Genomic DNA, 72089 nt, shown 5'->3' on the forward strand with positions numbered 1-72089 from the left:
ATTGCCTCTCTGTATCTGTGTTCAATATCCCTCTGCCTCAATTCCATAAGGGCACTTGTGATGTCATTTTGGCCACAACTCAGGTAATTCAGCATAAGTTCTTTACTATGTAAAGTATCAATCACATGCTTCAGAGACTGACATGGATATCAACTTGGGGGATGAAGAGTGATTTTTCAGCTACTGCAAAAGTTGTAAATTGTGTTCATATTTTCAAAGAACCAGCTTTAGGTTTTCTAATCTTGATCAATTTCTGATCTAGTCTTTATTATTTCTTTACATGTGTTTTCTTTAGGTTAGTTTTCTCTTTTTTCTCCCAATGTCTTAAGGTGGAAGATTATATTACTGACTTGAGATCATTCTTCATTTTTAATGTAGGTATTTATAGCTATAAATTTCTCCATCAACCCTAAGTTAGGTGCATGCCACAACTTTGTTATGTTGTATCTTTGTTTTCATTTATCTCAAAATATTTTCTGATTTCCATTTTTATTTCTTCTTTCACCCACTCGGGAATTTAGGAGTTGGTTTAATTATTTATATATTTGTAGTTTCCAAGCTTCTTTCTGCTGTTCATTTCTAATTTTGTTCCATTGTTGTTGGAAAACACACTTGTATATTGTCCTTTTAAGTGTATGGAGGTTTGCCTTATGGCTTAGCATGTAGAGAATGTTCTGTACCACAGAGAATGTTCCATGTGCACTTGAGAAGGATATCTATTCTACTGTTCTTGACTGCAGAGTACTATAGATGTCTGTTAGGTCTAATTGCTTTATTGTATTACTCAAGACTTCTGTTTCTTTATTGATTTTTGCCTAATCAATCCACCTATTATTGAGAGTGGGGTATTGAATCTCCAACTATTATTGTTGAATTATCCATTTTCCCCTTTATTTCTGTTGATTTTGTTTCAAAATTGGTGTTTTTCTATTACATACACAAATGTTTATAACTGTTACATTTTTCTGATTTTTTAATCTTTTTTATCATTATAAAATATCTTTCTTTATCTGTCAGCACTTTGTGGGGTTAAAGTCCACGCTCCCTGATATTATTATAGCCACTCTATCTTTCCGGTAATTGCTGTTCCTATGATATAGTTTTCTTTCTTTTTCTACTTTTAATTTGTATCTTTGAATTCAAAGTGTATCTTTTATAGACAACATTGAGTTGGGGCTTGTTTTTATTATCCAATCTGACAGTCTATTCACATTTAATGTTATTATTTACATCTGCCATTTTTACTTTGTATTCTGTATATCTCATATCTTTTTTTTTTGTACCTCCACCCTTCCTTTACTGTTTTCTTTTGGGTTATGTGAATATTTCCTACTGTAGCATTTTAATTAATTTAAGTGGTTTTTTCAGTATATTTTTAAGTTATTTTCTAAGTGGTTGTTCTAGTGCTTACCATGCACATCTTAACTTTTCAGAATCAGCTTTAGATTTATACAAATTTAATTGTGGTGAGCTATAGAAATATTACTTCTATGTAGATTCATTCTCTTTTTTTGTGAGATTATTTGTATACATGTTTTATCTCTATGTGTTACAAACTCAACATGCCATTGCTATAATTACTATTTTATATAATTGAGAGAAGAGTAGAGAGCAAATACATATGTGTAGCTTTTGTTTTATTAGACTTCTTATTTGGCATATTGTCAAATATACTACATTTCTATATGTTATGAGTTAAGTGATATATAATATCCATATTGTTTTATACAGTTGTTTTTTAAATCAATTAAGAGTAAATGAGAAAAATATGCATTTATACTCTTTTGTAATTACATAATCACTTTTACTAGTGATTATAGTTCTCTTTTCTTTTTCATTTGAGTTCAAATATTGTCTGGGATCACTTGCTTTCACCTGAACAATTCCTTTAATATTTCTTGTCAGCATGGATAAACCTAAAGGGTATTAGGTTAAGTGAAATAAGTTAGTCTGGGAAAGATAAATATCAAATGATTTTACTTATATGTGGAATCTAAAGAACAACATAAACAAACAAACAAACAAAACAGAAACAGACTCAGATACAGACAGCAGACTGATGGTTGCTGGAGGAGTGGAAGGTTGGGGGGCTGGGTGAAAAAGGTGAAGGGATTGAGAAATACAGATTGGTAGTTACTACAAAATAGTCATGGAGATATAAAGTACAGCATAGAAAATATAATCAGCAATATTGCACTAACTATGTATGGTGTCATTTGGGGACTGGAAATATCAGGGAGGAAAACTTTACAAAGTATCATATATGATTTTCTAACCAATATGCTGTATACTTAAAACTAATACAAAGTAATATTGAAAAACATTCTTTATATGTTGTCTGCTAGCAACAAATTTTCTAAGTTTTTATAAATTTTTGTGAGAATGTGTTTATTTCACCTTTGCATTTCAAGGTAGCTTTTTTATATAGGATTTTTGGGTGACTTTTCTTTGAGCATTTATAATATGTTATGCCACTGCCTTCTGCACTCCGTTATTCTGTTAAAGATCAGCTGTTAATCTTATATGAGTTCCTATGCAAGTCATGAGTCTTCTTTCTCTTGGTGTTTTTCAAAAATTTTCCCTTTGTTTTTTCTTTCAACATTTTTACTATGAAGGGTCTTTTGGGGAACTCTTTGTAGTTGGCCTTCTTAAAATTCTTAAGCTTCCTGGATGTGTAGCTGGATGGTTTTCAACAAATTTTGGAAATTTTCAGCAATTATTTATTTGAATATTTTGTCTTCCCTTTTCTCTCCTCTCCTTCTGGCATTATTGTTACATTATGTTTATGTTCTTAATTGAGCCCCACATTTTCTGTGGCACTGTTCATTTTTCTCAATTCTTTTTTTGGATTACATAATCTCTATTGATCCATCTTCAAATGTACTAGCTATTTCTTCTGCCACTTCAAATCTAATCTGAAACTCTTCTAGAGAATATTTCATTTTATTTATTGTGATTTATGACTCCACAATGTCTATATGGTTCTTCTTTTAAAAAATAACTTCTCACTTTTCATTATTATTCTCTGGTGTGATGGTCTTTACATACCTTCCTTTATTTTTAATCACAATTTCCTTTAGTTCTTTGGACATGTTTATTATGGCTACTTTTAAGGCTTATCTGTTAACTCTGACAACTGGTTATTCTCACAGTTTTTGTGCCTTCTTTTTCTTTCTTTCTTTTTTCTTTTATGGCCTATGCATCATATCTCCCTGCTTCTTTGCATGTCTCCTAATATTTTGTTGGAAACTGAACACTTCAGATAATATACTGCAACCAGTCTGGGTGCTGGCCTCCCACTCTGGGACTTGCCATTGTTACTCACTTGTTTATCTATTTAGTGACTGTCTGGATTATCTGAGTGAAGTTTCTGTCTCTCACACAATGTTAAATCTCTAATGTTGCTCCTCTGGGTGTGGAGCCTTTAGTATGACCACAGTCACCCTGCAATGACAGTGGTTTGGGCAGGGCTTTCCATCAATGTGTGAATCCTTGAATACACCCAGTTGTGAGGCTCTATCAATTGCTGGCTATTTCTTCTAATATTTTCATTAATGTCTAAAGCACCAATTGCTTTACAAATCAAATTTCAGCTCCCTTAAGGGGGTAATTCCTGAGGTCAGTTTATGAGATTTGTTCTGACCCAGAAGGGTTCTTCTCAGCTGTCTCTTTCTGCCACTCTCTCTGGCAAGCAATACAGCCTGTTTAATCTCCAATTAATCTACTAATTTCCTTTCAATTACCTTTCATCACAACACTACTTTTTTTCCAGAGCCCCTTTAGGCATGGACTTCTCCAAATTCTATTGCAAATGAAGTCAGTTGCTTTAAGAAGAGATTAGTGTGTTTCTTTTTTAGGGTTGCTTCTCCTCCTGGACAAAATCTGTGAGCCTTAGCTCTGGAGGTGTAAGTAGGAGAACAGTGACATGCTTTTCTCTGAGTGAAAACTCTGCTCTTAGAACTGAGTGCATGGTGGGGTGAAATAGGCAGTATCCCTAATTCTTTATGGCTTACTTCTTGCAGCATGGAGCCACTGCCTTACAAGCTGTGGTGAGGGCCACAGGACTCCAGTATTCTCAACAGCACCATGCTCAAGACAGAGCCACCATCCCACAAGTTGAGCCTGAGCAGAAGAAGGAAATTCCCTTTCTCATCTTCATTCTTTCAGAACTTAGCTTCAGCAACAGGTAGTTTGTAGCCTCAGCAATAGGTAGTTGGTCCAGGATTAGAAATACTAATGTTCTGCCCCTTGTCCTACCTGCCCCATGAAAGATAATCCCTCTATCTGGGAGCTGAGATGAGAGGGAGCCTTGTGTTCTTGTCTACACCAAGTTTGCATTGGGGTTTTTGTCCTGATGAGTTGGAAGAGGAAAGGGAGAGAGCAAACTGTGGTTCCAACACCACAGACCTCAGCTGTCCCTACCACATTTTAGATTTTCTTGAATACATGATTTCTCAAGCTCCATATACAATTAGGACCATTTCCAGAGAATGTAAATGATATTTTTAAATAATTTTCACCAGTTTCTTTGTGAAGCAGGTATGCAAAGCTCCTCTGTGCATCATTCCAGAGGCAGAACCAGCTTCAATAATTTTAACATGGCTTTCTTCATTCCTGACTTCACTTTGCTTTATGCCTTGGTTGGCTACATGTGCTCACTTAGTTTGTTTGTTTTTTTTTTCAAAAAGAGTTAATGCGTGTTTTCTGACCATTTTCATGATCAGAAATACCTGCCTTTTATATTTGTAGTTGAATAAGATTAGCCACTTAAAATATTCTTGGTGCTTACTTTTGTTTTGCTTAGAACTTTATAGACCTTCTTCTATTGTCTTTCAATGTGAAAGATGTTATGGAAAGTCTGGAACTTGTTTTCTCTTTGTACTTTGAAGTAACCATTTTTCTCCTGCAAACATTTTTTTTCCTGAATATTAAGTAACTTATTGAGAATATATATTAAACTTTATTTTAAGTCCTGGTGTATATTGTATCCTTTTAGGGTACAGATTCTTCCCCTCCCCCCTTATTTAAGAAAACATTTCTGATATGTCTTGAAATTCTTCTGTTTTTGTCCCATTTATTGGATTGTTTAATTAGGAGATACCAGTTATCCATATTAAATTATCTATATTCTTTACATCTATCATTTTTTAAATATTAATTTGAATCTTTTAAAATTTTAATTAAGGTATAATTAACATTTGACTTTTATTTTTTGTGGTTCACCTTGGTTATTTCAAAACTCTAATCTGTTCTTTATTTTTTTCTCAATTTTTAGATATCTGATAGCATTTTGATTCTCTGTCTTTTCACCTAACTTGGCATTCTCCAAATCCATTTAAAAAAATCTGTTGCCTTATCTTCTGGAGCTGATGTTTTACTCTTTTGAAATCCTTATTGGTTCCTAGGCACAAAGCAGCTTTCTAGATTTTGCTACTCTTTCGTTGATTGTATTTGTTTTCTAAATGGATTCTTTGACTGGCTTTGAGTTTATTTCCTTATCTTCCTTTGTTTGCTTCTTTTTTAAAAGCATCGAATAATTGTGATGCTTTCCTGCTTTCATTTTTTCTCAACTTTATACCATCAATTTTATTTAGAGTTGCTATGCTCAGTGTGGTCTTCAAACCAGAGACATTGGTCTTACCAATGTAGGCTTCTTTGACATAAAGAATCAAAAACCCCACCCAGGACCGGCTCACTCAGAATCTGCATATTCCCAGATGATTCTTATGCACATTAATGTTTGAGAGACACTGCTGAAACTTTACTGTACATTGAAGTAACTTAGGGAAGTTTTTAAAGAATACTAATGTGTTGGGAACCGCCCTGACTGGTATCAGAAGCTGAAACCCCCGCCTAGCTAAGGCTAAGGGAACGCCCTTGGAACTGTAAGCCAGCAAGGAGACAAAAGCTTATCTCCCTGGCAGGAATGCTGCTTCTGCTGCTGAACCCCCAAAAAGCTTGGTCGGTTAGCCAAAGACGGGTAAGATTCCCCACGGGGGAACGACCTAAGCCAGGCACGATCACTTTGGGAGGCCCCCCAAAAGAAGGACTTGGGGGGGCTGCAGCAAAAGGGGGTGATGGACCCTCACTCCTCGGCTTTGACAAAGTCTGAGTTCTCAGCGTCTGGAAGAAAATCTCCTTATCTCTCGGTGGCCTTAGTTCCCTTGCTCCACCTAAGCCTGAAACAATGACAGGGTGGTGCAGCTCGGTACTGAGAAGTGCGGATTCCCCAGGGTGATCAGGCCTAAGAAAGAATATGTAAATTACTGTGAAACCTTCTTTGTTTAGAATGCTCTCAGTTGAATGAGAAGGGTCTTAGGAGGAAGTTAGTTTGTTCCTCAGTCTTACAGCTCTTTGACCCCCAACTCAATAGACCGGCAGAGTTCTTTGTTTTCTATAGTTCCTTACTTCCCCGAATGAGTACTGTACTTTACCTGAATTATTATGCAAAATGAGCCTAATAAAAGCAGGTATGGACGGTAAATCAGCCCGCTCCCCATTAGGGGGGGTGGCCATTTCGTCCCTACTTCCCCACAGAAACTAGTCTGTCTCTGTGCATGTCGTTTTTTCTCGCGTGTTTATCGTCGAGCCATCCACAGCGTTCCGTGGTCACTGCTGGCCGGTGACCCACGTGCAACACTAATGTCTGAGATTCTGATTTAATCTATATAGGTATGGCCTAGACATGAGAGTTATTTTAAAATGCAGTGAACTGTGAGAACCACTGACCTAGATCTTCCATTTACTTCTGATACTGTGTAGGTTATTTCTTTTTGTGATTTTTCTCAATTTATTTAGTCATCTATCACTCTCATTCTTCCTTCCTCTGTACACACCTAACAAACTGTTATTGCCTTTTATTTAGTCTGTAATCTGAGAGTATTAAGAGGATAGAGCTGGAAAAAAAGGAGGATAGTTCAGCTATGAATGGTGGAACTAGGTTCAGCTCTTTCTTCTGAGATCCAATTAAATATGTAACTTCATCACTCAAGGATGGATACCAATTCTTACGTATTTCATCTTTGAAAATGGCAATGACTTAAGACCATTCCATTGGAATGCTGGGGCTTTCACTCTGATGTATGACCCAGCCCAGGGATCCTGGCAGCTGCTCCCTCAGCTCTCTTCCTTAAGCCACCATTCCCAGATTCTCCTTAAATGTTTCTAGTCCACTATGCCCCCACTTTGCTAGAGCCCAGGGTAAGTGGCTGCAAATGAAATTGTGTGAATTGGCCCTTTAATAGGCTCTCTGTAGCCCTGGCTGGTGTAGCTCAGTGGATTGTGTGCAGGCTGGGAACCAAAGTGCCGCAGGTTCGATTCCCAGTCAGGCCACATATCTGGGTTGCAGGCCACAGCCTGAAGCAACTGCACATTGATGTTTCTCTCTCGCTCTCTCTTTTTCTCCATCCATTCCCTCTCTAAAAATAAATAAATAAAATCTTAAAAAAAAAAAAGAGGCTCTCTGTGTCTCCAGCCATCTCTCCCTAGCAGACAGAAACCTGACTGCTTTCCACAGCTAGATGTTATCTGGGGTCCTTTCCAGCTCTAGTGCTATAGTCTGGGGACCCCAGCTTGAGATTTAGACCCCACACTTATTGGGGGAAGCCCCCAGCCACTGAAATTTCCCTCTGGCAGTTCAGCTGCTGCCCATGGGAGCCCAGCCAGCCCTCTTGAATCTCCTCCACACTCCTTAGCAGTCACTTTGTGGTGAAGTGGTTTCTTCTGTTTGTTGCTATTGTTCAGTTGGTTACTCCAGATGATTTCTCTACAATTTAGTTGTTATTCTAGATTAGTCCTGGGAGGAGGTTAGTGTAACTTCCACCTACTTCTCTGTTATCTTGGATCCTCCAGTCAGAATATCTTTAAATTTCAGCCATTTTATATTTGACTTTTGGAAATTTTCTATATTATGCTATTATCATCAATGCTTTAATTTTACAAAACCTCATTGTTAGTTTATTCAAGCAATGTAGATCATTTTTCAATATTATAAATATTGTTGAAACTGTGTCTATGCACTATAACACATATATAAAAATATTTTCTTTCAAATAAGTGTACCTACATATTCAGGGGTGTTCATATTAATACTTTTGTGAATGGAACAGATGAGATCTTATCAAACAAATATATCTGATTTAGAATTTAAATAACAATGTAGTTAATTATTTAAAAAAACATTGACAGTTAAAAACAGAGCTCAAATTAAGGTAAAGTGCTGAATACCCTACTCTTAAAAAATGAAATGAGTATTATTACAGATTAAATTCATATATTAATGTACAATAAGTTGAATTGTTTCAACTTACTGTTCATTAATTCAAGAGCTTTTTAACTTTATCTTAATCCCATTTACCGTATTCTTTAATTATACAAAGGTAATATTTTATTGAGTTGTAAGCTTTCAGTAAAGTTTTTCTTGGTTAACAAGGGTCTACAAACTGAATACCTAATGAGTAAAGGTTCAGCGATGTGTCAGGTTACTGACAAGAATTGTAGACACAGAGGACACTAAAATCTGAATCACTTCATTAATTTCATGGTCAATCATACACCTTGTTTTAATGCTTTTTTGCAAGAGTAACAAATTAAAGGAATCTTTGTTAAACATAAAATCAAGCCCTATTTTCTTTAAAAGTCTCCAAAGGTTATCAAAATGTATAGAATTCATTTACACATTTTATTTATTTTATTTTTACTATCATAAGTCTGAGGTCACTTGAAATTTATTTGAATCTATGAATTAATCTCCAGAGAATTAACATCATAAAAATATTGAGTCTTCTAATATAAGAACATCATATAGCTTTATTTACTTAGATTTTTATTTCTGTCAAAAATGGTTCATAGTTTACAAAAGAGAGATTCTGAGTATCTTTCATTAGATTTATTCCTAAGTGTTTGATTTTGTTGATACAGTTTTAATACTATTTTTACATTTTTTCAACTAGTTATTGTGCTATTCTGTAGATTGTAATTAATGCTTGCTGGTCTTCTATCCTATGAGTTGGCTAAGTTCACTAGGACTGATAATTATTGTAGATTTTTTTTATAATTTTCTATGTAAACAATAATAACATTTAAGTTGAAAGTGTTTTATTTTTTTCATTCTAACCTTTACACCTTTTATTTATTTTCTTATTGCACTGGGTCCTGTGGTACAAATTTTAATAGAAATGGTGAAAAAAAGTTATCTTTGCCTTTTTCCCAATCATAGAGAAAAATAATTCAGTATTTCATCATTAAGTTTGATGTGAACAATATGTAACTCACTGCCTAGACTCATTAATCAGCCTTTCACTATATTTGCTTAATCACAAACTAGTGAGCAACCCATTTATTTATGCATGCATCAAGCTATCTCTTTTTTAAATATATATTTGAAAATGAGTTGCAAACATCCATTCGCCTCACCTATAAACTACTAAATGTGCATAACACTAACTATGGTTCATTGCCTCTTTATATTTCTTTTTGTCTTTTGATATAAAATTTATATTTAATGAAATATACAAATCTGAATTGTACCATTTCATTTTTTTTGACAAATCTATGCACCTGTATAACCCAACTTCTATTGTGGAAGACAAAATGCACTGAATGATTGAGATTATTTTATTCAGGCTATTGCAATAGGGAAAGCATTCATTAATGAGGACTGTCTCAAAGAAGATGATGTGGCTTAGTGTTTTACAGAGGTAGACCAACAAGGGAATCATACACAAGTCTTATGGAAGTCATGAAGAAGGATGGAGGTGGGTCTTATCTGAGAATATGAAAGGGCAGAGTAGTCATTGGCAGTACTGTAGTCATTAGCTATTGCCAGGTAAACAACTGGGTGGGGGAATTCTTAATCGTCCTTTTTGGGAGGAATAAGGGGCTCAAATAAATTCAACATTGTCAGTCTTCATTTTTGTTTAAGAAGACCGTTATATTTTGCTGTATGCTCAGGAAATATAAATTAGCATTCTGAGTGGGGCAAAGAAGCATTTAAAAAATAGTCCCTCAAGGATTTTTATTGCTATCGTGTCTGTATAATCAGTTATGTCATATTTTGAGAGTTGGTGGCAGAGATGTTTTAAAGTCCTAGAGATCACCCTGATTGGTGCAATTGGTTAGAACGTCATCCCATACACCAAAAGGACAGGGATTTCATTTCTAGTCAGTGCACACACTTCAGTTGTGGGTTCAATTCCCACAATTGGTTACAGGAGGAAACCAATTGATGTTTCTCTCCCATATTGATATTTCTGTCTCTTCTCTATCTGTCTGTCTCTTTCTGTCTCCCTTCCTCTCTCTTTTAAATCAATAAACATATTTAAAAATTAAAAAAAAATAAAGTCCTAGAGGTCAGGTATTATAAAAGAGAAACACCTGAAATGAAAAGGAGAAAATGTAAATATAAAAAGTTGTATTAAAGTAAAGAGCCAGGCATGGATCCTTGAGGGTAATCAGTCCAGTGGATTCAAAGAGGTGAGTGGGGAGGAAAACCTTAGGTTGTACAGCACACTCATTGAGCTTCTTGAACCTCTCCAACTGTGTGGTGATACTTTTGGTGATGTTAGCCATATTCTTATATAGAAGCATATATGTATGACTCACATATTTTGCCATACTTTCTTTCTAAGGAGAATTTTGTCCTGTGTACAATTTTCAGTGATTGTGTGGCTTTTAAGACTTATGCCAGGTCACCTGGCTTCAGCTTGCCAGACTTCATCAAATCTTGACTACCAGGGCCAGCTGCCAGGCACTCCAGACCCAGTAAGGGATCTGGACAGTTAGATTGTAGGTCTTGGGAATGCCAAGTCAGGTAGGAGGGAAAACAGTGAAACGTTAGTTTGAAGAATTATAGCCAGATATTGAATAAACTGGAAGCATTGAACATTTGGTAAGAATTGTTAATTTGTACAAGTAGGAGAATCCAGCTCAATTTACATCTAAGTACCAAAACTATTTTTTTCCCAGCAGATGGAGAGGAAGTCAGTTAAATCTTTACCAGACAAGACAGAGCTTGTATATTCCATCAGTTACCTGAAATTTACAAAGAGTTGCAAAATAGCTCAAAGACATTGAATAGGATTAGACTCTGATAACCACAAGAGTGTGCTATAGATGATGAATAGTTTTCTACTGAAGCACAACAACTCTCTACAGTCACTCTTTTCTTGATCAAAAATAATCTTAAAAATAATATTCTTCATCTTGAAATAAAGTGGTCACATTAGATTTTGTATGATTACTGACACAAATGCAGCAAAAATGGTATTTACTGTATAGACCTAAATTAGCCTTGCTAGAAATTTTCATAAGAAATCTCATACTGGACTTTTTTTTAATTTTAAATAATTTTTTTAATTGTTATATTACAATTGTCCCAATTTCCCCTGCTTTGTCATCCTCCACCCATACCACCTCCAGCTCCCACAGTCAATTCCCACACTGTTGTGCATGACCATGGGTCATTCATACATGTTCTTTGTTTAGTCCCTTCTCCTTCTTTCCACCATTATCCCCCTCCCCCCTTTCCTCTGGTCACTCTCAGTCTGTTCCATGTTTCCATGCCTGTGGTTCTATTTTGTTTGTTAGTTAATTTTGTTCATTAGATTCCTCTTATAGCCTCTGAAAAATAGCAGGCCAAGCAAAGAACTCACTACCTGAATTCACCCATAATACCTATTAATTTAGGTGAATTCTTCTCTCAAGGTCCCTACTAAGATTTCTGAGCCTGCTGAACCATGGCCTTCCTTATGCCCCTTGTGTCTGGGAACCTTGTTGTCACAGGTGGGCACAGGTAACCAGGTTCTTGGTGATCAGGACAAAGAATTAACCAAACACCCAGAGTTTACAGCAGAGAACATGGGAGAAGGCCAACTCCAAGCAGATATTGACCTCATGGGCTGGAGGGACTCTATTATTATAGGGCGGGTCCTTCCTGGCTAGTTTTGGTGGACTTTACTGCGCATGTACAAGTAGTTGTATTACTTTAAAGCTACTGCACATGTGGTTTCCCATAATTTTCCCTGATTGATCACCAGGAAAAAGGGGCCACGATGCTACTGAATTGACCCTGTACTAGGGTCACCTTTCCCTTCACCAGAGAATTATAGCTCTCCATGTTAGAGATTGGTGAAAAGGAAAGGAGTTATTTATTCAAGTTATACAGACTAAGAGTAATGACTTAATGTCTTCATCAAAATTCCAAAGTCCCTTAAAATACCCACAAACACACATAGTCCTTCCTTCCCCCTTTGCCCAGTCTGGGCTACTGTAACTCAGGGAAAGAAATACAAGTCCCTGGCTCAGGCAGCCCCCAGTTCTTCCCAGTAATCCATGCTCGGCTGGTAGGCCTCCCTCAGTTCCTAGCACCATCAGCTGTGTCACCAGTATCTCTGTTAAAGCCACATGGTGTTTCTCTGCTGAAGCCATGTGGTAATTCTCTGCTGAAGCTGCATGGTGATTCTTTGCTAAAGCTGCATGGTGATTCTTCTCATGGCTGCAGTGGGGTCCCCACTCTGCCAAAAGCATGTGGCTCTCCTCACTGCCACAGCCATATGGTCCTCTTTTCAATGGCTGCCCAGTCTGGGTTTAAATCCCCATGCCAATCTTCCTTTGCAGACCCATTTCTGACTCCTCTCACAATCGGCTACACTTTCCAGCACTCTCATATCCTTCCAGCTTTACTGGGCTGCCATCATGAGTCTGGGCAGAGGTGGCCCCATGTCGTGGAGCCAATCATCTCCAAGCTCTCACGCAGGTGCTATAACTAGGGGGAGTTGCCTCCTAGTTACATCTTGAGGGGAAAGTTCCTTCCATCCCCCTGGCTCAGATCATGGCCACAGCTATTTAACATATCTATGCAACCAGTTAAAGGTTATAGATGTGTTAAATGACCACACCAGAGGTCAGCTGCAAAGTTGTTGCTATGCAAAACAGCTCTCAGTGGCCCTGCTCCATATGTCCCTTCCCCCAACTCACACCTGTGGTGGAGGCTAAGGACATCCTATATATATCTTTCTAATATTTCCTGGACACCTTGAGTTCTGGACCCCATTACAAATCCTTCTTTTGGGGGCCCCCTGGCTGCACTCTCCCATATTGTGAGTTTATTTTTATATGTACCATTGTTTGTTCACTAGTTTTTGAAGCACCATTTACTGTGAATCTCATAGTGAATTCTAAAGGAATATGTGCCCTTAGTTTCACACTCCGTTTCCTATTTTAATGTCTCAGGAGTGAGCTAACCCTTCCCAAGTAGGACTCCTCTTTTGTCCTGCCTTAAAAAATAGTACCACAAGTCTCTCTCTAGCACTTACAGTGCCCAAGACTGTTATCCAGACAATGACATCTGTACTTTTCCCCCATAACATTAATTTTCATAGAGATTTCCTGGGTTTGGGTACTTATAACATAGTAAGAGAACCTGAGAAAGAATAGATACCAATAGTCCATATTGCCCATCTTAAATAAAAGTCTTTCAGAGTGCTAATAGTTATATAGAGGGCAAACATCTTTATTTAAATAATAGCATTGAGAATAACACTGACTCAAGATAGATAATTTGTATTTGTTCATTTATAGGCTTTAGCCAGAATTCTGTCCTTAGCCAGAAAATATATTACTCTCCACATCAAAAAAATAATCCTGCTATACTTTCAAAGTACTTAGCAACCTTTTATTTGTCCTTCAGGTGTAAATTAGTGAATGCTATTTTTTTTTCTAATCACAGTTGCTATCATGATGTATGAACAGGAAAAGCTAATTGAGTAGCAAAAGTTATTTGCATGAAATAACTGTTTCAGTCAGTTCTGGTTTACCATATCATGGCAGCATTTCATCAAATTCTCAAGGAGCGCAACTGATTATTTGGAATGTAATAATTGACTGTTAGTGGGAAACAAGTAATATCCATAGTGGAGGAAAGGGGAACTTCTATCAGTGGCTATTCTACCTGCTGTTTTTCTCACAGTCAGAGCATCTCTTTGGTATGGGAAGGAGGGAAGCTGAAGTGGACTGACCCCTTTGTAGAGCTGGGGATGTGGACCCACAGGCTTCAGAGAAACATAGCCCATGCTGAGCAGCCCACAAAGCCCCCATTATTGCTGTGTGGGCAACCCCGTTTGCATCTCATTGAAAATGTTGTCTAGCACATCAACATAAGCAATTAAAAAATAAAAGAGGGAAAACATCCGCCTGCTTGTTTAAGATGCTCAACAAAAGAAGGGAAGCTTAAGATTTGAGAGAAAGGGGAAAGTTTGTAGTATCAAACTTCCATGCTCACCCTCCTACTGAAACTTGCCTGTAAAGCTACTTTTTAAAAGGACTTCCAAATAAGAGAGAGAAAAAAGCCCTGAAAGAAGCTTTCATGTGTGCCAAAATGTGGGTTCATTAACCTGTATATAAAGAAATGAAATTTGGGCCACTTCTCGTCATATTTATTTTAATATAAATTGGATACAGTGTATTTAATTTTTGAGGATGTTCCTCTAGGGCATGAGTCTTATTTATGAGCTCAATAAATACATACTACTGAATCTGGATTGATAGAGAAATAGAAACATAAAGCTCAGAAAAACTGAAAAGGAATCAGAGAATTCAAAAGGGAGAAAAGGATGTGTGCAAAAAATGGAATGAGAAAATAGGGAATGGGACCGTGAAGAAGAGTTCTGGAGTTATACGGAAAGCATGTGGAGAAAGTTCAGAAAAGTGACCTTCACTCTCCACTTCACCTCTTCCACCTCTGCCTCCGAGCTCTGCACAGCACCTCAAAGGCTTTCTCAACTTTGTCCCCTCCCTGGAACATTCATGTCCGTCAGGAAGTCCAAAGACCTTCTGGTTTCCCTACAAGTGGAAGATGGGCAGTGACTCATTATCTGAACTGCACATACCTTCCAACAGAAGCACAGGTTCTCCAAACAGGCCCATCAGTGCATTCTGTCCACTGAAGCTGCAGTTTAGATGTAGGGGGCTGTAGTTCACACAGTGTAAATGAGAATGGAGCAGGCTACCTTTGCTAAATGCAATTGACTAGCCACATGCCAAATAGGGTGAATAAACATTAACCAAATGCATTGACATCCATCCTAAGAAACTATGGTGGTGATTGTCCAAAAAGAAGAAATGACATTAATAAATTGTGTGTTGCGATACAGGATGTCACTTGTGGCTTAAAGTTACCTGCATTTTCTGCTACCAAGAGATGCAATAGCCTTGAAAAGCACGCTATAATCATGTCACAAAGGTAGACTATATACACATACATATGCTGGTTGAGAAAATGAGAAGAATGAAGTTAACATTATTAGCAGTCGCTCTTAGTATGTATCACATATCATCTCTTTAAATTTTTACAGCACCCCTATGATGTAGATGTACAAACAAGAAAATTTAAGCACATAGAGGTTTGCCCCATTGCCGAACTCATGAGTGGCTGAATCATGCTTTAAGTCAGCTTTGTTTAACACTAGAACCTATTCTTTCTCTACTGTAGTGCTACGTGGCCTGCCAGGCAAGAGTTACAACTATCCTCATTACTACAAATTTCATGATAGCAATGTGCTTAGAGTCCTGCTCTTTAAACACAAAGAATGCATGTGTGTATATGCATGTATACAGTCTCCCTAAAACAGGACATTGACTAATTTTGACATAACTGTTATTATTAAGAATATCTTCAACTCCCCAGAAATCTTCCTTGTCACTTTCTACCCCCCACCAAGAGCAATAACTATACTGACTTCTAGTAGTATCAGTGCTTTTTACTATGCAGTGTGGTATATATTCTTGGGTCTGGCTTGTTTTGCTTAACATTATGCTTGTAAGATTTATCATTATTTTTACAATAGACTACTGTATAGTCATGAGAATAAATAACCATGGTATCCTAGTATGCTTTACTATAGTTTATTTATTCATTCTACTGTTGAGCATTTCAGTAGTTTTCAGGTTCTAGTTATTATGAGTATAGCTGCTACAAACACTTTAACATGTATTTTGGTAAATATATGGACACATTTCTGTTGGATATATACCTAGGAGTGGAAAGGACATATACAGATAATCAGTTTTTCAGTATTTTAAATACCCTGTGAACTGTGGAGAGGAGAGGATTGTATTTCAATGTCACTCAAGGAAGTTTTATGGAAAAGACTGGTACTAACATGTTCTAAGAGCCTATTATGTGCCAGACACTTTGCTAGATGTTTTCCTGGCAACTTTAAAGTAGAGAATGCGATGGGCCTTGCCCACATCATTCCTGTGCCACTGTTCCAAAAAGCAGCTCCAAGGTTCAAACCATGTGTTTTATTTTGTTTCCAGGTGGATTGTTATTAACATTTTGGGGCAGGAAACTATGGCTTTTATATGATTGCTATCCTAACTCCTTTCTTCAAGCTATTTCTCTGACCACTCTGCTCCCTCTTTCCAGCTGTCTTCAGCTTCTTTCAAATCCTTACTGTTTACCCTCTGTTCAGTCATTACGATTACCTGTATTCAGTCTAACAGTATCTGAAATTTTTAGACTTCAGAGTGACTTTTGGTCCTGATTTCTCAGAGGCTAAATTGCTGGAAAATCCCCCACAGTAGTTCTCCTTTAGCCGTTTAAAGGACAGCAGCACTCCATATTCTTCTATCTCATCCCCATCTTCCTTGTTTCATAAATTCCCAAACTCTCTAACCCCATGTGACAGGATCTGCATTGTGGTTTTTCAGCAGACACGCTGGACAAAAGCAGTAGGAAAAACTGTGTGTGTACAGGCCTGTGTGTGTGTTTGTCACAGGGCAAGCACATGCCCTGTCCTGAATTACTAAATTTAAACACTCAAGGAGGCTAGGACACCCCAAGAGTCAGCTATTTGGCATTGTGGACTACAAGTAGAGACTAGTTAATCATCCTTTGACTTTCAGTGGGAGGTTTTAGTGTTTACTTATAGCTAACATCTGTCTCCTCTTAATCAATCTTCTTCCCATACTCTCATCTTCTTCGCCTACAGATCCTGACTTTGATGACTTTCTTAACTTTCTCATTCTACTGGAAATGGCCAGAGGCACATTTGGCTCTAGTTGACCCCCAAGAGGTGATCCAAGCCTCATCAGTAGTGGGTGGGCTAAGCCTCTGGTTGTGGCTTAGGCTCTCCCACTATTCTAGGAGAAGGGTCCAGCTGGAGGAAATTTGGGACTAGACCTGAAATACAGCAAGCAAACACTTCCCGTATGTGTGAGTTTGTCTCAGCCCTGCATTTAATCATAGCCAGCCCACCCACCACCCTGCCACAGCTGGCACATGCAAACCATTCACAGACAGCATCTGCCTTTGCCCCAGACAGGGTCCTGATTACTGCTGCTGCTGCTGCTTTTGCACTGGCCTCCCTGGGACAGGAAGCCCTGGGTCCATAGCCACAGTTTCTATTTGACCTCTTATTTTTAACTGCCTGTCTCCCCTGAGTGGGCTTCACTTCTTTTTCTTTTGCTGTCTCTAGCCACTGCTCTAATTTTGGTTCTCCTAAAGCGCCTTGACCCTAGGAATCCCACAAGATTGCCACTGAAACCAACACCCATCTGCACAACATCTAGTTCACAGGTTTTAGACAGTAGTCCTCCTTCTTCAATGCAAGAAAAAGAGGCATCTGTTAAGCGGAGCATATAGCATCATAGGTATGAAGGGGTTTGAGCATGTGCCAGAGGGTGTACTTAAACTATTGTTTCTGTATTGAAATTTAAATTAAATTTATTAACATTGTATTATTTTAAAAGTTATTTTAAACATTATAGAATGTAGGGTAAAAATACTATATTATTTTGAGTCTACAGTTCTGGTCTTCTGTCTGCCACTGGATCGCAGTTTCTTAACCACTCATATAAATTTGTTATAATGGGTGATTCCTTAGGTCCCTTCTAGGTGTTCAACTCGGAAATGCTTTGAGTATATCAGTGGACAAGAGTGATTGTGCTTCAAGATCTAGGTTCTTGCCATGGCCAGTGTGGCTCAGTTAGTTGGATGGCCCTGTCAGGAGGCAACCAATCAATATTTTCTCTCATATCAATATTTCTCTCCCCCCGCCTCCCTCTCCTCTCTAGAATCAATGGATATATCCTTAGGTAAAGATTAAAATAAAAAGATGTAGGTTATCCTGTAAACTCTAGATTCTACTATAAATTTTGTTCATTCTTTTGTCAGTTTCCCCAGGTTTCAAAAAGAATAAGGCCAGTTTTCCAAAGTAATTACAAAGACTATGTGATGTGCCCCTGAGTTCCGGAAAGTTTTGACTCTGAGGCACTAGCTGCCCTAACATTCTATTGTCAGTTTTCTCATTATTTTCCATAACTTCTTTTTAACCCAAATTTTTCTTCTATTTTCCAGTAAAAACAGGACACAGTTCCTTAAAGTGTAGCAATGATTTTCTTTATCATTCTGTGCTTTAGAACTTTGCTTCAGGTACTTTTAAATGAGCAGTCCTGAAATCTTGAAATTAAACTGCCAGTTATTAGAGATGATATTTCATGCCTCACATGGGGCGCACCTCCTTTTCATATTGCATTTGTGATAGACAGTTCTTTGCATGAATAATAGAATGGCCCTGAATGAATTCACATCAGCTCTGCCTCAGGGAGAAACGCAAGGTGAGCTCGGTGACTCCTACTAGTGTGATCCTTTGCCTGTTGACATTACTTCTAAACTTTTCTTCCTTAGGCTGCAGCCATGTGTATTAAATAAATGATAAACACCATTCCTCTCACAAGGCCCTTACTGTTTGAGCTACAAAGAATGCTTTGCAGGTAATTTAGAGGTTAATATCACTGAATTATTTATTTATTCTGTATAGTTTAAACATCCTTACTTTTTGCCTTTATTCTAACCTTTCTAGTGACTGATTCTGAGTGGGTGAAATATATAATCTCCAACAAGGACGGATTACAAAGATGGCCTCTGTCTTTGGTGGAAGAAAAAGAACATGAGGAGCAAATTTTATTTCTTAATTTATTAGAGAGGAGTTCACATTTTTTTTCCACAAGAAAACAATTGGGAGAATATAGATGCTTGAAAAGAAGAAGAAGAAGGAGGAGGAGGGAGAAGGTACCAAGATATTCTTCCACAAGGGCAGACTCCCAAACAGTGCAGCTCTCCTAAAATCTGTGTTGTATATTATGTCTATCCCTTCTCCCATGGAGTTGTTTATATTACTATTGTTCATATAAAGGGTGAATAAACTGAACAAGGGCATCCTTAAAGAGTAAATAAAAAGGAGAAGAATTGCAAAAAGCATCACTCATCCTGAGGAATGAAATTGCCAGGCAGCTGCCCCTATAGTGCCTTGTCACTCTTTTAAAGTCCTTGAAGAATCTTCAAATTTACAAATGGGAAAATCATTGCACAGGTTCCTGCCTTCCTTTCAAGTCTCATTTCTATCATATCTTTATACTTCAAGTTGTCCTTTTCCTGTTAACTACCTCTTTAACTTTTTCCATCATTTTCTAGCTTACTAGATGACCATTTGCAAAAAGAAGCAAAGTTTTTATGGTCGTTTTCATGAGTGATCACAAACAGAAGACAATGAAGCTTGTTCACAGCTAGATCATTTCATCCCATCTATCATGTCAGCCCTGCGCCTCCCTCAGAATGGACGTCCCTGAAAGGACTTGTCTGAACTGTAGAACTCCGGATTGGACCAGTCTTTCATTTATGGTTCCTTATCTCTTTCCTCCTGGAGTCCACTTATCTGACCCGCAGAAAATATGAGAAGCTAGGTTCTGAGTGGTCTGTTCCAGTCTACAGCATCTGGATCCCCATCCCCTCCGTGAACTTTTTAAGCACACAGATGTTCTGAGGAGGCTATATGTGAAAACATGAATTGGTCTAGAAAGTGATTGTCAAACTTTTTGCTATAAAGGAAATCTTGCAAATAAGATTGATGAATAAAAGGCTGATGCTACATCTTTATCAGGTTGATATCAGAGTTCTGTCTTATACAAGCAGCCTAGGTTCTTTTAACTGCTGTTGACTACACTTTTTCCTTTACCTTCCCGTACTTTGTTCTAGCTAGCTTGAATATGACAACAGAGTGGAAACAAGGCAAGTAAACGTCAAGATGATGGCCTTCATTTTTGTACCCCAGGGTCAGAGCTGTCTTGAGTATTTAAACCTAAATTATTTGATGAACTAACTTCCTTTCCTTGGTTCCCTCCCTCAATGACACCATCCTTTTCTGAGATTATCCAGTGTCAAAACATCAAAGGTACATTTATTAATTTGTACTGATCTATCATTCACCATATTTAATTCATTAAATAAGCCTCATATCTGTCCATTCATCTCAACTACTAAAATTCAATTCTTGTTTTGATTTTATGCTTGATAAAGTCAAGTCTCCACAGCCATAGGCCTAGGCTGGCTAGCACACCTCCAGTTTCTCTCCCATTTTGCAGTGCTCTGTGCTAGAGGGGAAAGTGAATTAATGGGCCGCCTAATCTGGGCAATCACTGTGGTGGTTGTTTTGCATAGTCTATTTTACTTAATCTTCACATTATCTCTTTGAAGTAGGCATTGATAACTTGATTGTAGCAATATTGAAATAAAGGCCTAGAAAGCTTAAGAAAATGACTTCAGTATCACAGAGCCAGAAAGTGGTGGAGGTAGAGTGGAAACCAATGTCTGGTTTACCATAGATTTTATAGAATCTATATAAATAGCTGGCCTCTTTCAATAAATATGTAACTGATTGGATAAGTAGTAGAGTGAGTGAGTGAATGTATGATTTTACCCATGAATGCATGAATGGGAGGAGTAGTGGGCAAAAGACTTGTAATATAATTTTGTGTCATTTTTCGAGCAGAGGATAGTGGTCTGTTAAGTGCTATTATGTAGTAGTTGCTGTCACCACTACTGTGAATATTCAGTCCTCAGGTTTGTAACAGGTTTTCCACCTGTGCGCTCCACAGTCCATATTCTTACCTAGGACAGCAAAGCACAACTTAATAAGGTAGTATTGAAAGACTTCTGATTGGGAATGTATTAATGCTTCCTTCAATTAGTTTCCTCCACAGTTAATCCCATTTACTTTTCCTGTTTGGGCAACCAGCTGTTAGAGGTTGCCAGGCAACCAAGAGATGAAGGGAGGGAGGCTGGGGAAAGAATGGAGACCCAGAGGCTTCAACCAAGGTGAATATTAAATGAGAATCAAATGTCAGGGAGGATTTATTTTAGGGAACAAACAGATCATTCCAAAGTGAACATTAAAAAGGTGAACTAAATTCAGTACAGAATATTTGTTTTTTCAGTGTTTATATTCTTAGCATAATCTAATTTTTCTTCTGAAGCAGTGTGGCAACAAAGAGCCCAGGGGATTAGATTTTGAGTGAAAGGAAAAAAAGTGTGGCTTCAGGGAAAGCAAGAGTGGTCGTGAAATGGCAGCACTCCTCTGGGGATGACTGTGTTGTTTCTGTAGAAGTGGATTAAAGAGTGGAGTGTGTTTAATCCTGCAGAAACTTCAGAAGCACAAATCAGGAGGGCAGATCTTATAGGAAATACTAACATTGTAGAGATGTAAGTAAGAAAGTAACTACTTACATACATACATACATACGTACATACATACATACATACATACATACATAAATTCTCAGGTTGGGGGTTGGGGGATAACAGGGCATTATATGCAGATACCAAAAGTAAGAGAGGGAATAGAATTTGGGCATTCATGCTCCAGTTGCATGTATCTAGATACTCATCCCTCCCCATGTCAGTCCTGCGAGTGTTGGTGGTGGCAGGCTGATCCTAAGAAGGTGAACCAGGCCACTCTAGCTTTATCCTGGAATAAAATAATTGCCTGGGAACAGCAGTCACACATTCTCCTCTCAGACATCCTGGTTAAGTATAGAAGGGAAGGACAGTGCAATGAACTAAGAGTAAAGAAAAAATCTGGTAATCTTGAGTAAGGAATGTTTTTCTTTTTGGAACCCCTACAATATGTTGGCAACATGCTGCCTATTTGACAGAGGTATTTTTCATTGAAGAAATACAAGGGTGCATTCACATTGCTGGATAAGGACTATACATAACAGAAATTGCAGGAATTGCTGCAAAGATTTCAACTAAAACTAAAATTCCAAAGCCCACCAGGGTTGTTATGTCACCTTTGGCATGTCAAGAACTAATCCAGATTTGAAAACAATGCTACATTCTTCTTCATGAAAAGAAAACGAGAATGTTTCACTTAACTTCCAGTCCTGTATTCTCAAAAGGCAATTATTTCTACCAGTTCCTTGGGAATTTGACCGAAATAAAAGAGGGAGAGAGAGACTAAGAAACTGAGAGATTGAGAGTTGTCCAGTTCTACATAAATAGAAGAATTTATTGGTTGGCATGTAAACAACTATATGTCTTTTAATTAAGTAATAATAATGCATTTTAAAATCTAAGGTTAAATTAAATAAACATAAATTAAACATATATATCTCACTGGAAGTTATTTATATTTAGTAAATATAAATGTATAAAATAATATGGATTTAATTATCTACTCAATATAGAGTAAATACATTTCATGCTAGTGTCAGTTCACATATTTGAACAATTAACTTAGACATCAGGATAAGAGAGTAGAAATGACCACAGCTTCATCAATTACTACTTTCTATTAGTTCTCTTCTTTCTAATATGTGAGTGTATAGCCAATATGTGGAACCAGAAAAACAAACAACACTCACATTTGCACACCGAGTAAGAAAAACATTTGTTGCATGAGGTAACTTGGTGTAAGGAATTTTCAGCCAAATGAAAAGATTTTGTGATTCAGGGCCCTAGTACCAATATGAAAACAGCCCTTGTTTATAGAACCACTTATGTGATAGCATTTCTTGTAATGAATTTGTCTGAGGGTGTACACCAGCTAGCCTAGCTGTCCCACTGGGTTTCACCCCAGCTAGACTAGGTGTTCTACTGGGTTTTACATCTTGACTCAGAGTCTTGGGGAAAGGATTGCAGAATAATATTAGTCTTCACTTTTAAAAAATAGGTCTAAAGACACAATCATTCAGCACCAAAAATACTTGTTGGATGCTACATTAAAAAAAGTGCTGTCCCAAAACACTAAACTGAAATGACATGTACATCCCTATGTTCATTGTGCATTATTGACAATAGCCAAGATATGGAAGCAACTTAAGTGTCCATCAGTAGATGAGTGGATAGAGAAGAAGTGGTGCCTTTATACAATGGAATATGACTCAGCCATAGAGAAGAATTAAATATTGCCACCTGTAACAATATGGATGGATCTATGGAGTGTTGTGCGCTGAATGAAATAAGTCAGACAAAGAAAGACAAATGCCATATAATTTCTAAAAAACAAAATAAATGGACAAGCAGAACAGAAACAGACTCAGAGAACATTTTGATGGCTGCTAGATTGGAGGAGGTTGGAGGGATGGGTAAAAAGATGAAGGGATTAAGAAGTGCAAACAAGTAGTTACAGAGTAGTCATGGGGTTATAAACTACAATAATGGGGTAATGACTATGTGTTGTGTCAGATGGGTACTAGACTTATCAAGCTGTTCACTTTGTCAGCTATATAAATGTCTAATCACTGGGTTGTACACCTAAAACTAATGTAATACTGTACATGAACTGTAATTGAACAATAAAACAATTATTTTATAAAACACAAATACTGACATCATCTCAATTCAGGCTGAAAAAATATATTTTTAAAAAAGCAAAATAAAATTTTAAGCAATGATAAAATTCAAAATGGGCAAAGGACTTTAATAGGCATTGCCCTAAATTAAATAAATAAATGGCCAACAGTACATGAAGAGATGCTAAACATCATTAATCATTAGGAAGATGCAAACCAAAAACACAATGAGACCCCATTTCACCCCAATTAGGATGGCTACAATAAAAATAGAGGGGGTCCAGGGGTGGTGGGGTTGAGCAGAAAAAAAAAAGAAAAGAACTCATGGGCATGGACAGTGGTGTTGTGATTGTTGGGGAGGGTTAGATCGAGGTGGAAGAGGATGGAAGGGGGATAAATGGTAATAGAAAAAAAAGACAATAAATAAACTATTAAAAAAGAAATAAAATACAAGTCAAAAAACTAACTGACAGCAAGGACTCACCAAGGTAGTTTCACAGCAGCATTTACAGTGGCATTGTTTATAATCACCCAAGGGTGGAAACAACCTAAGTGTCCATCAATAGATGGTATGTGGTTTAGAGAAACAATGGAATGTCATTCAGCTTTAGGAAGGAATGACATTTGCATGCCACAACATGGATGAACCTTAAATACATTGCTAAGTGAAATCACTCAGATACAAAAGGGCAAATATTGTATGGCTCCACCTATATGAGGTACATGGAATAGGCAAATTCATACAGACAGAAAGCAGGATAGAGGTTACCAGGGCCTGGGAGTTATTGCCTAATGAGTACAAATTTCTGTTGGGGAAGATGAAAATGTTTTGGAAACGGATGATGTGATGGTTGCAAAATATTGGAAATGCACTTAATGCCAGTGAATTATACACTTAACAATGGTTAAAATGACAAAATTTATGCTATATATAATTTACTACATTAAAAAAAATCACTACTCCCTAACACTATAGACCAAAACATGTCACAAGTTACAGAATCACTGAAGGTTGGAACATTGATTAATTATCTCCCTGTGTCCTTGTAAACATTCTATGCTGAGATGCCATGACATTATGAGTGATATTTTTATATACATAGGACATCTAAGCACAAAATTGGTTAATTGCCTTGGATTAATTATAAACCTCAGCAGTTTCCCCACCTAGATAGTATTTACATTCAATGTTGGGAGAGGAATTTGGAAGGAACTGACTGCTGGAAATGAGACCCTTGCTGCACCCGATGTCTTCCCCACTTTCACAGTGCAGAAAAAATCCCCATAGGAATCAATCAATACTTGAGAAGCTAAAAAGAAATTTTACCAGATTGTGCACTGTGCACTGAGTGGTGGCCTGCAGCATTTTCTGAAGCCAGGGATCCTTGAATTTACATAATGATCATTCTTTGTTGACTCACAAGAAAGAGAAGGGCAGAATGGTCCCCAGTGACTAGTATTAATCTTCCACCAGTCTTCTGGCCATTCAGATCTAAGTTTTATGGACACAGATAACAGTAGATTTGCCACTCTTGGCCATGGCCCCATTTGGGAACCAGAAAATTAGAGGAACCTCATAGTATTTTTATATCTTAAGGAAGTTTCTTATAGTAGATATGTTACAGTTTGCAATGACTTACTCTCTAGTTTTCTGTAAGAGGATTATACATTGCTACCTTTATTGACTTTAGGGTTGGAGAACTTACTTGCTCTAGTCAATGGAAGGTGAATATATGTAACTCACAACACTTCTTTGCAAAAGCTTTTATGGACAGGTTTCTGCTGCCACTTCTGCTCTTTTCCCCAGATGTTTAAGATATGGGCTGCTCCTTCAGCTGATATATCAGCTTGTATTTTGGTAGGCCACTGCAATGTGAAGATTGACAGGAAAGCAAAGCTGACAAATGCACATTTCTACCCTAAAGTGTCTACCCCTTAACTCTTTCCTAAAATAATTAGAGAGCACATGAAGCCTTGACATTATCTACATTAAAATATTGGATTGGCCAAAAAGTTCATTTGTTTTTTTCCCTAAATGACTGTAGTATCACTTAGTTGTCTTAACTTCATTTGAAACAATTTCATTAGATTGTATTGTGATAGCTGGCATACCAATGTGCATTTTCAAAACAACTGATCAAGATTGGTGAATTTTTGTGTAGCCATTTTAATAGTGAAGATGGAAGAAAATACACAACATTTTTGGCATATTATGCTTACTTATTTCAAGAAAAGTAAAAATGCAACTGAAATGCAAACAAAGAAAAAATGTGTGCAGTGTATGGAGAAGGTGCTGTGACTGATCAAATGTGTCAAAAGTGGTTTTCGAAGTTTCATGCTGGAGATTTCTTGCTGGATAATGCTGCACAGAGAGACCAGTTGAAGTCAATAGTGATCAGATTGAGACATTAATTGAGAACAATCAATGTTATATACCATACGGGAGAGATAGCTAATGTACTAAAAATACCCAAATCAATAGTTACTGGTGAAAATGAAAAAATGTGTCTTTTATGTTACAGAAAATACCATATGGACTTTGACCAACCCAATGGTTTTTGCTCATATGCTATTGACTTTATTCCCAAAATTGTGTCAACCATTTAAAAATGTTTCTTGTGATCTCAGAAGCTTCTGGTCACAATAACACAAATAAATTAATGAATTAAAATAAATCACTTAAATGATTAAACATTTGTCTTCAAGTACTTTAGGTACAGAACAGATAAGACAAGGTGCCTGTCCTCATGAAAGAAGGGGCAGTGAAGATACTAATAGTACAACGCCATACCTCTTAAAGTGGAGACATGGTCAGGGAAGTAACAAAGTCCATTCATTCATGCAACAGTGTGTCCCGGTACTTTGTAAATCCTTCCTTACTCTTCACCTCTGGTCTATGCTCCACAAACAGAAGGGCAGAATTGTGCCTAAGGTGACCCACAGACTACTTCAGCTCTGGACTACCCTCTTCCCTCAATTCTTTTCTCTCACGTAACACATTTAATCCTTCAAGAAATCTCGCTCACCCTGTCTTCAACAAATATCCATAATCTGGTCATCTGTCACTACCTCCACTGCTAACAATCTGGTTCCAGCTAACACCGTCTTTTACTTAAACTGTTATAATAGCCTAAATGATCTCTCTGTTTTTAGTCCTACCTGCCCTTCCCTGCCACCCCCACCAACTAATTTCCAAAAAGTGGCTATTGGGGACTTTTCAAGCATGAGTTAAACCATGTTGCTCCTATGTTCAGAACCTTCCATCAGCTCCCCATTTCAATCAAAAGAAAGCCCAAGTCCTCTCAGTTGCTTACCAGGCCCTGTGTGTCTCCACACTCTTACCGCTGCCTCTTTCTGAAAGCTTCTACTATGATTTCCTTTGCCCCAGATGCTTCACCCACACTCCCTGAGGCTGCTCTGGCATGTACTAGGCAGTCTCCCACTGAAAGGACTTCTCAGTTCTGTTCCTCCTTCTTAGCATGCTCTTCCCCACTTACCTTCATGCTCTCTCTCTTCCTTCAGGTTTCTGCTCAGATGTCACCTCTTCAGTGACCAACAAAGTCTACACTGTGGAGACTAGACTTTTAAATACATACAAAAGGGACATTCTACCAGGGGATTTTTCTCTCTCTCTCTCTCTTTTTTTTTTTTTTTTTTGGCTGAAAGGCTGATAGTAAAGAACAACAATGGCTAAAAAATTTAGAAAAAACAAAAACTAAAGTCCAGTATTTTTACTGTCTCTGAGGATGTCTGGCTTAGGTGTAGTTTCCACTCCTTCTAAACAAAAAGTGTATATGAGGAGTGGGATGAAGTCGAGTATTTTCCAGGTGAAACATCCAATGTGGACTAGTGTCAGGCAAGTAAATGAGGTAGGAAGCCCCAAATCTAATGTAGAAACTGTTTGAAGGGCCATAAAAATTTGCATGATCCTGTTTGGAGTTTCTGAGTCCTAGGATGGCAGAAGAAGCTTCTTTTTTTTTTTTAAGATTTTTATTTATTTATTTTTAGAGAGGGAAAGGAGGGAGATAGAGAGAGAGAGAGAAACATCAATGTGCGGTTGCTGGGGGTTATGGCCTGCAACCCAGGCATGTACCCTGGCTGGTAATCGAACCTGTGATACTTTGGTTCGCAGCCTGCGCTCAATCCACTGAGCTACGCCAGCCAGGCAGAAGCTTCTTTTTTATATAAGATTATAGATCATATATTGTTTTTGTATTCACATATTTCTGCCAGAGAAGTCACCTGGACTGGTGCCCATGGTCTTAAGTCTATTATCCGAAGCTTCTTTATCATTTCCATCCACCTCACTCATACGATTCCAAACTCATCTCTGTAAAATGGGAACTGAAGATGGGAGCTCAGCTCTCTATCACAGGACTCTCACTGCAGCTGGCATCTAGGACAGAACTGGAAACCTGACGGAGATTTTATTAAGCTCATAGTGTTGACTGCCTCTTCTCCCTACTAACAAACCAAAGCACTTGTTGTATTTCTCTTCCTATGAGAGTTTTAGGGAATAAGGGTCATTTCTGTTTGGCTAATAACACCTTTACTCACAAATTCTTCTTTACTCTGTTCTATATGCCACTCTCTTGTCCCACCAAATATCTATAACTCTTGCAAGAGTTTTCTCTCTACATCTTCTACAACTCACATATTTGATATTATTTTAGAAAGCTATTTTTACCATTACCATTTAAAAAAATTAATCCTCACTCAAGGATATTTTTTCATTGTTTTTAGAAAGAGAGGAAGGGAGAGAGAGAAATATTAATGTGAGAAAAATGAATAGGTTGGTTGCCTTCCATATGTGCCCAGACTGGGGATCAAACCCACAACGCTTTTGTTATGGGACAATACTCCAAGGAGCTGAACCACAGCGGGCAGGGCCCATTATCATTTTTTTATAATATCTTAACACAGTGATAGGCTTCTTGCTGTGTTTGACTGTGTCTATCTAAGCTAGATCTGTCTTTAGCTATTCTATCTCGAGTCCAAAGTATGCAGTGGTAAGCAAAATTTGGCCTCTGGTCTCCTGTGAAATAAAGTTAACATGCTCCACCTGTTGATATCTTTTATGTAAAAGAAATTATGTGTGTCTGCACACACCATGCAGAATTTATACTCTCTATTTCTCAGGAAATCTCTTTTCTTTGATGTAGGAGGAACACATTAAAATGGATAAATTATTCATGTTAGTTTTATGAAACAGAAAAAGAAATAAATGTGTTATTGAAAGTGCACTGTTTCACTCCTTGAACCCCTGACTGAACACTGGGCATTGACTGAAAGGCTGCTGTGTGCAGGGAACTGTGATGGAAAATAGAGGAGTGTACAAAAGATGTAGTACCTTCATTTGGAGAGGTTTACAGTGGGATGCAGGAGAAATGGTGGAAGTGAGTGGCAGTGTGTTTGGCTGATACCTACTGGCTATATAAAATTGCTTTTGGACATGTTTCATGATTCCTCATAAAACAAAGGCTTAATAAGTTTACTTGGCAGCTGATGGGCAAAGTTAAAAAGAAATTAAATGACCTTTTCCTTTCAGCAGTTCCCGGCAATACTTTCTTTTTATTTTAAGCAGATGAGTTTTTCAAACAATGATTGCTTTTAGAACTTTCAGGAAAGCTTGTAAACCATGGCTTTTATGAATTAGGTCCTGAGATCTGAATGGTGAGCTAGCTTGGTGCACACAGGGCAGGGCCTCGAAGGTCTGGTATTTCCAGGCAGACAGACAGACAAACAGACATGACAGGGGCAAGCACTAGCCTTTCACCATCTGAGCAGCAAACCACAAGACATATTTTTTAGTTCCATAAAGCCTGGCCTGTTAAGCTGGGGTCTGGGTCCTGTGTACAGGGTAAGCAGTGAGAGTGACCAAACTTACATGGAAAAAATATTTATTATTAGTTGTGATAGCTTTTTCATTGAAACCCCATTTCCTGAGTGGATGGGTGTACCAGTTTAAATATTTGCCATTCATTTCATGTTGCTCAGCAGTCTTTGCTTCTTGTCCATCTCCCAAGAGTGCTCTTGATGAGATATTTTTTTCTTACCAGGAAATTGATTTTCTTGCATCTCTTTCTGAGATTACTGAATCTAATCTTGGAATAGAATAACTCAATTCTTGGAAAAATGTCTAATTTGGGAGCCTGGTGGTGGCCCCCCCCCCTCATTTTTTTCCTAATCACAGCGTCAAAGCTGACAGTGAGCACACCAGTGGCAGGGGCAGAGCAGGCATCTCCAGGCCTGTGGGGTCCTTCTTCCTCATGTACCGGCCAGTCTCCTCCAGCAATGCTCTGCTTCTCACCAGGCTCTGCGTCTCCTCTTCCCACCCTGAGAAGCATCCTGTTCTGATGGAGCTCTTCATTCTCTTTCTCTAGGTCTAAATCTCAACTGAGCTTTCTCAGCCTTATTCCATATGCACCCTGACAAATCCTTACTGGGCTGTCTGCCCTTACAATTGTGCATTTTTGTTTTTTTTGGTCCAAATGACCTAAGTTCACTACTCTTCCCCTGTGATGAAAAGGTGACTTCATGACCTAAATATTGGATTAATAAGAGCTGTATGTCTAGGTTCAAGATGGGTACTGCTGGTTGCACTTTGTATTTTTCTGTAATAAATGTCACTTAGTCATTTCATTATGCATAGGGCCTTTGCCATGATACCTTTGAGAGGGGTGATGTGTATATTCATATCTTATCTTGGTGTTTTATCAGTGACCAATATTTGTTTAGTCTACAGTGAAAACAGGGATTTGGAAATCAGTCTGTGCATTTGAATCCACTTTGCTTAAGTCCTAAAATCAGAACTGGTTTGATTTTGACGCACATGGATACGGTTATTACAAACAACTATAGTAAGAATGCCCAATTTTCTGTAATTAAAATACTTGGTATATTCAATAGATTTGATTTTGCCTGTGACCATTGTGCTGTTTCTATGTAGAAAAGTATATTCAATTAAGCCTTGCATAATATACACTTTGTCCAAAGAAATTTTTTTCAAGTTGCTTGTGGTGTTGCTGGTATTTATTCTGCAACATCAGCAGTGCTTGTGGGCCAAACACAGCGAGAAGACTGCAGTTGAAGCAACATTTTTTTGTTCACATTCCAACATTCTTAGAACTGCCTAAAAAGAAATGTTGGAGCTGTGTTCTGAAAGTACTGTTGAGAGGCCAGTACTATAGGAGAAGTTAAGAACCTCATCATCTTGAAGGGGGAAAACGCTGTGGGAATCTCTCTCCCTTCCCATACTTAGTGACCGTGTTAGTTCATCTAAAATATCTTTTTTAAAACTAAGATAAAAATTGTAAAATGTTACAAAAAGAGTTTTTGTGTTGTTTCTCTTTTTCTTGCTTCTTTTGGAGGTAGGAAGAGGACAACTCTCCTCATAAATGAGACGATTCTATCTTCTGCAGAAAAAAAAAAAAACCCTCAAAACAACCCATTGTACTCTCTTGGCAGAATGCCTCTGGGTCTCTTTCTGTAGGATTTTACTTCTGTACTTTGAAGAGACCTTCATTTTTTCCCCTACTTCTAGCTGAAAGGCTAGGTGTGAGGTAGAATGTGTATATTACCTAAATTTTTATTCTTTTCTTTTCAGCTATTGCCAACAATTGACAAAGACAAAGATGGGAAACTCGATCTCAATACTTGAGAATATTTATGTCTCCTATTCTCTGCCTGGAGTGGAACAAAATCTGAAACATTTAATTCTCTTGTGCAATATTTCCTTTGTCTCTGCTGCCTTGGTTTTGAAAGGAATCATTAAGACACTTGCAGCCTTTGCCTTGCCCTTGGCTGTTAACAGAGCAGAGGGAGCCAAGAGAAGCAGACAGACAACAGGGCTGCAAAGAGGGGACCTTGGAGTCAGGTTCCAGCAGAAGGGCCTCTATTAACTCTGCCCAGCAGTTTTGCCAACTATCCAACAAAGGCAAATAAATGTCATTAATTATCTTACAAGATTTTTAAAAAGTATTTGTTATACTTGTGCATGTGTGAGAATATCAAGTAAGATCATATATGAGAAATTATTTTTTAAATCATAGGTTAGATAAATATAAATTATTGACCTTATTTTTCCAACTTCAGTGGGAAACAGGATTGCACAGTTGAAGAAAGATGTGCTTTTCCCTCTAGTCTGCTACTAATTTCTCTAAATGGGCACCTGACTTGGTGCAAACAGTTTGGTCCTTTTCAAGGCCTAATGTCATTATGAATTTATAGATTCAACCTCCTGAAAGAATTATTGGTGGGTCTTTGGGAGTGTAAGCAAGGCCTATGCATTGAAATACCCAGTGCTACAAATTCAGAGAGATCCTATGGCAGACAGCTGGAGAGCTTTAAACAATGATTTAGGAATTGTACTTAATGATAGGTACAGAGTGTTTGTCAGGCCTTGAAATTATAATGTAAAAAGTCAAATGTTAGAATTAAGCACAGAGTTAAAAAATGAGGTTCAGATCCAAACAGGGTTAAGTTAGAAATTTTTTTTGTTATATTCTGCGTTCTACAGTTAAAAACGATTAAGTTGGGGGCCAAAACAGGTGATCAATGTTTCTTTTGATATTAGTTAAGAGATTTTTCTTAGCCTTTTAGATATCTGTCACAAATTTCTTCCACTTTTTAGCTTCACCTCATCATGTACACATGCATATATACCCAATATTGCCTTCATGACTAGCCTGCTGCCTTCTTGCTAGCTTGCAAAGTGAAATTTGGCAGTGTTTTCTCTTGACCTGGTATCACTAAACTACCCTTGACCCCAAACATCCCAGGTGTCAATTTGCTGGTTTAATAAAGTATTTATGCTAATCTGTTAGAGGTGGAAGTCTATGTGTCAAGCTTCTGGTTTAATTAAGGACTTGCATTTCAAATTCTCCTTCCTCTCTGCACCTCCCCACTCCGCCCTGTTTCCCTTACCTAGTTGTTTATGTGTACAAGACTTGTTATCCGATGCAGGAGGTCACAAAGCTACAGACCACAACAATCTAATAGGGGACTTTTAGAGACATGGAGAAGTGGTGTATGAGTATACACATGTATTTCTGTGTATACAGCAATTAGCCTAACTCCACCAAAGGACAGCTGCCTTTAGAAATAACAGCTGCTACCACATTGCTCCCTTTTCTATGGATAGTTGCTTTATGGCATTGTGAAAAAGAGATACAACTTGAGCACAGCGACTTTCAACCTTCTTCATCTCATGGCATACGTAATCTAATTAGTAAAATTCTGCAGCAAACAAAACATACATTTTTTGCCTATCTGACAAAAAATAGATGTAATTTTGATTTATTCACACCAAAACGGCTGTTGTTGTGTTGGCTTTTGTCAGTTTTTAAGTCTACAGTCTAAAAGAAACAAAGTCAGTGCCCTTATTCAACCATCAGGTATTGCATGTTTAAAAATTCTTGCAGCACACCAGTGTGCCACAACAGGCCAGCTGAAAATCGCTGGTCTAGCAGGCTAAAAATTAAAGTCACAAAACTCATGGCCCGTCCAGATAACCATCTGACATTTGCGCATTCATTGAAATCTCTGTAGGTGAAACAGAAAATAAGACAAGAGGGAATACTAACTCAAAGACAGTTTATGTGCCTGACTATATTTTATAATAATGTAAAAGTAAAGAACTAGATATACTATTTTAAGAGGTTTCCTTTAGAATGGCATAAAATATATAACATGCTTAGTGTTTTATCAAGATTCGAGAACTATAATGGAAAAATGCTTTTTCCTTTAATAGATGAGCAAACTCTACTATAAATATTCACACAATTGGTCACCAAGTAAAATTTAGGTCTTTGTGGAGCATTTTCCATATGAATATGCTTTAACACCTGCCTCCCTTTAAAGCTCACTGTTCAGGAAGGGAAATTGATGGGCACGTGATTGGGTAGAAAAGGAAGAATTCAAAAAATCATCTTTACATTTTTTTGTCTGTAAAATAGAAAATAACTGTAATTATAACACAGCCCCTCTCCCCACCTCCTGCCAAAACAGTTTTCAAGCTCGTTTTGAGAATCTCTTCCTACTTTTCAAAATGAATCATCAGGGAAGAGGTATTATTTTTTGTTCAAGGGCACACAAAACTTAGGCAGAATCTCTGTCTCAAGCCAGTTGGTGAATAGGTTATCATTAGTGACACACAGTGAAATTCAGAATCAGGTTCTTTTGAAAGGAATAAATACCATTAAAAGTTTAGGACCTGAGAGTACAGACAAAATTATGATGTCTCAATGGCTTTATAAAGCAAACCTCTCACCTAATATATATGTTAGTTCTTGGTTTTGTTTCTTGCATAAGATTCTGGAATCTCTCTTTTAAACAACTGTCATCAGGTGATTTAGCTCTAACCAGTGGTTCTCTGACCTTTTTATAGAACACATTACTTTTTTTCCTTCTACTCTGATCTGTGTGATCCCATTCCTATCCCCTAAATTTTAATAAAGAAATAGCATAATTATAAAACATCATGCCATTTTATATAAAATGGGACAGTCTTGAAGGAGGCATTCATTTATGTACTCATTACATACCGAATCTGTGTCTGCTCTGCACCAGGCAGTGGCCTGGGTGCTGTGGAGACAGTAGTGGTTTAGAGGCTCCTCCTCACAGGGAACTACAGTTCTCACTAAACAAGTAAACAAGCAAATGCGCAAAGTGATTACCATGGTGAGAAAGGCTCTAAAGGTAATAAAAATGGTGCTCAGGGAAGCCCCCTGAGAAGATGGCGTTTGAGATGAGTGCAAGTAGCCAGGAGGGGGCAATGGGACGATATCCACTTGGAGAGGAACACAGACACGAATGAGAAAGGAAAGAGGTCAGCGTGTCAGAAGGTAGACCAATGGAGGCGTGGAATGAGAGAGAGAGGAGTTCTAGATGAGTTTGGAGATGTGAAGAAGAGCCAGAGCATGTTGTTCCTTGTAGCCTGTGGTAGGAACTTTGAATTTCATTCTCGAATGTAATGGTTTTATGTAGGAAAAGTGACATAATCTGACTTATACTCTAACAAGGTCATGTTCAAAGGGCACATTTTATAAGCAAGGCAGTATCAGTAATGGGATAGGTGACAAAGGCTCACAGGAGACTGGCCCAGGACCCACAAGGGCGTGGGGCAGGGCTTGCCCTGGGAAGACTGTGCACTGACTGCCATCACATAGCTTTGTGGAACACCTAGGCATGGTAGCTGGTGACCAGCTTGGGGATTTGAAAGCTTTACTTAATATAGACAAAAAATTTTTTTCATTGTGCACACAGACATTTATTCTAAATTAATAAAGGTGAAGTAAAAAGCACCAAAGGCATTAAGGACAGCCTGCAGCATAAACTCCCTACAGGAAACAACTATTTGGTATGGGGTATTGTAGGATATGGAGTTTCCAGCAGTGTGACCTGAGGACTGAATTATAGCCACTGGGTGGAACATTCACTCCTAGCCTTTCATATAGTCATTGTGCTCTTACTAACTCAGTGGTGAAATGGCCCATTATGTCAGCATAGGACTCTGTCAACTCTTTTCCCATCTGCCCTCCAGCAGGCTGAAGAATGGCTGAGAGTTCAGGTATGGTGATGCTCCAGGTCCCTTTTCCCACTGCCAGAACCCACCTGACCCAGCTCTGTGCCTTACTTCATGATCACCCTGCGATATCACTTTGCTCCTTACTTTGGGCCAACTGGTGAGGATGATGATGATGGTGATGATGATGATAATAACTTGTGTTAATTAAATATTTATTATGTTTCAGACACTGTGATGCTTTACCTACATTATCTCATTTATTCCTGAAGGTTTCGTTCAATTTCAAAGGGACAAATCACTCCCATTTTAACATTGAAACTGAGTCTCAGGGAGACTCTGTCTCTTTCAAGGCCATGGTGGACCAGTGGAATTGGTCAGGAAGCAAAGTTGTCTGGAAAAGAGATAGGGATGTGCATGGATGGTGCAGAAGGACGATTAGGGTGGGAGATGCTGAGGACGGCTTGCTGGGTGATCGTTGGTGAACCCATGGGCCAGTCCAGCCACACTGACACTTAGCGCAGAAGTGAATCACGTGGCCTTTAGAGACCAAACCAGACACACCATTGTTTTCAAACTAATTGTTTTATTTCCCAGTGTAGGTCCACACAAAATAACCAGTTTGGGATAAATCCCAGTCTGCTTGGGATAACTTCAGTTATTTGGGAACCTCGAGCCTACCTAATAAGCCAAATCTCCCTCACAGCACATAACCTTTGAAGACTGTTTTTACTCAAAGTAAAGCACAATTGGTGCTCATCCAAATTTTCATTCAGTGTGATTTTGGATTCCTTTAGGGCATTTACCTTTGGCAAGGAAAGTAAAGCTGATCTGCATGGCCAATAAACAACAGTTGTTCCAGGTTGATGGCAGGGGGGTTCTCAGTTAAATGAAAATGAAAATAACGTATTATTTCAGTACATGGAGCTACTCCAAATATGGTCTGGGAAGGATATAGTTAATGAGTCTGCCATAAATCAAAATATTTATATGTTACTCTTGATGACAAATTGCCCTTGATAGAATCTATTAAATGCACTTGAGTAACTGATGTGCTTCCTAGAGAGGTTTCTCCCTTTGAAGCTATTGTCTACTCAAAGTCATTTTGCAAAATTATAAGATTTTGTAGATACTTGACAAAAAAACTGCAGGTACACATGTGTGAGCATTAAAAATCATACAGAATTGGCATGGAGAATTATCAAAGACATTTCCATTAGCTCTCTGTTTAAGAAACCCTCGGCAGTTGTATAGAGGAGCCAGTCTCTATAGCTGATGACTATGAGGTGTACACACTGGCAGATTAGCATACATTTACCCCTGACGTAGCTGTTAGTTGGGTGTAGGGAGCCTCAGAAGACTTGGAGATTCTGATTAGTCTGAACAAACGTGGAAAATAATGGGATCACGAGACCTCCAGGAGCAGGTGTATCTCTCCTGGTCTGTGCCCTCCGAGGCTTGGTTGCAGGGCTCGCCTGCTCCTCATGCTGAGGACGTTCTCCAGTGAGTGTTGTTAATGTCTGCTTTTGCACTCTTTAGGGCATTTCCTTCTTGGCTATCGCTCTTGTATTGTCTGCAGTGCCAAGCAAACCCAGGACACTTGAAAAATCATGAATAAGGGGAATTGAGAGTTTTGCCTATTTTAGGTGAATATAAAAAATGGCACTGACTTAAAATATTTGTGAGTGCTTGTTATTTGTATTGCACATTGTTGAGTCCTGGGGGAACATGGGGAGGGATGATAATGACCAGAAGGGGAAAAAAGGTGACCTCAGCCTGATCCCTGCCATTGAATCACACACAAGCTTATACCCTGCAACTTCTATTTTTCTATGTTTATAGGTAGGTAGATTTTTTAAAAAATAGAATAGACAGATTTGACATTTGAGATTATTTCCTTTGAGGCTCTTATTCTGGTACCTGTTGGTTTCACTTTATTAAACAGGAGGAGGTGAGTGCTTGGGACCATGGAAATTGTGAATCTATTTTTTAGAGAGATTTGAGAAACATGTTTACTTGCTTTCCCCCTAGTCACTCATCAACTTTTCCTTCTGCCACCCATCTGCCTTCTGTTCAGTTCCCAAAGGCCAGTTAGGCCAACACAGCTGCTGTGTGTGATGTAGCCACCAGACCATCTATGGTGCTGTATCTTCAATGTGTTGTTGTCCCAGACCATCCTTGCCATCTGTAGCATGTCTAAATTACCCACAGAGGGCTACTGCATTTTGTTGCCTATGATCTATATTCATCTGCAAGAAAAGAATATTTACTATTAAACTATTACATTAACATAGCTATTCACCTGCTTCCTCCATGCAACAAGCATATCTCCAGATAGTGAGAACAAGCAGCGTACACTCAAAATGTGTTGAGGGATGTGGAAAGAAAAATGAATTGGGGGCCAGATAAAACATGGTTCTAGTCTTGTCTTTGGGCAAACCACTCTCTTTCTAGGCCTCCATTTCCTTGCCCCTTGTATAAAGTGGTTGGACTTGGTGATCTCAGTAGCATATATTGAATTTTTTAATGGCTCTGCCATTCATATCAGCAAAGACGAAAGGTCAGAGAGAGATAAATCCACTTAAAGAGTGACAGCTAGAGTTCTGTCAGCCCCGGTGTTTATTTGCCTAAACATGGGTCTAGACATGGGTCTTCTCCAGGGCGGGGGCTCCAGGGTCCATGTCATCCAAACTCGTTAATATGTCAGATACTAGACTTACCAGATATCTCATGTTAGAGCATCTGGGGCTTTACACCAACATAAGAGATGAACTCAAGACTCATCAGAAATAGAGCAGAAACGACAACAGATAACTGATGCTTTTCCTTCCACCTAGGCCTTCTTCGAAGAGGCAGGTAGCCCTGAAGGTCACCAGGCAGATGCCCAAATGTCCCAGGGGCCAACTGACCCTAAGTGTCACTGCTCACCCAATCAGAACTGCCTGGTTCCAGCAGGAGGAGGGAGTGTGGCTGCTGGGCCTCAGCCTTTCTCTGCACAGACAGCTGCTGCTGTCACTCTCTGCCAGGTGACTGTTTCTCTCAGCAACAGCTGTGAGAGGGATGAAAAGAGAGGGGTAGTGACCACAGGGCAGTTCTCTTAAAAATAGCTTAAGGGTTCATGGCACAGCATACTGATTTGGCCTTTGGCTGGATTTAATTTGCGTAGTGAGCTTGAGAGTCCCCCAAATTCTAAAGGAGAGAAAAGCAGAAATATTTATTTAGATCAAATGCAATATCTAGGATTAGTTTACATAGAAAATGGTTTAAATTTAGGTTTTTATTCAAAGACTAGATTACAGGAACTAGGAAGCAAATGAAAGAAAAAAATGTCAATGATGTTGATAAAAACAAAAACAATAACAACAAAGTAAGTGGCCAGTGTGGGCCCATGTTATGTTAGTCCATGTGCTACACTGTTTACCCTCTTCAATTTTTATAATCCTGAAAGGTTGCATCAAGGAAACTAATATTCACAATTGTCAATTAATTTGTTCCAATTTGCACATTATTTTAGTATCCAAGGAGGCAATGATTCCCTTAATTCTTTCAATGTTATTTTTTCTCTTTTTCACTGTTCTATAGTCATATTGTTACAGAACAGATGGGGAGTATGCAATTATTGACCCATCCAGGGATGCCAAAAACTGTTACAGAACAGGGCCAAGGGGGGTGAGGACAATATACTATTACCAAAAGGACCCCCCCTGCGCCCAGGTTCATTATGTCCGCCGCCTTATAGGAAAGATGTCTCTCGATGCCAGAGATTTGTGAAAAGGAAAAGAAATGTTTATCTAAAGCTATACAGACTTAAAGTAATGACCCAATGTCCCCATTAAAATATCAAGTCCTTTTGGATACCCACAGATGCCCACAGTGCTTCCTTCTCCCCCTGCCCTAATTTGGGGTACCATAACTCAGGAAAAGAAGCAAACATCTGGGATCCAGGCTCCTGACACCATCAGCTGTGTCACCATCCAGGCAGGATCTCTAATTAATCCAAAGCCATGTGTCACCTTCTCATGGCCTACTGGCAAGAGTTCTTTCACCCTTTTTCCAGGCAAAGTCTCTCTTGCTTCCCAGGCCATGTGGCCAAAGGGAGCAGCACCCCAAAGCCATGTGGTCCTCTTCTACCAGAGCTGCAGGGGTCTGCACTCTGTCAAAACCACGTGAATCTCTCCACAAAGCTGAGAGGAGGCGGGGGTCACCACTCTGCCAAAGCTGAGAGTTGATCCTCTGCTAAAGCCACATGGTGGTTCCCCCTACTAAAGCTGTGGGGGTTCCCACTCTGGCAAAGCCGAGTGGCTCTCTCTTACATGGCTGCAGCCATGTGGTCCTCTCTCTACTGCCACAGCTGGTGGCTCTCTCTGCACTGACTGTGGTCCTTCCTCTTTAATGGCTGCTACATCTGGGTTTAAATCCCCATACCAGTCCTCCTCTGCAGCCCCATTTCTGACTCCTCCCACAATCGGCTACACTTGCCAGCACTGTCATAGCCTTCCAGCTTTACTGGGCTGCCATCATGAGTCTGGGCAGGGGTGGCCCCAAGTCATGGAGCCAATCTTCTCCAAGCTCCCATGCAGGCACTGTAACTCAGGGGACCTGCCCCCCAGTTACATCTTGAGGGGGAAGTTCCTTTTATCCCCCTGGCTCAGAGCATGGCCACAGCTATTTAACATATCTATGCAACCAGTTAAAAGTTATAGATATGTTAAATGACCAGAGGTTAGCCTCAAAGCTGTTGCCATACAAAACAGCTCTCAATAGCCCTGTTCCATGTGTCCCCTCCCCCAACTCATACCTGTGGGGGGGAAGGGGGAAGACACCTTATTATTTACTGGACACGTTGAGTTCTGGACCCCATTCCAAATCCCTATTTGCCCTCCCACTCTTGGCTGCACCCTGTATCAATATGTTCCCTTTTAGGAAATATTATCCCAGATCATAGTTTTTGTTCAAATAATTGTCCATGTGTAAAAGGCCTTCTTGTCCCTTGCTAGTTTTGCAGTGATTAGTCAAACTCTTTCTATAAAATTTTTGTCAGCTCCTAAAAGGTGAAAAAAAAGAGAGAAAGAGAGAAGCATTAACTGTGGTAGACAGAATAATGGGCCCTGAATATGTCCAAGTTTTAATCCTTGGGATCTATAAATACACTGCCTCACATGACAAAAGGGATTTTGCAAATGTTTTTAAGTTAGAATTTAGAGGATATTTTGGATTTCTGGGTGAGTCAATTATAATCACAAGGATCTTGAGAAGTAGAAGACAGAGACAGAGAGAGTTGAGAGTCAGAGAATGACATGGGACTATAGAAACAATGAGAGTGATATGAGATGGACTCAACCCATCTTCACGAGCTTTGAAGGTGGAGGAAGAGAGCTGTGAACCGAGGAATGTGGGCAGCATCTAGAACAGGGAAAAGGCAAGGGAATGGATCCTATTCAGAGTCTGCAGAAAGGACTGCATCTTTACCAATACCTGAGTTAAGCCTGGAAAGTCCCATGTCTGACTACAGATCTAATGAACTGTAAGATAATACATTTGTGTTGCTCTCAACCACTAAGTTAATGGTAATTTGTTACAGCAACCATGAAAAACAAATGCACTAACCAATAGTAAGTAGTGTAAATTTACAAGGAATATTCACAGCAGGGATTCATTGCTCCCCCTCTGGAAATTGAGCTGGTCCTGTTTTTATGCTAGTTGTTTTGGGGTAAACTAAAGATTCTGATCTAATTCATCTTACTTCTCCAGATTTATATAAAAAATTGTCCATTCTTGAAGAAAACAGAAAAACAGGAGAAAAAGTACACTCGACAAAATTCCAAAAGATATACACAAACCAAACTTTACCACCCCCTTGCTCTTCAGAAGTCTAAGGCAACTGATGAACTTGTGCAATTATGAAAACACACTTCTCAGTCATCTGATGTTGTGCATAGATTTGAACTTCAGGGTAGGTGCTGGTGCTTGATTCAGAGACTGAGATCTCTTGTGATTGCTGTGCCCCTTTAACTTGCTATTCCAATTTCTGGAATATTCTCCCTGACAACTTCCACATGGTTTATTTTCTCACTTCATTTTTTTGCCTAAATGTCACCTTAATAAGCTTCTCTTCTAAACAATCTATTTAAAATTATGAAACCACCTCTCCACTCTTATACCCTCTACCCCTTCCTCACTCTTGCTCTGTGTCCCTTATCACCACTTGATATACTATGTCTGACATTTATTTTCTTGGCTTTTCCTCTCCTCCCATTAAAATACATGCTTCATAACAGTAGAATTTTATCTGTTTGGCTCACCTATGCATTCCCAGCATTGTATAATATTTAGAAGATACTCATTCAATATTTATTGAGTGAATAAAGAGTTGTTAGGCTTTTGGGAAGGGTGCTGATGAAGCGTAAACCTTCCCCTCTGAATTATGTCACCCACTATATGAGTTCAAGTCCAGTTAGGTGATGGCACTATTTTCTCAGTTCCAGGAACAATGCATCAAATGATGGGGTCCTCAACTGCTTACATCTGAGAGCTCAGACTAGTTTTTCCCACCTCCTTTGATGTCAAAATAAGTGTTCCCACCCACTCCCATACCCCACAGCACTCTCTGACTGGTCAGACTACATGGAAAAGTAATAGGATCCAAGTTTGATTGAGTGTGGAAGATAGTGCATTTAAACATACTGCTTGAGGGATTCGGATTAGTTATAACTTTTTAACACAGATTTTATACCTTTGTGTGTAAATCACAGTCTTTCTCCAGAATGAGGTTGTTATATTACCTAAGTTATACTATAAGTAACACTGCTGGGAATTCTGTCTATAAAAGCTTCTCTTAGAGTCTGTAATGTTGCCTAGTATTTACTCTCGTCTTTGTTTGAACTTAGTATGCCACTTCTGGACTATTCTGTCCAATAAAAAGGCATATATTCTTTTTTTATGTAAAGGGACCAAAAACTAGAGTCAAACAAATATGAACATGGTGAATACTGCATTGGTTTTGACATAACTACTCCAGGTCTTGCCCACATTATTCATTTCCCAAAAATAGTTCAAAATAGTTCAAAATGCCCAAATATTATCTTAAACTTCTGCTGCACAGCTTAATATTTCTTAGTTACCTATTATTTGTACATTTTCCAACTGCTATATGTTCTCTTGTTCTTAAAATGGATGCATATTTTTTTCTTTTCTTAGTTGCATTTGAATTGAAAGTGTGGACAAATTTTTTATCTGAACTTCCACCTCACACCTCATCACCCTTGAGTAAATGTGCAGAGTGCTGTAGTGCTGATGACTAAGGCTGTTTTGATGATGTGAAATATGGGAGGAAATTTGCCTACAAGACCTGCCAAGTTTGCAATCACTCAAATATACTCAACAACAATATTCAGTCTTGCTGAATTAGTAATGAAGCAAAGCTGAAAGCTTTGCCCTGACCATCTCTATTCATACTTAGATGAGAATTTATGAGGCAAATAAGAATATACTCTGTGTTGTTATATTAACACCTGTTTTTCATTTATGGCCCATTCCCCATACCAACCAAATCAAATTCTACAAGAGAAGGGCTAGGAGAATCTGTATTTTTAAAAAAGCTTCACAGATGATTATTATGTTTTAAAGTTTGATCCACTGGGTTAGTATACAGTGCAACCTTTCCATTGTAATTGCTCTCATTGGGTTGATGACCAGTGAGGAGATGGATTGGTGTGTTACTGCCATGATGTGGTCTGTGGGATGACCTGATGATAGCAAGTCTATTGAAAATATCTGTAGGGAGATATACCACTGATTTCTTAGCTAAACTTCATTGGGCTGTAACAAAGCTCCATTGTGAAAGAGGCCATGATGCTTCACTGTTCATCTGCATCATCTGGGAAAAGAGGGGGGAAGGTGCATCCCTTTCCTCAGTTACTAGATTGTAATAACTAATGGTAAAACTGTTGTGTTGTGGCATGGTATAGTTCAATGCTGACTTTTTTTCTTACAACAACATTTTGGAAAAAATGCAATAAAAAAAGACCAACAAAGAAAATAAAATAAATAGAAGCTTTAAAAAAAAGAACATTTTTATTTAAGAATATTCATAACTTGCTAATTTTGTTGCTGCTATCATAACAGTCCAGCTCTGAAGAAGCATTGCATGCTCTGACCTTTTCTGACTACACAGAAGCTCTGGGTTTTGGACCAGAGAAAGGCCAGCATACCTCCATAAGAGTTAAGTTGCCACCAAGGTAGCCATGAAGAGCTATTCACCCCAAAGGGGTCTTTTCTCGTAAGATCACAGCCCGCTTCTGTCCATGCCATCACACATTTTTCAATGTCCTTTTTACTAGCACTGGCTCTTGGCCTTCTTCTTGTCTCTGAGTCAGAAAGATTAAGTTGAACTGCAGTTTCAGATGGATAATTCATAGGTAACATTTGCAACTTTCTATAAACTTTAAAGCGCTATGTAAAATGAAAAGTAGATTGGACTTCCAATGGCGAGTAAGTCAAGGTGTAGTGGTAATTCATCGTCTAGCTGGTTCTGGTATAAGAGAGCCCCCCTAGAAATTCTGCTTGTCCTTTTTGTGTTTTTTTTTAATCGCTTTATTTATGAAAGCAATGCATGTTCATTGTGTAAAGAAATAGAAACTACTATTAAAATAAAAATATGTATATACAAATAAAAATAAAGATCCATTATAATCCCATCAAGTAGAAGTATTTGCAAATATTTTCCTTTCTAACAAATTATACACATAGCCTTCTATAATATAATTTATAAAAGATAGGTGGCTCTTCAACTCAATACAGACAGATGTAGCTGCAATTTCAACAAAACATGGATGTTTTTTGAGAAAACAGCTTGTAGATGAGTATATTTGCTGGTGACAGTACATTGTGGTATTTAAGAACACAAGCACTTGAGCCAAATTTCTTACATTCAAATTGGATTTCACCTCTAAGTAGATGTGTGACCTAAAGTAGTAACTTAAATTCCCTGTGCTTTCATTTTCTCATCTGTATAATGGGGATAATTAATAATAGCATCTATCTCATTGCAACATTGTGAGGATTAATGAGAAAATTGTGTGTTAAGCACATAGAATAATTTTCTACCTGTAGGGAATAGTCAATAAATGTTAGCTGTTATTATTAATTAATTCTATTTTATTCCACATTTAGATTAAAGGAATTTGTTCACTGGAAATGCATGATATGATTTGAGCAAATCAAACCTCTCAGAATTAGTCTTCTATGTTGTCACTTTTTTGCTAGGCCCTGCAGACCAAGTGTCAGGGGACCTAGAAGAAAAATAAAAGATGGGATACACATTTGAGAGTTGGGTGGTGATGAAATCTGTAAGAACTAATGAGATTTTTCTTCACAATTTCCCCTGCCAACTCCTACTTTATCCCAGCTCAATTACTATAAGGTTTCCCCCTAAATGCTCCAGGAAACTCACAAAGTTTAAACATAAAAGGTTAAATGGCCAAACTTCAGAATGTAAAGGCAGGAAGGAAAGACATTGTCTGTCACTATGAACAGAATGTTTATTCAAACCTAGCTGTTAGAGATATGCCTATCAGGTAGATAAAGGGGGATGTCATAGGGGGGAAAAAGCAATTCTAATGGTTTTTGTTAGTATCTCCTCTTTATCTCCAAAATGTTCTTCATTTCCTCCCAAATAAAGAATAATGACTGACTCTTTATTGCAAAATGGAATTATACTAATCATGCTTTCCTGTTTAAAACCATCTCCTCAAAGACAATTTACAAGAATTAAAAAAGATCTGTATGCAATGACATACTTGTCCAATAGAAGCAAATTTTGTTTACCTGTTTAGCCAGAAATCTTTTGATGAGAAGAGGAATTCTGATAAGGTTTTGCATGTTTGCTGTCTGCAAAACTGGATCAGACTTTGACCTGGCTCATTTTCTCCAAGAGAGTTGAGAGGCAAGCAACTTTGACATTAACTTGTACATTTTAGGATATAGTTTATTAAAAAGTAAGAAACAAGAAAGAAAGAAAGAAAGAAAGAAAGAAAGAAAGGAAGGAAGGAAGGAAGGAAGGAAGGAAGGAAGGAAGGAAGGAAGGAAGAAGAAAGTCATCCAATATTTAAATATTGATCTAACTGTAGTCTTTTCTCCTTTGTTTATGTTTTCTACATAGTTGAGAAAACCCTTTGTTCAAATCCCAGCCCTTCCACACAGTTGCTGTATACCACTGGACGAATTACCATTCTTTTCAGTCTTCAGTTTCCTTGTGTGCCAAATGGGAATGTGCCACCTTGGGGTTCAATAAGAATAATGTTTACTGCATCTGGTGTATAGTAGACACTTAATAAATATTAAGGCTTTATCCTTCCTTATTTGCTGCATCTTAAGTAACTGCTCTTTACCTATAACCTTTAAAATAAACAAAGATTTGAATAAGCCCATCTACTTGATTAAGCAAGCCAACAAAATCTCCTTGAAATCTTTAGAATCAACTTCCTGACTGAGACACAGAAGCTCACTGGCAGACCAGTTCCATAATCACCTCTCATAGTGACCTTTGGACAAATGACTTGGATGTTCTTACATAACAGTATTGGCAATGGCATCAAAATATTGGGCTTGGCTTGTCATGCATCTCTGTAAAAAGATCAGAATAATCATTGACAGAAAATCAAAGTCAAATTTTGCTTTTTTTCTCCTATAACTGTAGAGTGTTCATGGGGAAAAAATGATGTAAGTGCTAATTCCTCTCCATTAGATTAGACAGACCCTGAAATTAGACAATGGAGTCTTCTCTAGTTGTTTATAAATTCTACAACTAACCCACTTGAAACATTTTTCTCTTTTCTGTCATTTATTGGTGTGGCATGGTATGGATGTGGCCAAAGTTAAAATACACATCTGATGACATATCCCCTAGTGTCTCTGAAGCATAGCATTCATGTTGGTCCTCCAGCTGGACTACAGGATTGACACTTACTTTAAGATACACATTTATAAATTTATACATTACATCATGAATTATAATATAAGGTCATGCTTCTCAAAAGAGTTCCTGACTGACTTACTGGAAAAGAAGACATGGTTATTCTTTGTACTTATTTTCAGCTTCCTTACTGCAAACTTCTAAATGTCTGGTATGTGTGTGGTGTGGGAGAGGGCTGTGTGAACACATCTTTTCAGATCTATGTCAAGTAGAAAAGATAGATGAAGTGCATCTTTTTCATGTGACAAGTGTTTGCACAGTACTGACAAAACCATATGCCCAATACTGACTTAGAGAAAGAAAAGCTACAAGCTCAACTTACAATTAGAAACCATGCACCCCATTATAATTATGAATTGGAAGATGAGATCAAAGCTGTCAGTCACAGAGGAGTGTGGGGTAGGGCAGAGGCTATAGGGGCTGATGATGGACAGAACATTAAATTCTTGGTTTAGGTTGTATTTAAGCCAGTGTATACATTCGGTGGAGTCGGCACCTCTCTATTTTTAAAAGTAGTACATTACTTATCTGAAATGAGCCAACTGCTCCTTTCACACTTGTTCCCATAGTCTACCCGCTGTGTAGTCTACTTTGAAGAAGTTTGTGAATTCCTAAAGGTATTGCTTGGGGGCAAAGTTAGTGCTCTAAATATACACAAATATTCATGATTTTTAAAAACCTAAACATATATACCCTTTGAATAATAGTAGTTATTATTAATTGTTATGGAGAGAGAATCTACTATGCACTGGACACTTTCATCTCACTTAATCTTTGCAACAACCATATGAAAGGAGTTGGTATTTTCCATATATTATCTATGAGAAAGCTGAAGCCTAAGATTGCATAGCTACTTGCAAATGTTACACTGCATCACAGTCTTTTGGAGGACTGAGGTGAAATCAGAAGGAAAGAAATATCTCAGTGTTATCTGCAGAAGTTGAAGCTAGTTTCTCTATTACTTTTCTTAAAACAGTCATGTAAGTGTCCTTACCATAGTTTTATGGCCATAGTTGAACACAACATTTCTTGATTAATTATATCACATACTGCTTAACTTCTTGGCTGAAATTCTGAACAAAGGTACAATTCAATGCATATTTGGGAGGTAAAATTCCAAAGCATGATAGCACTTTGACTTAGAATTTTAACTTCCAGCCAAGATGGAGGCATAGGTAGATACACTGTGCCTCCTCACACAACCAGAAGAAGGACAACAACAAATTTAAAAACAAAAACAACCAGAACTGACAGAAAATCGAACTGTATGAAAGTCCGACAACCAAGAAGTTAAACAAGAAACATTCATTCAGACTGGTAGGAGAGGCAGAGATGGGCAACCTGGTGGAGAGGACTCATGGCAAGGCTGCAGCTGGAGGGCAAGGTGGTGGCTGGTGGACCCAGTGAGGTGGCAGATTGTGGACCAGGCGGTCCCACCTTTGCATGCAGATAAACGGGGAGGAACAACTGGGGAGCAAGACAGACCATGCAACCCAGAGTTCGAGCACAGGGAAATAAAGCCTCAAACCTCTGATAGAAAACACCTGTGCAGGTTGAGGCAGCAGCAGGAGAAACTCCCAGCCTCACAGGAGAGTTCGTTGGAGAGACCAATAGAGTCCTAGAATGTACACAAACCCACAGACCTGGGAATCAGAACCAGCAGGGCCCAATTTGCTTGTGGGTAGTGGGGGAAGTGACTGAAAACCAGCAGAGAGTGGAGCAAGCAGCATTGTTCCCTCTCAGACCCCTTCCCCACATACAGTGGCACAACCTAGCCACATGGGTTGTCCTGTCCTGGTGAACACCTAAGGCTCCGCCCCTCATACGTAATAGGTATGCCAAGACAAAAAAAAATGGCCCAAATGAAAGAACAGATCAAAGTTCCAGAAAAAAATACAACTAAGAGGTGAAGAGATAACTAACCCATGAGATGAATAGTTCAAAACACTGGTAATCAGGATGCTCACAGAATTGGTTGAATTTGGTCATTAGATGAAAAATGAAGGCAATGCTAAGTGAAATAAAGGAAAATGTACAGGAAACCAACAGTGAAGGTAAGGAAACAGGATTCAAATCAATGGTTTGGATCAGAAAGAAGAAACATTCAACCAGAACAAAATGAAGAAACAAGAATTCAAAAAAATGAGGAGAGGTTTAAGAACCTCCAGGACAACTTTAATAAACATCCCAACATCTGAATCATAAGGGTGCCAGAAGGAGAAGAGGAAGAGCAAGAAATTAAAAATTTATTTGAACAAATAATGAAGGAGAACTTGCCCAATCGGGCAAAGAAAATAGACTTCCAGGAAGTCCAGGAAGCTCAAAGAGTCGCAAAGAAGTTGGACCCAAGGAGGAACCCACCAAGGCACATCATAATTACATTACCCAAGATTAAAGATAAGGAGAGAATCTTAAAAGTAGCAAGAGAAAAGGAGACAGTTACCTACAAAGGAGTGCCAAAAAGACTGTCAGCTGATTTCTCAAAAGGGACCTTGCAGGCAAGAAGGGGCTGAAGAGAAGCATTCCAGGTCATGAAAGGCAATGACCTACATCCAAGATTACTCTATCCAGCAAAGCCTTCATTTAGAATGGAAGGACAGATAAAGTGCTTTCCAGATAAGGTCAAGTTAAAGGAGTTTATCATCACCAAGCCCTTATTACATGAAATGTTAAAGGGACTTTTCTAAGAAAAAGAAGATCAAAAATATGAACAGTAAAATGACAACAAAATCACAGTTATTAATAATCACATCCACCTAAAACAAAAACAAAAACAGACTAAGCTAACATCTAGAACAGGAACAGAACCATAGAAATGGAGATCACATAGAGGGTTATCAGCTGAGGAGTGGGTGGAGAGAGAGGGGAAAAAGGTACAGAGAATAAGTAGTATAAATGGTAGGTAGAAGATAGACAGGGGTAGGTTAAGAATAGTATAGGAAATGTAGAAGCCAAAGAACGTATATATATGACCCATGGACATGAACTAAAGAAGGGGAATGCAGGTGGGAGGGGGTGCACAGGACAGAGGAGAATAAAGGGGGGGAATGGGACAACTGTAATAGCATAATCAATAAAACATAGAAAGAAAGGAAAGAAAGAAAGAAAGAAAGGAAGGAAGGAAGGAAGGAAGGAAGGAAGGAAAGAAAAAGGGAGGGAGGGAGGGAGGGAGGGAAGGAGGGAGGGAGGGAGGGAGGGAGGGAGGGAAGGAGGGAGGGAGGGAGGGAGGGAGGGAGGGAGGAAGGAAGGAAGGAAGGAAGGAAGGAAGGAAGGAAGGAAGGAAGGAAGGAAGGAAGGAAGGAAGGAAGGAAGGAAAGAATTTCAACTAAGGACCAATCATTAAAGACCACTGTCTTCTCGCTACCTGTTCTAGACTTCCTATCAGCACAACAAGGGAAAAACTGACCCAAAGAGCTTGGCCTTTATTACACCATCTACACACTTTTCTCTTTATGCCATGAGTTGATCTGTTAGTTTAGGCAACAAAAAGGATACATAGTGTGTTCTATTTTATTTAAGAAGTTTATAAAGTAGTATTTAGTTGCCCATGCACTCAATTTAATACCTTTTATAAGAGCTCACTTCTTTTTTTAAAGATTCAAGAGAAGTTATTAATGTAATTGCTATCTCAAAGACACAGCAGTCATTTTAATACTCTTATTTGTCAAGTACTTTCACCTCTTGATTCTTGAATATAATCTACTTGGGAGCCAACAGGGGACCATGTGAGGACATTAAATGTGACCTGCAGGAGGGGCTGTGTGGATCTTTTTACATATATTTTTATGTATTCAGTTTCAGAATTAGTTTATTTCGGAGATCAACACAGTGATTTTTACCCTGAAGTAAAATAGGTATTTGTATTTTTTTTTACAAATTAAAGGTTATCTTTTTGATTTGAAAATTTGAACCTTTTTATTTTAACTTTGGGTCTCATTAAAATTTTAAAAACAGAAATCAAAAATCTATATAAGCTTTTTTTTCACATAGCAGTTAACAACAAAAATCTAGAAGTATTCTAGACTGTTTGCCATTCTTGCTTGCCTGTGAGAAATCTCTTTCGGTGGCTCTTACCCTGTGTCTACAGGAGGCAAACCAAGTCTGCAGCAGCTAAAAACCTCAGGAGACAGTCTTGGCATAGGTCCTAATTATGAAGCTAACTTCTGTGACCTTGTCATTTTTTGAAGCTCTCACGAGAAGACATTCTAATTGGCCATTTTCAGCAGTTTTGATCCAACAAAGCACCTTACAGGTGTTTGCTAAGCAGGAGAAATGGTGTGGCCTCACATTTGTGGTGTCTCAGCTCTAAGTGTGATGTTGGCTTGACTGTCCCAATGATGGGCAGAGGTTTAAAATACAACTGCAGTTGACAGCATTCACTCTCGCTTAGACATCTTTCTTAGGGTATCTTTTCCCCCTCCCCTTACATTTGCCTTCATCTAAAAATACATCATTTTATGCTAGACAAGAGCCACAGCTCCTTTTGCATTATTGTCTTAAGTCTGTCCTGGTCTTTGCTTTATCACGTGTACCAATGACTCATGTTCTTCCTAAAATAATGTTTTTATCATGATACTACCCTTCCCAGTTGCTCTATATTTTATACTACATATATGTTTGGCTATAATCATTCCCCATAAACAAATCTTCTTTTTACATGTTCACCTTTTTTTTTTGCACATCTGCTCCAGTCAGGCTGTTTTCTTCATGATGACCTGTCAGAATAATAATTGATCATGTCCTGAGTGTTTCCATATTTTCTTTTTCCCATCTAAATCTCTGAACAGCCTGTACCTCAAAACATATGGCTGGACTTCCCTTGCTTTTCTCCTTACATCCTTAAACCCTACCACAACATTAAGGCCAGAGCCTTTAGACCGACACTGTCCAACAGAAATATAATGCAAGCTACATATGTAATTTCCACTTTTTTGATAGCTATATTATAAAAATATAATAATGTGAAAATTTAACATTTAATACAATACATTCAAAATATTATTTGAACATATAATTAATATACAAAGGCTATTAATAAGATATTATACTTTTTAAATGATATCTTTGGAATCAGCACATCTTAGCAGACTAGGCTCATTTCAGGTGCTCCATGGCCCCATGGGATTAGTGGCTCCTATATTGGGCAACACAGCTTTAGAATATTTTAGGCTGTATATTTTCCCTTTCCTCTGCCTTTCTGTTGCCCTATTTTTCTGACTACCCACTGGCAATGTCTGCAGGGACGCTTCTCAGGTTCCTCTAGCTCATCATATTTAAGGAGACCTCATGAACTTGTCTGCATTCTTCATCCCAGCACCATCTACAAAAAAAGCCCTGGCCAGCAACCTCTCAATCAACGTCAAAATCCTCTTTCTTCACCCCAAGAGGTCTGTTGTTAATAATATATAATAATGTTCTGGCTTGTCTTATCTTCTATATAGCCTCTGTTTCATTTTTGATCTTTGCAGCATTGAAAATTATGTCAGTCAATTTCACTTAATATGCAGTGATTCCTCATTACCTACCTTATCAAGCTTGTGTTCCCCAGTGTGTTATAAAGGTTCTTTCCGCACTGGCCCTAGTCTGCCTTTTCAGATGTAACTTCCATTCCCCTCTCTCCTTGTACCATATGCTACAGTTATCCACCAGCTTTATAACTCCTCACGCATTACCTCATTTTATGTTTTCCTGAATTAATAACTATTATTTTTATGCTTAAGAAGCTTTTTCTCCCAACCTGTGTCCTTTCCTTAAAATTGTGTCAGCTCAAACATCACTTTCTCTTCAGAGTCTGTCTTCCTTCTTCCAGGAAGAGTTTACATGCCACCTTTTTTGTTTTAAACTTCACCACCTGTATTACTTTAAAAAAATATCTTACTTTTCCCTTAGACTTGTGAAGTCCTTAGGAGTAGAGTGAGTGTTTGTTTATTTTTATGTCCCTGACACCAAGCAGTGCCTGTGACATAGAGCATAGTGATTCAATTTGTGAATGTTTGCTGTGATGCTGAATGGCGTATTTACCTCACTGTCTGGTTTGATACTTGCATACTCTGTGATTACTTTAGAAATATTATTTTTGTCCTCCATGCTGAATCATAAGCCACTTAATAACAAGCTTCTATATCTTATTACTCATACAACATTTGCCAGGTAAAAGTTAATTTGAGGAATGGACATATATGAATATATAATAGATATATATACAGGTAGACAGATACCTGTGTGTATGTGTATATATAGTTCTCTCTGTGTGTATACACATACATACGCACATACATACATATATATACCAGGCATCATTAACTTAGTTCACCCAGGGAAAGCCCTTACTCCTGGTAAGCAGTGTCTGGTATAATTTCAGAGATTCATTCTCATCTTTGTAAGCTCCACCTCTCAGGTCAAATAAGACAGGACTGGTATCATCCAAACTGCAAACTTTGAAGCTGCCCTAGAAGGAGAGGCAGAGTGGGCCAAAGGTTTTGCTTGCACACTTTAGAGATAGATAATAGAATACACTTATTTTATCAGTCATCACTCAACAATTATTATTAAGTGAAAGAATGTGGTCATGAACCATAATCAGAGTCAAAAATAAGATGTTTATGTCTGCTTCAATATCTTTACCCTCCACGAAGAACCTCTCTTATAAACTATGTATTACTATGGTCATTCTTGTTAGAATACGTATGTTCCTCTTAAGAAATGATCTCATAGCATAATGAACATACATGTGAAGAAGTGTTAGTTCTTTATGAGGAAAATCATTTTTACCCTCTCAATATAAATAGAAGTAATTACAGTCATGCACAGCTTAGTGGTGGGAATGAGTTTGAAAAATTCATTGTTAGGCACTTTTATGTGTGAACATTATGGAGTGCATTTACACAAACCTAGAGGTTCTAGCCCACTACACACATAGGCTGTATGGTGTAGCCTGTTGCTTCTAGTCTATAAGTGTGTCTAACATCTTACTGTACAAATCAACACAAGATTATATCAAGCACAAGCAAAAATGAAATCAAAAGACAAGGAGGGATTGAGCAAAAAGAAAAAAAACTCATGGACATTGGCAACAGTGTGGTGATTGGGGGGCTAGAGGGAGGTATAAGGGGACTAAATGGTAATGGGAAAAATCAATAAAAGACATGGTAAATGAGAGAGGTATGAGGCATAACATGGCATACTGTGTTATAGCAAACTTTTAAAAATAAGTATAAAAATACACTCTGAAGTAACTATAAAAAAAGAAAAAGGACTCGTGGACATGGACAACAGTGTGGTGATTGCAGGGGGGCGGAGGTATAAGGGGGTAAATAATAATGGAGAAAATACAATATAAAATATTAAACAAATAAAAATAGACCTTTGGAGCTTTTTTTTAAAAAGCTCCAAATACTTAAACCAGTAACATAATCATTCACTATCATTATCAACCATTATGCACAGTATATAATTGCATGTGCTGTGCTTTTACATGACTGACAGTGCAGTAGGTGTGTTTATACCAGCATCACCACAAACACATAAACAATGCATTCTGCTATAGTATGATAGCTATAGTATCATTGGGCTATAGAATTTTTCAGCCCATTATAATCTTATGGAACCACCAAGTGCAGTTCATTGTTGACCGAAACTTTGTTATGTGCTGCATAACTGTAGTTGTTTCCTATTCCTTACTCACCAGTCAAAACACAAATTTATATGTCTAGCACTTTCGGTACTAGCCATTTATATTGTGATTGATAGTTACAGAAGATGATTAGATAAACTTTTTCAACCCTGTGTGAGGGGATTAGATTTTAAATGCTTAATGAAATAATTTTCCTCCCCCTCTGATACTATCCAGAACAGGAAAGTCTTTTCCTGATTGGAGAGCACCATAAACCACCATAAAAACAGTGGGAGACACTGTTTAACATTATGGGTTGTAAAAAGTATCCTTCAGCTGTATTGTTAAGAGTGGAAATAAGTCTATGCTTATATAAAACAGAAAACTACATGTGAAGACTTTAAAATTTCTTTCACATCTGTAGAACAAGAATCAAATGCAGAAAGAAGGCATAACAATTTTCCTAATTTTTTTTATTTTCAAGTGATTTAATACTTACTGAAAAATTGCAAAATTAGTGCAAAGGGTTTACTAATTATACCCTTAACCCAGCTTTCCCTAAATCTAAAAAATAACTTCTAGAAAAAGAAAAACTAAACTTGAAACCTTATTAAAATTCACTAGTTTTTCCCACCTGTCAGCAGCATATGATACCTAAATATATTATTACTGGTGGTATTAACCTTGCTCACTTGGTTAAGATAATACCTACTGGATTTCTCCACTATAGAATGACTAGTTTTCTTTTTCTAATTAATAAACATCTTGAGGGAGATATTTTTAGTAAGTGCTAACATTCTATTTCCACTCAAACATTTGTACAGAATTTTATCATCTATTGGTAGATGTTGCCTGCAACTCTGGTATTTGCCTAGTGGTGATTTTGCATTTCCCTCAGATGGCAATTATTTTTTTATCTTTCTTCTCTAAGAGAACATATTGTTACACCTACCTAGTTTAATTCAAAAGTTGGTATATTTGCAGGACTGGTTAGTGCACTGAATTCTTTAGATCTGCTCCTATGAATCTGTCTTAGTCTTTGCCTATCTGTCTGTCTATCTATTTCTCTACCCACTTATCCATTTATTCATCCATCCATCTATCCTTCCATTCATCTAACTCTCTACCCATCTTTCTACTTATACATTCATATAATAAACTCATGATAATAGAAGTTTAAGTTACTTAAACCATGTCTTAATTACTTAACTAAATATTATAGCTAGTAAGTCTATTTCTCTAATCTTTCCATATTGTCTGAATAAGATGTTGCATATATTTGTACCTTGAAGACCAGAGTCTTGAAAATCAATATGAAGAGAAGAGAAGAGAAGTGGAGGAGAGAGGAGGGGAGGGGAGGGAAAAAAGGGAAAGGGAAGGGGAGAGGAGGGGAGGAAAAGTGAAGGATGGGAAGGGAAGGGAAGAAGAAGGAAGAAGCAGGAAAAGAAGAACCTCTGGTTGGTGTGACTCAGTTGGTTAGGTGTTATTCTGCAACTGAAGGGTCATGGATTCAATTCCTGGTTAAGGCACATGCCTGGGTTGAGAGAGGGTGTTTCTCTCCTTGTTTTTCTCTCTTCTTTCTCATCTCTCTAGAGTCAATAAAAGAAAAAAAAATTAAAGAAAGAAAAGAAGGGAGCTAACTCATTTCTCCTTTTTTGACCCTTAAAACTATCACCCTTCTATTTTGTTATCTGACAAACCAAACTTCTTTTTTTTACCCAGTTTCATTGAGGAATAATTGCTATGTGACATTGTACAAGTTTAAGGAACACAGCATGATGGTTTGATACACATGTATAGTGAAATGATTACCAAATAGGGTCAGCTAACATTTATTAATGCATATAGATACAATAAAAAAGAAAAGAAAGAAAAAATGGGAAAAATAATCCTTGTGATGAGAACTTTCAGGATTTACTCTTTTAACAACTTTCCTGTATATCACATAGCAGTGTTAACTGTAGTCATCATGTTGCTTGTTACATCCCTGATACTTATTTACAGTATAACTGGGAGTTTGCACTTTCAAACTGCTTTCTGAGTTCATGAATGCTGTTGATGAAAGAAATTGGCTTAAAAAAGGGAAGGGAAAGATAGTCAACTTGTTTCAGGCACATAGAACTACAAGCGGCTAAAAGAAAAGAGATCCCCATGGAAGAACAGGGATGCTCCAGGTTGATTTTGGTACCCAAGCCAGCAGAGTACACAGCTAAAGTTACAGATACATTGCTTGGGTTATTCTAGTTTACCTTTCTTCTTTTGTTAAAGTATGCAAACTAAATAACAAAAAAAACCACAAATGTAAACATCAAAGTGAACAAAAGACAATCAATACATAAATATGTAAGTACACACAAATTTTCATAATCCTGAGATAAACATATTCACATTTTTGTGTCTACATATTTATTTAAATATTTTTCTTTCATAAATAAAAATGAATAAATCTGTAAAAGCAAAATTGTTTGGTGTCATCTTTTATGCCTCATGAAAAGAATTACTTGACTTGTATCTATCTAACTTAGAGGTATATATGTATTAAGAAGCCAAGGTAGAGAAGAATATTGGTTTTAAATATAATCAGCAAATAATAAGAAAACTTAGGATCAGATCTTCAAAACTGCAGACTTCAAAACTTCATAATGATCTGCTATCTATATGGAAAATATTACTGCTGTTCTAAGATGAGTAGCAGCAAGGGTTTATTTATTTAACAATGGTTAATGACTTTCTTATGAGAATATGGGAAACCCAATTTATATATATAGTATTATATAAATACAAGCTATTTAAATTAAATCCTATATATCATATATTTACTATGCATATGCATAAGTGCATCTATGTATATATGTGTGTGTATATATAGTGAGTATAGGGTGTGTGTATATATAATATATTATAAATAAATAAATAAATAGAGTGAATATAGGCTATAGTGTATTTAATTTGCTCTTTTCACTTAGAAATACTCTATGTGCATCCTTCCATGCCAGTGAATATAATTCAACTTTATTTTTAAAGGTTGTTATTATTCCACTGTAATGAGGATCATTAATTTACTTAAAACATCCTATTCATTAGCATTTGATTTTTGCCTCTAGTGTTTGCTATTACAGACAATGTTTTGATGAATGCATCTTTGTGGAGCTGTTGAGTCAAAGAATATGTCCATTTTTATACAAAATTTCTAAAATCACACTCTAGAAACTTGATACTAATATGCTTTCCAGCCAGCAGTACATGCACATGCTAGAGCAACTACACCTTCTCCAAATACTGGTGTCATCACTCATTTTAATCTTTTTGCTGAGAAAAGAAATACTACCCTGCTATTCTTATTTCTCTGTTTCCTAGTTTGTTCATTTTTCCCCTGGGTTTCTTGGCCATCTTTTATATACTTCTGTGAATTCCTTTGCTCTGCTTATCATCATAATTTTACAGAAAAGTATTTTATCCTCTAAAGTGATCTCTGCCATAATTTTTCCTCATGGCAGAAATTTTAAACTGAATCTTGTATCACTTTCCCAATTTAACTCAATTCACAGTTTTTATCTAGAATAAGCAACACTCAATTTCACATTGTCCTTAAGTATTGCATGCTATTTTAAAATAAGAGGTCAGGGTAGGGGTTTTCAGAACCAAGATCTGTTAGTAATATTTCCTTTTGTAAATTCTAATGAGATGTGAGGAATGCCTACCCTTTAAAATGGGTAGGCCTCTTACGCAGGCCTCTTCCCCGAAGGTGAAAACAACCTTAAGCCCTCTTTCCTATTTAGACAGCCCGGATGACGCTCCCCTGGCCAGCAGTCCACTTCTTGGTGCCCTGCTTCCTTCATGGTGGTTGGGTCTAAATGTTCAGTGTCCCTGTTACCGTGCTGTCTCCTTCCTTGCACCTTCTCTGTGCCAGGAGTTGCCAAATCATTAATGAAACAACTGATTTACATTTTGATATTTCATATGAGATCGTTATTTTATCATCAGGGCTTCTTGTGTAGCCAAAAATAAGATCGCGAAGTTGCTTGTAAAAGACGTGAATTTGCTCCCTGAAGCAGTTGCCTGGGTACCAGAAAAACAAAAAACAAACAACCATCCCCCCCCCCACCCCCCACCCCCTGCGCCAAAAACCCTCATGTCACTAGTTATTAACGCTAGCACAGGTAACTAGGTTTGGATAATAGGAAGTTCAGAAGATTTACCAGAAAAATGGCCAATGTTATATTATGTTTAACTTTAGAGGGCTGAAACAAAGTTTCCATTCACTCTTTCTCATGAAAACTTCCCTGAGCTGTGCCTCGCTGGTGGGCAGCGCCCGCGTGAGAGACCACTACCGAAACGGACCTCTAATGAGATTTTCATTAACGTCTTTACTACAGGGCATGAAAACAACAGGAACTAAATTCTCTCACAATCATGCTTAAAACTTCAAATCAGAGCAACTGACAGGGGAGTTACAGAAATGTCATAATAAAGGCCGTTTCATTTTACTCACGACAATCATCATGCCGCCCTTAACCAGTGTAGCAGTCATGGTACTGCTCCCAACCAGAAAGAAAAATGGATCATTTCATCCCATCTGGCCTGACCTGCTGAAAGCATTTGCTATGCACATTCTTGTTCAAACAGCGCCGATTTTCTAATGCGTTTACTCTGTATGCGAAGATCAGAATTGCAATTAGGTCAAATGAGAAGCACACCTTTCTCTTCCCTATTCTTAAAACTGTCCTCAGTCAGGTTCCCCACCTGGTTTACATTTACATCTGTGTTGGGAAGAGCTGAGTTGTTTACAAGCAGTGTTGCCATGTGAACCTCGAAAGTAGACCTGAGAGGGAATTTTGTAAGTGTCAAGCTGATGTCCAGAAGGTGGGAATCGGTTTTTTTAAATGTTGGTTGTCAGGCACTGGTTGTTAAAGGAAAATGAGTGACTTCCTTAGCATGTGTTTCTGTTTCAGTCATTGAGGTTTGTTATTTGTCAGGGGAGAAAAAGATTTTCCCCATGACAGATTGATTCTTTTGCCTCACTCCACCCACCCCTACTAAAGCCACACAAGACTGGTTATTCACATAGTTATAGTGGGTAGGCCACCAACATTTCTCTGGAAAATTCTAAACACATATCTCAGATTCTGGGCCTGTGCCCTGGACATTTGGATGTGTCATTTCTAAGAGACAGGCTGTGATGGCAAGCGTTCCTTGCCAGTCCATCCTGGGACATTGAGTCACCCGAGAGTCAGATTCTTGCTGTCCAGTGGGGAGACCATGCCCCTCAGGTGATCGAGTGTCCACTATATCAGTGATGCTCAAGCCTTGGAAAGGCGGACTGTGCATAGATAATGTATATATATGCCTTGGTGCCCACTGGTACTGGGTTTGCATCCCTGCTCCCACTTACTAGCTAGGTAACCTTGAGCAAATAAGCCTCTTTTTCTGAAGTTTTCTCAGTAAAATGCTGATAAACCATATCTAACTCATAGCATTATTGTAAGAATCAAATCAGATAATGTAAACCACTCAACCTAGCCCAGACATATGATAAGCACAATATAAATAGTAGTTATTCTCATTACATTAATAGCCTTGTCCTTATATTCCAACATTTTTGTCAAAATCCATGAATAAGGGACCACTCTGCTTTGTAACCACATTTAGCTATGACTACACTTTTGTGTTTGAGTTGAAGGTTGTGGCAAAGTTATGTTTCTTTTAAACATTTCAGAGTTTTCTTTAAAGGCATGCTAGTAGAAAGCCCATGTTTGTATTTACATACAAGCCTATTCAGATAACACGTTTTATCCCTTGACTTGTGACTTAAAAGTAGAAAATGTGAATACAGTGTAAGTATTTGATGGGATACAAGTAATAATAGAGGAAATTATTCACTTAGCTGGGAAACCCTTTCTTCCTTGAGGAAAAGGACAGAATGACATGTATTGGGAGACAGCAGGGGAGTGCTTCCGCCTGTGGGAGAAGGGATGCAGAGTTCTCAGTGCTGAGACACTCAGGAGGGCTTTGGCTACAAACTAAGACCTTTTCTGAGAGGCAGAGGAGGGGAGGGAAGGAGTATTTATTGAACACTTAGTAAATGCCAGAATCAAGGAACTTTTAATCCTTTCCTCATTTAATGTTCAACACAATTATTCCTGTGGTATTTGTTATCATTATCTCTACTTCACAAATGTGGAAAATGAGGCTGACTAATTTGCTCATGGATATATTGCAAGTAAACAGCAGAAGCAGGGTTTGAATGCAGGTGTGCTAGCTTTCAAGTGCACGCCCCTCTGGAGGATAGGTCTCAGCTCACAGACCTGAGGCAAGCTGCAGAACTCATTGTTCAAATCTGATCATTCCGGCACAAAGACAAAAACTATCTTGATTCTTGATTCTACATGCCTTAGATGGAACAAAGAAGGCAGGCAACATAATTTTTCTCAGGATAAGTACATAACTAGCTAGATCATGAAGGCTCTTCTTTGATGACAAGCTGACATGAATTCTAAACTCCTAACCAAGAGAGTAGATCACAATACTTGGGGAAGATGTTTTTCAAAACAGTAGAGGCTGAACTCTGTCTTTGAAAATCCTGATTTTTCCACCCAGAGGACACAAATGTGCTATTGGGCAATAAACCAGATATTCCTGAGAGGGGGAAATCTTCTTAAAGAATGATCAAGGTCCTGATCAGGCCTTGAAGCCATACAAGGTTCATCTGAAGGCAGCCACAAGGGAGAACACCTGAACTGCCATTGGTTAAAGGGCAGCATTTGCTTCAGACCATCATGAGAGCATCCGCCAGTGCTCTTCAGTAGCGACCAAAGTTTGACCTGTGGCTTCTCTGGTCAGGCTTTCAGCTCAGACCCCACCCCTGTACATAGTCCACCTTGGTGCTGCTGGCCAGCCTTTGTCTTCCTGAAACCAGGAGGTGTGGTGCAGCCCTCGTTGTTGGAGGTCCTTACCTTCTCACCAACTAGGTGCTGAGTAAGAAGAAAAGAAGTCACTCACCAAAAAGGTGACAATGGATTCTAAATCAGGGGAAAGATTTCTGTGTCTATTTTATCATTTCAGTCTCTGGTATCTTGTCATTTAATTATTATCTTTGGTCAAGTCATCTGAGTAGCTTTTTATCAATCAAGATGTGAGGTCTGTCTAGAATGTACCCAGCCATGTAATATGAAAAATAGAGATGTTTATTGAAGAAGATACAAGATACAAGAAACAGTGTATACAGGACAATGATGCCTCAGTTCCCTTCAAAGCAGGCACCTTAGAACCTCACACAATTTTTCCAGCATCTCTTATACTGTTCAAAACACTGCAAAATCCTTTGCTGGAATCTCCATCAGCTGCCCTATCAGATTTTCCTGAATCTCATCGATGGTCTGAAATCTCTTCCCCTTCAACAGTGATTTTAGTTTAGGGAAAAGCTAAAAGTCACAGGGCACCAAATCTGGGCTGTAGGGGGACTGAGTCACCTGGGTGATTTGATGTTTTGCCAAAAAACTCTGCAGGCCTTCCAGAATGTGGATCAATTTCAACAGATTCTCAACCATCTTTGAAGCATTTGTGCAACACTTTTATTTGTGCTACTTTCATCGCTTCATCCCTGAAAGCCTCTGAATCATCCAAATAGTTACCGCGAAGGAATGTTGAAGCTTAATGCAAAATTTGATGCACATCTGTTGCTCTACTTGCTCCATCATTTTGAATGTGATGGCCACACAGTACATATGCTCACTCAATGGTGTCTACCACCCCCACTGACTAGTACAATGAAGTCATCATTGTTTCCAAGGAGAGTCCACCGTCCTTGGCTGCCAGGTTACATTGATGATGTGCAAACTGTTTTCATTATATTAATAATAGCTGGATTTTTTTCCAGAGAAACCTCAAATAGTTCCTTCATTCTTTCAGAAAACATAAACTTTTTATTCCATGATTCTCCTTTTAGACCAATTATCTTGGAGTAGATTTTCACCACTAAAGATAAAGTTTATCCATTCTTCCAGAAGAAAATTTTAGAAACTTAAATACACCAGGCACTGTTCTCAGTGCTGGCCACTGACTGCTGAACAGACAGATGAGATTCTGTCCTCATGGAGCTTTCCGAATGGTGAGCAAGACAGAGTAGTACAAATACTAGAGAAAGGAATGACAAGGTGTTTTGATGTGGTAGAATAAACTGAGGGGTTAGGGGAAGCTCGGTGGAAGGAATGTTCAAAATGAATTGAAAAATATCTGTTACTATTTTCCTAGCCTGCTCATTAAATAAGTCATTTAGCTAACAGCATGAAGCTGTAACAAATGCACTATGTTTTTCATGGCGGTACTATGTGTGCTGACATACATATATACATATATATAGAGGGGGAAAGAGAGAGGGAAAATAAACATATTTATCAACTCTGGCCACATTATCTCAAGCTAATGAAATAAAAATTAATGTGAATTAATGTGAGAATATTTTAGCTGAAGCAAAGAAAACCACTGTGACTTACTCTAATGACTGTGATATACGAAAGTGTGCAATGCTTGGTGACTTTAGGTGCTTTACCTCTCCACCTCTTCCCTTCTTCTGTATCTCTTTTAATTCCCTTTTATTAAGGGTTTCCTTTAAAAATGGCCCTCAGATACACCTCAGATTCACTTGAGTGGTTGCTAAAAATGTGGTTTCTTGACCTTTACCACATACATACAGAAGCCAAATTATTTAGGGTAGGGACTATCTGCACTTTTAACAAGACCCCAAGACATTTCTCCTGCGTACTAAAGTTTGAGAAACAATGCTTTAGTGTCATATCTTTCTACTGTTGTCTCATCAACGTGGTCATCTCTGCCTCCATCTGCTGATAAAGATGCTGTTTGAGAACTGCACACTGTTGTTCTGACCAGCCTTATGCCTCCTGGTTGCCTACTTGGTGAGGTGACAGATTAAAAGAAAATAGAGCTAAGCAGCTAATCTTGTGCTGCCTCTATTTATAATTAGTAACTGATGGCTCATTGACTGATCAAATATTTCTCCCTCTGTCTCCCACCTAGGGACCCATCTCTCAAAAAAACAGTCATAATTTCTTGTTATGCTTTCGTTTTAGATTCTGCTTTTCCATTTTATCTTTTTTTTTTACCTTTTGACATCACCTGGCACTGGGCATGTGAATTTTGCACACAACTATAGAAATGAGTCATCTTTCTGTATCTGTGCTTATCCACGTGTGTGCAGGTGTGTGTGTTATGTGTGTATGGTGTAGGTGACTACAGTCCATTGGTAACCAATCACTCCATTGTTTTTCTCCCAGCATGAGACATTCCAGGCAGTGTACTCTCTCATAAAAAGGATCATTAAGTTGGTCAGAGACCCAAGGAATTGGCTCACAATGGTGATAGTGACCAGAGTCACTGATTGATGAGTGAGACTAGTATGACTGAGAGGACAGACACTAAAATGAAAATCTCTGCTTTTATATTTTCAATGTTCTAAACCTTGCTGAGGAGCCTGTTGGGGTTGTATACAGGTGAGTGAGCCATAATTCATGTTATTAATATCAGTCCCTGTCACTATTTCTTAATTCAGCCAACATTTATCAAATCCATACTATATACCAGAATCTCAGACCTACAATGATAAATAAGACATTGTCTATGTCTTCATGGATTATTGTTTGAGTGTAACCTGCACACACAACCAAATAATTCTTTCTCAGTACCTAATATTATGGGGTCCCAGAGTTAGCCACAGTTTTTGGAAAGGGCAGGGAAGACTTCTCAGAGGAAATGACTTAAAGGCAGGCTTTTGATGTGTGCACTGTAAACTTCCAGGGAGACATGACAGGGAGAATTTCCAGTTAGAGGATGTGGGATGTGGACGCATGCAAGGGCATGTGTATGAAGACACACGTGCGTATCAAGAATGCACACTTAAATATGGATGTGAGAGAATTATATGTCATGCTTAGACCTGCGGTCCCTCTTTCATGTTGCACAGCCACGTTTCTGTTGCCCAATCTTAGTCCGTAGCTGCAGCAAGAGCATTAGGATCAGAATAGTCCAAGTCATAAGTTTAATTCTGATCGAATCCCAAATTTCACTGACAAATTCTACTTGCCTTTAATTTCATCATGCAATATTATGTTTGAGGCCACAGTGAGAAAAGATCACCATAGGAAAATCTGGATGTCTCTTGGAACAGTCCAACTCTTGGCCATATTTTTTTGTATTTTAATTTCCTCACACTAACATTCATGAGCATTGACCTTATCAATGATCATATATTTTTCTGTGCTTTAGAAGCGCAGGCTAGAGAGAAATAATTCCATTTATGTGCCAAAGTATATGCAGAAGGATATTTGATGCAGTATTTGATACAGAAGAGGGATATTTGATGCAATATTATTTATAATAGTGAAATATTGGAAACTAGTTAAATTTCAAACAATTTACTTAAGCAAATCTTGTACATTCATATGATAGACTATGAGGCAATCATTGAACCATATTTTCATCTTAAATATAGGGAAAATGTTTATTGTATATCTTGGAAAAATACAAAACTAAATATATTTAATATACCTAGTTTTTGTAAAAAAATAATGCATGGACATATGTATAAACATGTGTGTTGAGGCAGAATTATATGGGAAATGCAACAAAGCAAAATAACGGCATTAGCTGCAGATGATGTAATCATAGGTAATTATTATTACCTGCCCTCTCTATATTTCTCAACATTGCCATATTTTCTACATCAAAAAAAATAGTATTTAAAAATAAAAACAGCCCTGGCTCGCGTAGCTCAGTGAATTGAGCGCGGGCTGCGAACCATAGTGTCTCAGGTTTGATTCCCAGTCAGGGTGCATGCCTGGGTTACAGGCCATGACCCCCAGCAACCGCACATTGATGTTTCTCTCTCTCTCTCTCCCTCTCTTCCCTCTCTACAAATAAATAAAATCTTAAAAAAAAAACGAAGGGGCAAATAAAAACAGAAGGTCTGGAGTAAACATTTCTGTCCCTTGCCATTCTGAGGAGAGACCACATAAGTAAACACATTAACAGCAATAACCTTTGTTTTTAGTCACTAACTGCAGTTCCAGTTCTCATATGGCAGGAGCAGCAGCCTGAGGAGATACTGGTGACTGAATCAGTTACAGTCTTGGAACTGGGAGGTCAGTAAAACAATCCTGCCTTTGCTCTAAAACTACAGCACAACTTTGGCAGGAAGCTCACCTCTCAATGTGTTAGGGTTTTGAGTGAGAAATTCTGAAGTTAACATCTGTTTCTAATTAGCTTACTTATCTGAAGAATTAGTGTAAATGGTATTAATGCACCTAACAAGACATCTTCGGTAGTTCTGTTTTCCTTAGCTAACAGCACTACAGCATGTCACAGTGCCAACAAGCACTGCCCGTTTGTTTACATAATAACTGAGCTTTAATTGGTCTGTGCATATTTATGTGACCTTGAGTGGAGGTCAACACAAGCGTACAAGATTGTAGGAACTCCTGGGTTCCCTCCCCAGCTGTGGCCATATCAGCTCTGAGAGGGCACCACTGGAAAGGCAGGCTGCTGACATGCTGAGTCTGAGCAGTGAGTCCTGAAGGAAATGGGTCCTGGCCGTGACGGTTTATTTTTAAGCTCAAGGCTTTCACTGAATTGTCTGTTGTTGACATCGGTGCCCTGGTTAAGCATAACCAGAAGGAACTTGGGAGCATGCTCCTGGGTGGCACAAAAAAGGAGAAAAGGCAGTTTTTCTTTTACTACTCAAGTTGTGTTTCTCCCCCTTTGGGATTCAACTCAAGATGATTTTCTGAGTCCACTTAAGCTTTAAATCAAGAGCAGAGCTCTCTGGCTGGAACCTAGCTGTGGCTGTGGGGTCATTCATTCTTGAGGAGTGATGTGGGTGAGAAAGACATGCCTGTACACAGTTTTAAAAGCCTTGGGCTGCCAGTTTAGGTCCCAGAGATGCCCACAAGATAATCATTCTTCCTGGATGAGAGATTCTGGCAGCAGATTAAGGTCATATGTGGGGTGGGTCCTGAATCACAAAACAGATTTGCATGCACAATATAATATCCTAAATATAGGCACTGATTAGCCATGTACAGAAGTTACCAGTCATTTTCACTGTGTTGCCTCTCCAATGACTTTTGCCCATCTAGTTAGCTGTGTTACTGAAAAGGGCCAGTTAAAGTCTCACATTCAAACAAACATTTATTGTAACCTAAGATAATTAGATGATAGTAAGATAGGAACTCTATACATGGAAGCTGTCACTTTTGTGGTTGTTACTTATAATTTTTATTGGAAGGAATTCCTAAGTGGGGTGGAAGACTGAGTTTGGTGACTCATTGTTTTTTATGCATCTAACAGTTCATGAGTTTAAAATAAACTCTGGTCAAATCTACAGGGCTTACTCTAGTTACATTAAGCTATGGTTGCATAAGACTTAGTAAGTAAATATTTTTGTTTAGAATAGTCCACATTATTTTTAAGTGCATATCATAATGCAAAATAGAATAATTGATAAAAACCTGAAAAAAATGATTAAGAAACTTTAAGAAATAATTTATAAACCATAACAGAGAGCTGAGGCATGCAACTATATTTCCCTTTTAGTGACACATAGCCATAGGCAAGACTTCACTGTCCACTTTGTAACAGCTTATCCAAGAATCCATATGTATATCCTCACTAATATTTGACCCAGAAGTACTACCTAAAATTTGATGGCAAGTGTCATAACATATAATGGAAAATTAGGAGGTTAATTTGATGGCACACAGCATTTATTCACTCAGTCAGCAGATTCATTGAATACCTTGTTTTTTTAGACATTACTCTAGTTGCTGGAGATCATTGAGAAACAAAACAGACAAAACCCCTGCTGTCATAGAAGTTACATTCTAATTGGGTGGGAAAAGGCAGATAATAAACAAATGAATAAGTAAATGTACAGTATGCTAGACATTGTGATGTGCTCTAAGGAAAAATGAAGCAGGGCAAGTGGGATAGCATTGGGATGAAGGAAGGAGTTCACTCTTTTTTACAGGGTGTACTTTAATAAGGTGACTTTTGAGCAAAAACCTAAATAAAGTAAAGAAGCAAGTCATGTGGCTATCTGATAGTTTTTGTACCTCAAGGTATAAAGACCCTGAGTTTCCAAAGGCCTGGCTGTTTTGAAGAAGATCAGGAACATAGGGGCAGAGAAAATAATAATAACAGATGGGGTCACAGAGCTGGGTGAGAGCCAGCTGATGAGTGATAAGCCATTGTGGGAGAAGGAAACTGGCTGGACATTAAAGAGGGGAGAGTGTTGGAGAGGAGGACAAGCGAGTCAAGTAAGTCATTCCTCAGAACCAGCATTGGCTGTGAAATAGGCAAACAAAAAAGCAAACAAACAAACAAAAAACACACACAAAAAAACCTACCAAAGTACTAATTTTAAAAAAAATAAAAAGAAGAAAAGGAAAGAAAATCTAAGAGAAATTTACTTGGGAGATTGCACGACTGGAGTGACCATTCTACTGCAACCCTCCCCAGGGAGAGAACACAGGCCCCTTGGCCCTTTCCAGCTGGTCACGGATTGCCATCTACTTGCTATTCCCCCTTTAGGAAATAGTAAACTCCTGCTCTAAGGACAAGATAATATATATCCATGGTGATTTCTACTCAAAATCATTCTTTCTAGAAAATACTGACTTTTTTTTCAAGGGTCTGATCTGGAAGCCATCAGTTAAATCCCTAGAGTCGGTTTCAGTTGACTGACAGAACCACAGTTGGATGAAAAGCTGTAGAATTAAATCAGTTATTAGGGCCATAGCCCCAGGCAAGAAATAAACTGTCCTAAGCAAAATGGAAGTGGGCAGTAAGGAAACACTGATTCAAATTGACATTGAAACACCACTCAGTTCTCATTTAGGTTCCTAAATGAGATAATAACCAACATCTCATCCTGCTATTGGAATGGGAGGAGCTATTGGGAGTGTCAACACCAGCTTAAAGGATCATTTCAAAGCTATCTAGAGCAAGAAGAACTTTTAAACCCATTTTAGGTCTTAAAGTCTTGGACCTTTCACTTATTAAAAAAAAAGTCATTATATACGAAATCATTTTAGAAGATTCAGAGGCCTTTCAAGCCTGCCAGTGGAGTCAGGTTAAGTTTTTATTTAACCCTACTAGAGAATCAAAAATGGAATTAAAAATGAGACCCACACTTATTTCTGCATGTTGAAAATAGCACTAGCTTGGGAAAGAGAGGTCTGTGCTCATGTCCAGTGTTGCCACCTCATAACTGCATGATTGTAGATGGGTCACATTCTCTCAGAATCTCCTCATTGATAATGTAGATATAATTATAATTCTGTAATTTTTCTGAGTACTGAAGTTGAGATAAGATGTGATGAAGTACTTTTTAACTGTAAAATTATAACAAGAGTATTTACTTCTATTATTAAATAGCTTTGTAGAAGTTAAAGCATCCCCGAATGAGGCACTCGTAGTTCCAGAAGGGATTAAACATATTAAAAGCTATTCTTATGGGACTTCAGAGGGCACTGCTTTTTAGGCTCATACAATATGCACTGTGACATCTGGGAAGCTAAGTGCCCTAACGGTAAATTCATGTTTTGGTCCTTTTCCACCCTCTGTCCACCTGAAGATCAGAAAGATCATTGCGCCCTGGCTGGCGTAGCTCAGTGGATTGAGTGCGGGCTGGGAACCAAAGTGTCCCAGGTTCGATTCCCAGCCAGGGTACATTCCTGGGTTGCAGGCCATAACCCCCAGCAACCGCACATTGATGTCTCTCTCTCTCTCTCGCTCTCTCTCTCTCTCTCTCTCTCTCTCCCCCCCTAACCCTAACCCTAACTAAAAATAAATAAATAAAATCTTAAAAAAAAAAAAAAAGAAAGAAAGAATGATCATTGCAAGTGCCAGAACACTTTTGGAGTTCTCCAACTCAGAGCTTTTAAATTAAATTAAATTGTTCCTTGTTTACCCTAGAACACCAAATTACTTTACCCTTAATCATCTGAAAAGTAATGAACAATAACATCTTGTTCTTCTATAGGTTTCAGAGAACACTATTAATATGTTTGCATAAATAAGTTCTAGAAATCTTTAAGTCATCTACTTAAGCCAAGAAATTTTAACAAATGTTTATTGAATTGTTCCTAAAATGTATTGTGATTACTTGCTTCGGCATAGTATTCTGAACACAGATCAACCTTTTATTGATCTAAACTTATCATGAGGAGCTAAAGTTCTAGTGTTCTTTAGTACATTGATTACTGAAATAACTTTTGCAGAGTACAGCCTCCTTACCCCTATACTGCAGAGGTCCAAATTACTCTTAAGGCCTCCAGATTTTTTGCTCCCTTTCTTAGAGTCACTGCATCTTCCTGGCTGACCTTCTTTCAGTCCAAGTCCTCACCCACCTCAACTGTGAATTTACTCCCTGTTGTGGGACTCCGTAACTTCAGCACTTATAGCACTGCCTTTAGGTTTTTGCCATATCAGTTTCACCTGCATTATTATACATAATGATTTTCAAAATAAATAGATTAGTTTTTCTACTTAAAAGGGAATTATGTCAACACTCTATTACAGTATAACTCGATTATATTTTAATGTACATTAAAAAATATATAATGGCATCCACTTCCAATTAAGATGAAATAACAAAGAATGGATTTATACTCCTGCCTGAAATAACAACAACAAAAAAATTATATGTAATACAGTTTGCAAACACTGTATGTCAGGCAATGAAAGAAAGTGATTCCTGAGATGGGAAAAAATCAAGCAGGGCCTATAATTGCCCCAATGTAGTCTTTTGGAGAGTTTCCAGGCCACAGCACAAGGAAGGGGAATGAAAGAAGGGCATGACACTCTCCCTACCCTACCCCATTGCTGTGTTGAGGCTACAAAGCTGAGAGTGTACAGAGACCTAGGTGGCTGTAGTTCTCAGGATAGATCCTGAGAAGAGAAAATTGGACAGAGAACTCTGGAGACCTGCAGAGTGTCCCTCTTGAGAATTCAGTTAAGTACTTCTCAGTGCAATATTGTACTGGAAATTCTAGGCAGTAAATTATGGTAAGAAAAAAGCCATATAGGTAAGAAAATGAAGTAAAATTTTTCTATTTGCAGGTAACATGAATACCTATGAACAAAATCTAGTGGAATCTACAAAACAACTACTTAAACTAAGATGTGAGTTTATCTGGTTATGGGATATAAGATCAATATACAAAAATCAATTATATTTTTATATTAGCAGTGAATATTTGTTAATAGAAATAAAACATCAAAGCCATTTAGAATAGCACCAAAAATATGAAGTACTTAGGGATAAACCCATAAAAAGATGTGCATGGTCTGTACTCTGGAAACTATAAAACAGTGCTAAAGGAAATTAAGGAAGGCCTAAATAAATGGATTGATGCACTGTGTTTATGGATTGGAAGACATGATATTGTTAGGATGTCAATTCCTTCCATACTATTCCATAGACACAACACAATTCCAAACCAACGTCAGCAGGCATTTTTATAGAAATTGAAAACTGATTCCAGAATTTATATGAAAAAGCAAATGACCAAAAATGCCAAAATGAATTTGAAAAAGATAAAGTTGGAGGTCTAACACTACCAGATTGTGAGAGCTGCCCTGACCAGCGTGGCTCAGTAGGTTGAGCATCTTTCCACAAAGCAAAAGGTAGAAAGGTTGCAGGTTCAATTACCCATCAGGCACATGCCTGGTTTGCAGGAAGATACCAGCTGTGGCATGTGTGAGAGGCAACCAATCGATGTTTCTCTCACACATTGATATTTCTCTCCCTCTTTTTCTTTCTCCTTCCCCTCTTTCAAAACTAAATAAATAAATAAAATCTTTTCTAAAAAATAGATTGTGAGAGTTATAAAGCTTCAGTTATCAAGACAGTAAGGTAGTGGAGTAAAGGTAGACAAATAGGTCAATGGAACAGAATAGAGAGGGTAGAACTGGATCCTCTCACATATGGACACTTGATTTTCAGCACAGGATCAAATGCAATCCCATGGAGAAAGTATAGTGTTTTCAGCAAATAATGCTGGAACAAATGTATAGCCATATGCAAAAAAAAAAAAAGGAAAGGAAAATAAGAGCTTTGATCCATATCTCATAATACTATACACAAAAAATTAAGACTGGACCATATACAAAAAGAATTAACTTCATTTTGGATCACAGACTTAAATGTAGTACCTAAAACACAATATTTCAAAAAGAAAGCATAATAAAAACCTTTGTTTTCTTGGGTTTTAGGCAAATATTTCTTAAATATGAAACCAATAACATGATCAATGAAAGAAATAATTGATAAAGTAAATTTTATCAAAATTAAAAACTTCCACTCTTCAGCAGACACTGCTTAAGGAACAAAAAGACAAGATACAGATAAATCATGTATCTGATAAAGGTCACATATCCAGAACTTAAAAGAACTATCAAACTCAATTAAAATAAAACAAAAAAGTAAATAAAAAGTTGGGCTATAGATTTGAACAGATGCTTCATCAAAGAAGATATAGAAGTTCAGAAGCTAGCACATAAAAGATGCTCATCATTAGTCATTAGGGAAATGCAAATTAAAATCATAGTGAGATACCACTACATACCTTTTTGAATAACTAAAACTGAAGGACTGATCATGTCAAATGTTTAGAAAGATTTGGAAAACTGGAACTTCGTTTTTATAAAATCTTCTTTTATATACTTTAAAATTTTTTAATTGTAAAAAGTAATTTTTATGAATTACAGTTTACATTTAATATTATTTTGTATTAGTTTCAGGTGTACAGAATAATGGTTAAACAATAATATACTTTACAAAGGGTGTTCCATGATAGTTCCAGTGCCCACCCGGCACCATGCGTGGTTATTGCAATATTATTGACTATGTGTTCTATGCTATACTTTATATCTCCATGAATATTTTTTGACTCCCGAGCTGTCCTTCTCAATCCTTTTGCCTTTTCACCCAGTTCCTCAACCCCTCTCCACTCTGACAACCATCAGTCTATTCTCTGTACCTACGAGTTCGTTTCTGCTTTCTTTGTACACTTATATTTTGCTTTAGATTCCATATATAAGTGAAATCACATGATAGTTGTCTTTCCCTAGTGAACTTATTTTACTCAGCATGATACCCTCTAGGTCCATCCATGCTGTTGCAAAAGGTAAGATTTTGCTCTTTTTTATAGCCAAGAAATATTCCATTGTATATATGTACTGCTACTTTTTAATTGAGTTCCCTATTGATGGGCATTTGGGTTGCTTCCATAGCTTGGCTATTGAAAATAGTGCTGCAATGAATGTAGGGGTGCATATAT

The sequence above is a fragment of the Phyllostomus hastatus genome, unplaced genomic scaffold (genome assembly GCF_019186645.2).
Source record: "Phyllostomus hastatus isolate PE091 unplaced genomic scaffold, TTU_PhHast_1.1 phas_scaffold_501, whole genome shotgun sequence".
NCBI classification, from domain to species: Eukaryota; Metazoa; Chordata; class Mammalia; order Chiroptera; family Phyllostomidae; genus Phyllostomus; species Phyllostomus hastatus.